At 35.8% G+C, this 60,948-nt stretch overlaps 7 protein-coding genes, 1 long non-coding RNA gene and 1 pseudogene across 10 annotated transcripts in view; 4 read left to right on the plus strand and 5 right to left on the minus strand.

The window, feature by feature from the left end:
- The window catches only part of AFO (Plant-specific transcription factor YABBY family protein), a 2,639-nt gene extending 1,675 nt beyond the window's left edge, over nucleotides 1-964 (minus strand). The window contains exons 1-2 of one of the 2 annotated variants that reach the window (XM_021960422.2): nucleotides 490-964; nucleotides 203-358 (exon numbers count right to left, since the gene is read on the minus strand). In XM_021960422.2, the coding sequence (XP_021816114.1) occupies nucleotides 203-358; nucleotides 490-621 (288 nt within the window). In that variant the 5' untranslated portion in view covers nucleotides 622-964. The remainder of the gene's footprint in view (nucleotides 1-202; nucleotides 359-489) is intronic. The other variant, XM_021960423.2, reaches the window with a different exon arrangement.
- Nucleotides 965-7,446: 6,482 nt separating this feature from the next.
- On the minus strand, nucleotides 7,447-11,969 carry GOS12 (golgi snare 12). Its single transcript, XM_021960425.2, has 6 exons — nucleotides 11,622-11,969; nucleotides 10,293-10,489; nucleotides 8,817-8,906; nucleotides 8,637-8,708; nucleotides 7,790-7,919; nucleotides 7,447-7,712 (listed from the first exon to the last, which is right to left on the minus strand). The coding sequence occupies exons 1-6, from the start codon at nucleotides 11,755-11,757 to the stop codon at nucleotides 7,615-7,617; spliced, it is 723 nt and encodes a 240-aa protein (XP_021816117.1). The 5' UTR covers nucleotides 11,758-11,969; the 3' UTR covers nucleotides 7,447-7,614.
- A 7,877-nt stretch (nucleotides 11,970-19,846) lies between these two features.
- On the plus strand, nucleotides 19,847-20,988 carry LOC110758547 (auxin-responsive protein SAUR36). Its single transcript, XM_021960424.2, has one exon. It carries the CDS (start codon nucleotides 20,249-20,251, stop codon nucleotides 20,759-20,761), a length of 513 nt encoding a protein of 170 aa, XP_021816116.1. The 5' UTR covers nucleotides 19,847-20,248; the 3' UTR covers nucleotides 20,762-20,988.
- A 4,083-nt stretch (nucleotides 20,989-25,071) lies between these two features.
- On the minus strand, nucleotides 25,072-27,417 carry LOC110758549 (coiled-coil protein). The gene is made up of 3 exons (XM_021960427.2): nucleotides 27,278-27,417; nucleotides 25,835-26,192; nucleotides 25,072-25,763 (listed from the first exon to the last, which is right to left on the minus strand). The coding sequence occupies exons 2-3, from the start codon at nucleotides 26,120-26,122 to the stop codon at nucleotides 25,296-25,298; spliced, it is 756 nt and encodes a 251-aa protein (XP_021816119.2). The 5' UTR covers nucleotides 26,123-26,192; nucleotides 27,278-27,417; the 3' UTR covers nucleotides 25,072-25,295.
- Nucleotides 27,418-29,233: 1,816 nt separating this feature from the next.
- PDLP8 (plasmodesmata-located protein 8) lies at nucleotides 29,234-31,388 on the plus strand. 2 transcript variants are annotated; one of them, XM_021948426.2, is made up of 3 exons: nucleotides 29,234-30,123; nucleotides 30,800-30,907; nucleotides 30,998-31,388. In XM_021948426.2, the coding sequence occupies exons 1-3, from the start codon at nucleotides 29,355-29,357 to the stop codon at nucleotides 31,000-31,002; spliced, it is 882 nt and encodes a 293-aa protein (XP_021804118.1). In that variant the 5' UTR covers nucleotides 29,234-29,354; the 3' UTR covers nucleotides 31,003-31,388. The 2 variants fall into 2 exon arrangements, with proteins under 2 accessions (XP_021804118.1, XP_088104210.1); XM_088248084.1 differs by lacking the exon at nucleotides 30,998-31,388 and having other exon boundaries at nucleotides 30,800-30,915.
- A 1,825-nt stretch (nucleotides 31,389-33,213) lies between these two features.
- Nucleotides 33,214-36,116, minus strand: LOC110758539 (Plant invertase/pectin methylesterase inhibitor superfamily). Its single transcript, XM_021960415.2, has 2 exons — nucleotides 35,191-36,116; nucleotides 33,214-34,011 (listed from the first exon to the last, which is right to left on the minus strand). Exons 1-2 carry the CDS (start codon nucleotides 36,041-36,043, stop codon nucleotides 33,329-33,331), a joined length of 1,536 nt encoding a protein of 511 aa, XP_021816107.1. The 5' UTR covers nucleotides 36,044-36,116; the 3' UTR covers nucleotides 33,214-33,328.
- A 4,866-nt stretch (nucleotides 36,117-40,982) lies between these two features.
- On the plus strand, nucleotides 40,983-46,681 carry LOC110758544 (methionine aminopeptidase 1A). Its single transcript, XM_021960421.2, has 16 exons — nucleotides 40,983-41,185; nucleotides 41,522-41,572; nucleotides 41,812-41,976; nucleotides 42,255-42,330; nucleotides 42,474-42,521; nucleotides 42,656-42,700; nucleotides 43,027-43,126; nucleotides 43,426-43,477; nucleotides 43,572-43,613; nucleotides 44,092-44,153; nucleotides 44,231-44,329; nucleotides 45,149-45,222; nucleotides 45,314-45,383; nucleotides 45,471-45,536; nucleotides 45,627-45,715; nucleotides 46,299-46,681. The coding sequence occupies exons 1-16, from the start codon at nucleotides 41,079-41,081 to the stop codon at nucleotides 46,374-46,376; spliced, it is 1,224 nt and encodes a 407-aa protein (XP_021816113.1). The 5' UTR covers nucleotides 40,983-41,078; the 3' UTR covers nucleotides 46,377-46,681.
- Nucleotides 46,682-48,419: 1,738 nt separating this feature from the next.
- LOC148296870 (transcription elongation factor 1 homolog pseudogene) lies at nucleotides 48,420-48,721 on the plus strand (annotated as a pseudogene).
- Nucleotides 48,722-59,694: 10,973 nt separating this feature from the next.
- LOC148296871 (uncharacterized) lies at nucleotides 59,695-60,448 on the minus strand. Its single transcript, XR_015834043.1, has 2 exons — nucleotides 60,220-60,448; nucleotides 59,695-60,106 (listed from the first exon to the last, which is right to left on the minus strand). It is a non-coding gene; the product is annotated as an uncharacterized LOC148296871 (long non-coding RNA).
- Nucleotides 60,449-60,948: the final 500 nt, after the last annotated feature.

Genomic DNA, 60,948 nt, shown 5'->3' on the forward strand with positions numbered 1-60,948 from the left:
AGATAATAAATGCGCAAGGTTATTCACACTCTCAGTTCGTCATTTATGTACTTATTTAGTTAGTACATTGATTTTGAAGTGCAGAATGGCAATACTTGAGAGTTTGAATAGCAGATTCCAAACAAATTCATACAAACTAACTGTGAGCATGAATAATACACTATTTGTACATACATTTAATGACCCAGAAAAGAAAACCTACAAGGAGATTGTGAGGAGTATTGAAGAAAGGATGTGGAAGGTGTTGGTTATTGGGGGGAGGAAGAAGAAGGGCACGCATGTTGACTGAGAGAAGGTTGCTGCAGTGGCCACATCGAACAGTCACAGTCTTGAACAAACTACTGCAAGGAACACTCACCTAATAATAGCAACACTAATATATGTTAACCAAGCAACTTATACATATATATCTGCACATAAATTAATAATAATTAAAACCCAAAATTAATTATAGATTTTAATGTAAGGCAAGAGTAGTGAGATAAGTACAGCGAGGACAGTGTCACAGAAGTTGCAATGGACATAACAGAGCTGATCGGAGGGAGAGAGGAGGTGTTGTTGTTGTTGTTGTTGCTGGTCCGGTGAATTAAAGGCAGTGGATGAGGCTGCAGCTGAAGACATTCTTTCTTTCTAATTTCTAGTGATGATGATATTGATTTGGTGATTTGATTGATGGGATTTTGACTGATCGATCTATCAGTCGGGTTTTGATGATGGGTAGTGGACAGATTTTGGATCTGATCTCTCTGCTTGAGTATTGTTGTTGTTGATGATGAGTTACTATTAAGAAACAAGGAGAGAGAGAGAGAGAGAGAGAGAGAGAGAGAGAGAGAGAGAGAGAGAGAGAAAGAGAGAGAAAAGAAAAAGAGAGATGGCACTAATTATATAGTTGGGTTGGAGATCGGATATGATGGAACATGTTCAGACGCAGAAAGTGTTTCTTTTTTCTTTTTAATTTCTTGCTCTCTTAAATCAATGAATTATAGGGGAATTCTTGGTAAAATTTGCTAGATAGATACAGATATAGATAAGCAACTAGCTGATCATGTACATGTATTTGGTTCGTACAAGTTGGTGATGTATCATAAGCAAGTAGGCCGCTGTACCAAGTTCTTTTTCTTTTTCATAATCAAATTTTAAAATAAATAAATAAATAAGAGAAGAGAAATGTATGGTTATAATTCCCAAAGGATGAGAGAGAGAGAGAGAGAGAGAGAGAGAGAGAGAGGTGTGCAGAAGCGGCAGAGGTGGGGGAGAGGAAGAGGGAAAGGGACGTGTGCATGGGAGTGATTACCTTTGGCTCATTCACCTGTTGTTTTCACACTTAAATATTTAGTCGTAAATATTTAAGAGAGAGAGAGAGAGAGATGAATTTAGAGCCTTTTGTTTTCTCTCATACTCCTTGGTTCTCTACAATTCCATTCTATCTATCAAATCAAATCTTATATATTTTGCTGATAAAAGTGTACATGTTGTGTCAAGTGTTAAAGTCTTTAGTTAGCCAGGCACCTATTTTCACATTGGCTGTGTTTCTGTGTTTCCCATTGAAGGTCCAATCTCAATTTGCCACATCGGACTTCTTTGGGATTGCTGTCTTGTCTTTGATAATGATGGAATTTTATTTGGTCCACTGGGTAGAATTCTATTCTATATAAGAATTTCTTATTAAGAAACCGCGCCCCTTTTCTTCAATCTATATAAATATCTCCCATGTATATAATTATGTTAATTTTAAGACTTACAAATTAAACATGTGTGCGTAGTATCTCATTTTAATTACCAAATTAATCATGTACATAAATAAAGTTCAAAAACTTTAATTCAAGTGGCATTAAGGAATGGAGTGGAGTGAGATGGGATGCAAGATAGAATGGATTCCTAAATATTGTAGATGAGATTAGTGGACTTGATTGAAAAACTCAAAGGGTGAAGATATATGAGTTAGGAATTGTAATGGACAATTCATTGTTTCAAAAAGAAAAGGTTGAAGTATAGATTATGGTAGAGAAAATTCAAACAGAGTATCCAGATCCTATTAAAATAGGAAGGATATTTTACTTACAACAAAAATAGCTAAATATGTAATTATTGTCATATAAAAACTATACATTTTCTTGTAGATATAAGAATGTGTTTGAGGAAATTAATGAGAAAGTTATAAGTAATTAACTTTTTTTTTTATCAAAGAAATAAAAAAAATTCAGCATTCGTATAACTAGTTTTCAAAAGAATATGATTAGCCGCATATTGCGAAGACTCCTGACTGATGGTACGTTCAATTAGGAGTGACCGCTAGATTAAACTCTTAGAAATTAAAATAAGTTGCTCAAATTTCTTTTTCCATAAGAGGAATCAAATCTACGAGCCTGACCTACTTATCATCTCAACCATGTATGTCACTTGAGTTAAAGCTCACAAGCTTACTTAATGTTTTCCTTTCAACAATCAACAAATTACCCATATCTTATTGGTCCAAATTCTTAAACAATGAAAGAAAGCCATGGGTTTTGTCTCAAGTGGTGAAGTCAAGTAATTTAAGTTGAGTTTATGTCCAAAACTATGTAATCCTTTCAAAATCAATCTTAAACGCTTAAACGCTTAACACATCAACTGAAACTCGACGTTTTGTTGGCCATAATAAAAAAAGACGTCATATATTTATAAGCAGTTGCGGAGCCATAGAGGTGCAAGGAGATGCAGTTGTACTTTTTCTCGTTGGAAAGTCCTTAAGAGATGCAGAAATATGCCCCTCTATTGGTGCTGGTGCCCACACCATATGTTTGACTAAATGCCTCAAAGAAACTTTGGTTTGGTTGTCTAAATTGTGTGTTTTTTTTTTAAGCTTTTAACATTTTAAATAGTGCCTCTCCCCTGAAAATTCATGGCTCCACCACTAGTTATAAGAAGCACTCATATCCACAAATATAATTAATAGCTTGTTAGTTTCATTAAAGTTAATTAACCCACTTATGTGAAATCTAGAATAGTCCCTTTTTGGTCAATCTCAAAAACACACACTAGCTTGCTCTATTAGGGTGACTTACTTAATCCCTCAAGCAAAACTGGAACAAATTAATTGAAGATGACTTGGTAGTTGAAGTAAAACAAGAATGACATAAACAACAAGTCTTGAAGTGAAACAAACACATATCCACAGGATAAATAGGAACATATATCCACCTCTGTGACTTTGCCTCCAATCCTTGGACGGAAATTCACCACCAAATTATTATCGCAATAATAACACAATCACACAAAAGGCATTAAAGCTTTTACATTTCCGATTTGACCACTCAGTCCCATCTGTTTCTCTCTCATATGTATGTGCACAGGGATACGTAGTTGTCAGTGACAATGTCACAGAACACAGAGAGCGCCCTTTTTCATTTTATTAACCTTTTTACTTTAAACCACTTAATTTCTCCTTTTCTGTAAGACCTTTTTTACATCAAAAGAACTGACAAATAAAATAAAAATTGTTTTTTTGGGGGCATTGTTTGACAATTTAGTTAGGCCCTTTCCTACATTGTAGCCCCTAAGCAGAGGGTTTACCTTTTCAGAAAAAGTGAAAAAAAAAAAACTTAATGTTGCTGAAAAAGATGGCTGTTATTTCTCTTACATGTTTGAAATCTATCACTATCCACCTTCATATCGAAATTTGCACTTAAAAGGGTAAAATCTCTGGGCATATAGTTACAAATCACCTCGAGGCCTTTTACCACCAACCAATCTCCCATACATCTCTGTCTGTCCTCAAGGTTATGTACATGGTACTAGGGATTAATTAAGACACTGTTTGGTAACCACGCGCAATCAAGAAAATGGCTTTTGGCCACCACAAATAGCATCAATGTAGTTTGCTCATTTCAAGAATCAAGACTGGCTACCTCTTCAAAAGTGTTCAGGATTGCTTTAGATGCCAGTGGTTCCACCAAATTCCTTGGCAGCTATACATCTAATTAACTAGGTTTCTAGAATAGGAGACATTAGCTTACAAACCTATACAATTTGAATGTAGAAGGCATGTTTTATTTCTTCAGAACTATTTATTCCCATAAATTTGCATACCATCTTCTAAACATAAACATCAACATCTATAAGAGAGCTTCAATTGAAATGTAATTGCGAGTCGTGATATGGTTTACACCATACTCAAATATACAAGATAGTCATTGGTTTAAAATGCATATTCAAGTTAAAAGTTAAATAATGTCGAGCGGAGTGCGTAGAGGATCCAAATCCTTTTGTTTCATGCATATTAAGATGACCTTGATCAACAAAAATTATAGAAATTAAGTCACTGGCTGTTGTAATTTGAGCCCCCATTCTTAATGGAATATGTAACTGAAGGTAATAATATTTGAATTTAATGGAATATGTACTTTTGGTTTTAAATTTTGGGTGTGTACGTAGTATATATCGATCAGTCATGATATATCTTAGTAATGGTGATGTGAGTTGTGTATATTATTTAGGAGTTTTGTTTCCTCTACAAATGGTATATGATTACCGATTACTGGCAAATGATTTGTTTCTCTCTTACACAATGTTTTTTGGGATCTCAAGGGATAATTGAATATTTGTCCACAAAAAAAAAAGGATAATTGAATATGACAAACAGAAGAGGGGACTACTACTTGACATCTCCTACAACTGATGTACAAGCGAGTTAATTGTCAATTTTAGAGTGTGAATCTGAAGCAATATATTTGGTTATGGGACCGCCACTAATGACACCCAAATTTGTTTCCTTCTTCGTTTACTCATTGTGATGCATTAGACTATCACCAGCTTATGCTACTATACCCAAAATCATAGAAAGCCACCAGTTCTCGCAATTTGAGTTCCCAATGTTAATAATATTGAGGCTGAGTAACTAAATAAAAGGTTCTTGCAACATCCAGTGCTTAGTGCTGAGGCTGAATATAGAGGCATTGTGGCCATGACCATATTAAACATGTGAAAATTGATCGACATTTCATCGAGAATAAGCTAAACGCTGAAATAGTTGATTTCTCATTTGTGAAGACGACTAAAGATCAATTGGTTGATATTCTTACCATAGAATGTTTACAATTCATTTGACAAGTTCAGACATCTACACAAATTAAATTTCATATAGTAAAGCATGAAGATATTGTTGCAATTTGAAGTATTGTGGTAAGAATTCGAACCTCTTGCATGTATAAGAAATAGTCAATCTCATCTCATTGTACTTTTCCATAATTATATCAAGCAAAACTCATACACCACCTCCACATTTTCAAATAGTCACAATCTTGGGGTCATTCCATTTATTTATTTATTTATTTTCTTTTTTTTGCGGTCAGAAAAACACGCCCAGCTGCACAAGTACATGCACACTGTCGCACAATGCAAGTTAGTGGCTCCTTTCAATTAACATCCAGAAGAATTCAATTCTCTCTCAGCTTTGTGTGTGGTGAGAAGGTGTAGAAATCCAATAAAGATGATATTTATGTACAGCTGTAGTTATATTTTGGCATGTCAATTAGCAGAGACTCTGAGGCAAGGCAGAGAGAGCAGTTTGTGGCAGCTATAGGTGTGCACAGCACAGTTTAAACTTTACATATAAACTCCGTACTTGACTTTGATCTTTGGAGGAGGAGGAGGAGGAGTTAAATAATAAGCCATAAATCCCACTCTTTTCAATACTCTCTCTCTCTCTCTCTCTCTCTCTCCCTCTCTCTCTCCTACTGCTTGCTGTGACCTCTAGGCTTGTTGCAAAAGACATGAAAATAAGATCCTTTTCTTGTTGGCTTGTGCACAGTTCTCTGCCACGTGTACTCTCTATCCACCTAAAATGGTATCGAGCTCTAGCCTCTTGCTGGGTTCATTTCCAGGTTCCAGAGAGCTAAGCTATAGCCTATAGCTCCCCAGTGCTTTTAGCTAGCATGCATCAAAACAACAATATATGGACAAATAATATAACTTACTTAATATCTTTTACCAGTTTTGGCTCTTTCTTTATTAATTCTTCTTTCTACCCTATACCCATCTTTCCTGTTCTGAGACATCACTGAGCCTAAATCAGTTTTTTAGGCCCATTGATGGTAGAGTATATAGAGGAAAACGAGAGTGAGAATGGGAGTGAGGATGAGATTGAGAGAGAGGATGAGAGGAGAGAATGTGAGGGAAAAGTAACAAAAGTGAAAACAATTTCAAATAGATTTCAGTTTTTAGTTTTTGTTTTCACTTTTGTTAGTCCTTCCTCTCTCCTCCCCTCTCATCTTCCCTCTCAATCTCATCTTCACTCTCATTCTCACTTCCATTCTCCCTCTTTTTCCTCTATACTCTAGCACGAAAAATAAAAACTAAGAACTAAAATTGAAAGGGTTGGCCCTTAGTTAATTTGTTTTTAGGGTTACTAGGATTCTTCTTTTGGTTTAATTGTCAAAGTTTTAGGTTTAATTTAATTACATCTTTGACTGCATTCTCAATTTAATAATAATTATCAAATCTCAATATTCTCGAAAGCAATGGGAAACTTTTTTTTCATCTATAATTTTGTACAATCGCTCTCTATTGTTCTTTGAGAAGAAAAACAAAGAAAGTACAAAAAGCCGAGTTCTAGTTAATTTCTGGAAAAAAAATTGCAGTCCATCATTTTCCAGTACAGTTTGTAAGGTAATGAGATGAAATCTTAGAAGTGATTTTACGAGTGCAAGTAAGAATCGTGTTTAAAAATGTACGATTTTAATTGAAATTCTGATAACATAATATGTCACGTCGAGTCATATTGTACAAGGGACGACTTTAATAACGTTGCAAAATTGTCCGTAAATGACCTATGTCCGTGGAGATACAGTATGTATGTAGACAGTGTTTGGCATATTGGAAGTGTTGGCCTAAATGACCCACGTCCCTTCAATTTGCCCTAAATTCGATTTGTTGGTTGGTCATAATACCTTTACCACCAGACTCCAACATTCTTGTAGATGAACACATGGGCTACCATTGTTCCTCATCTTGGTGACTAGAATTCAAACTCGACCAAATTACCTGCCCAGCATCCAAACAGGTTTTTGCATGTGGGGTTTGGAGGATTAATGTTTCTTTCATGATTTCTCCCTTCACAAAAGCCGATCAATCCCTACAAAAATTAATACCACGCCGTATCACAATCAGTGTTTCAAAATTATACTATTGACCAACTCTCTCAACAAAAACATGCGCCAGAGCCATTTCAACATTTCGAATATAGTCTTGCATGTTTTGCATGTTGTAAATAGCTTCATGAAAAGAAGATGTGACAGTGGATCAGTTTTGATTTGGATTGTTTCCCACCACTTTGGACCATTCATAAAAGTAAGTACAGTGCCTCATCACTCACTTGCACCACCAAGTCCCATGTCAGGACATAGAAATTAGGCAGGAGAAGAAACAAAAAGCCAGTGCACTTGCAGTATGGATTTGATTTACTCGAGATTTTGAGACCCGAAAGATAATTCATTGGAATGGCGCCACAAGAAAAGTAGCACAAAAACTTTTGAAACATATAACTATTTGTCCCAAGAAATTACATAATCAAAATTCCCTAGAGAGGCATCATAATTTTTAACTTTCTTGTATCAATTCGACAACTCATTTGTATTTTTATTTTGAAAGCCAATAGATAATAAGAAACAAGGTACAAGCTGCAATGACTGCAGAGAGAATAAGGGTGTCTCTTGATCGCCGCCTTCTAATTGAACCTGCCAAAAAAGTGAATAGAAGATGAATAATAGGTCACATCAGAAAATGAAAATGAACAGCATAGATTGTTTCCTACCGAGTAGGCCACGGATAATAGGGAACTTGTCACTTAGATTTTTCACTTTCCCTTGAACATCTCCAAACAAAGCCCTTTGAGAGCCCAACACTGCCCTTGTTGTTTGAGCCTGACTAATCACCTCATCTATCTGCAAGGACGTGAACATATGGATCACAGAAGATTTTACTATTAAGGGTTTGAAAAAAGAAACTAAAACTAGATTTCCCACGACCGACTTCTAGTTAAAGGAAAAATGTGAGTTCATTATTCGCCACATTGAAATATTAAAACCAAAGTTCAACAAATCAAAACATAGAAATACAGAGTGCTTCAAGAATTCTGTGCTGTGCGTAGCTCTGAGGCAAGGGAAGCATCATGCCGAACCTGGGCGAGCTTAAAGAATCATTTTTATGGTATGTGGTACAATCCTCCACCATGTATAATCTAACATGAGCTAATACTAAAAATAAACTTCCACCTTCTTAAGAGTTATTAAGGACCTGCAACAGTTGATGACTAGCTAGCAAATTATAATGCCCTAAACCAAAACTGGATGGACGGGAAAGTTCATCTTTTTATATCATTACAATTTAAATATAAAAGATGGCTACTGAACCATGTGGTCTTTTCTTTCTTTTTATCTTTTTTGGGCCTGAACCATGCAGTCTTCACTGATGTTTGGGAGGGCTTATGAGATGGAAGAGAGCTACCCCCAAATGTGCAGCCCATAGATTGTATAAGCCACAATTGAACCAAAATTCAAAAAAAAAAAAAAAAAAAAAAAAAATCCATGAAAAATGCAAAATGGAAATTCCTTGATTCATAATCTGACATTTGATGACAACCAAATAGCAGTTAGACTTACATGAGATACGCTTCCATGGATCGCAGCTCTCTCCCGTAGTATCTGCATTCTTGGTGACATACTCCCAGATGCCTGCATGAAGACAGGTAAGACAAACATTATTTTAGAAAGAACACGTACAAGACAAAAGAAGAATGAGAAAAAAAACCTACGATAAATCAGAGTTTGAACCATACTCACCTTGTACTCACTGATATCATCTCTGACTGAAGTCAGAAGCTCCGCATGTTCCCTCAAAGAATTTATGTTCCCCTTGATTCTTCTGAACTCCTAAAGAGACACGCATCATTGCACAATGCAAAAAATTCAATAATCATTTATCACTCAAAGGGTAAAACACTCATGACAGCAGTAACAGATTAAAGTGTAAGTAGAAAGCACCAGACTAGGCAAATCTTATAAAAAATGCACCAGCCAATTCTAAGAAAATAAATACCATATTACAACCTGACCTGCATATGTGTGTGTGTGCTCTGGTGCGAAAAAAATACACAAAAAACAAAGCCAAAAACAAAATACATAAGATAACTGGTATCCTGTTAATTAAAAAATGTTGCATGCATGTTTCAAAAAAATTATGTAATAGTAGCATCCTTCTACAGATCCAAATCTGTTTTGAGTCGCATCTCAGTGATGCAACAAATATAAAGATCTAATATTGTTTTCTGTGCATTCTACATTTCTTACTTCTAGACCGACCGCAAGGTTATTGTTATTGTCACACAATAGTAGGAAAAAGACTTACATTCCGCCACATGTCATAGAAAAAGGAATCCAATTGAGTGATGAGAATATCAACTCAAATGTCTTCCCAAATCCAGAGTATTAAATCCCCATCCACACTGCCAACTTGTCAAACCTAGTTTAGTTATGGCTAAACATAAGATTCAACCAAACCGCCCTCAAGAACATCCTCTGAGCTAGACTTCCATGCAAATGGCAGTCATTATCACTTCACTCCCCAGAGATCAGATGATGTCTACAATTCTCTCAGTTGCAAATGGGGCTAGCTCAACTCACAGAGCGCTCATCCAGTCCAAAAGTAAGATTTTCTTTAGATGTCTATAGTCTGGGGTCTGGGCCTGGTGAAGCTTAGGACTAGGTTTCACAGCTTGATAATATTTAGGATGAGCCTAAGATAACTTTGGGATTAAGAAGGGATGCTCCAAGGAGACACCTTGTCCATTCAAAATGATATTGGTACAGGAGTTACACAATCCAGGTCAAGCCAGATTAAGGATATAAACTTCAAAACCATCTCTGCTTCAAGTAGCATATCAAACCACCAGTTCACAGGCTGTGCTATTTTTCTTTTAATAATCAAATACCAACCTCAGGTAGGTTGGGGACCATGGATGACATGCAAAATCATTTAGAATATAGTGATATTTAACACCAGTCTTTTCATTTTTCTAATCTTCTGTGTTTAAGGACTTGAGTGATTTTGGTCATGTTTCATGTAGTTATATATGATAGTTAAAAACGATCTTGTATATCCTATCCGGAGTAAAGCAAAGATTACTAATCTCCATCAATAATTATGGCCCAAATAGCATGAACTGTGCAAAGCTAGCTATAAGATGCAGCAGGGGCGAAAAAGAATGATGAAATTATAGAAATATGAAACTTATAAGTAAAAGGTAAAGGAAAGGAAACCTGGGTAAACTCATGGAGTATGTCTCTGTGCCTTGCTAGCTTCTGAGTCACAGACGTAGCTGGTGTAGCAGAAGCAGCACATCGACTCATTGAATCATTTATGTCCAAGAGCTTCTCGAGCAAAGATTGGATTTCCATTTCCATGGACTTCCATGACCTACTGGACCCGACAGAAGGTGACCCAGATTCCACGTAACCTGAATCCAAAATTTATATCATCATAAACGTAGACATCCTGACAAATCTATCAAGTATATTAATGTTAAATTAGTCCATCAATAATAGTATAGTTTCAACTACAAAAACATATAATAGTTCCATATTATTTAGCAGAAGATAAAAGTTATAACAGTAGAAGGAAACTTTAATGGGTGCAAGTCCTCATTTAAGCTTGTCTGCATCTTGCAGAACTTACTTTCACATCATGCAATGAGAAGGAAATCCAAATATTTCCTTTAGTATTAGTTTATTTAATTTTTCAAAGCCAGAAGGTTAAACAGAGAGAACCTTTGAGAAGGGTCCTTTGATAACAAAACTGAAACTGTAAGCTCAAAAGAAGATGGCCTTTGATATATAAATTAATGAAGGCCATAGACGCAAACAGTAACCTACCTTAAAGCTTAACCATCCTTAATATTAACCAAATAATACAATCCCTCTCATATAAAAAGTATACCTATTTGGTCTTCAAAAATCGCATGTGTCATACGATTCATTTGTCTTAAACAAAATACCAAAGAAACAGCATTGGAAACAATAATGCAATGACATTTAATTCATAAGAGGAAACAAAAATGAAGCAATTATATATGTAACTTCAAGTAAGATCAGAAAATATTCTGAAGAAGAACGCATGTCAACAGAATCGAAACTCGGACACCATCAAATGATTACCACAGTACTTACCCTCTAAAATAGTTAAATCTATAACAAAAGATCTCAGTTTGCTCAAAAGGGAAACTAAAGAAATCTCTCACTCAAAAAAGTCAAGAACCTCTGCATTCTCTATACTGAACCTCACAATTAAGAAACTGGTTACACTAGTTTTTTTCTCTTCAGCACAACAGAAAATGAAAATCATACATTATCTCCCTTTCCTCCAAATTTTAGCAACTGGGCAACCCCCATTTTCTCCTCCATGGCACAACAAACAGAGCTTCCTATCAACTCTACCTCTTTCCCAGTCCTACACTATCACAACCCACCAATCCCAATCCTACACCTTCAATAACCAAAATGCAATGCCCAAATCACAGAATTAACGAAACCCACAAAACATAATTAAACAATTAAGAACTTTCATTGAAGAAAAGTTCAAAGAAAACGAACCTCCTTGTGTGAACCTAGCACCGAGCTTAGCATAAGAAGAGAGCTTCACATCAAGATCTCCCTCGATCTTCCTGGCCTCTCTCCTCAGCTCCTCCCAACCCGATTCCTGCAACTCAAGAGTCGAATCCGTCGTCATTGGATCTCCCAATTCCGGATCCGGATTCAACAACAACCCTTTTTACCAATTTATCTTCTGTGACTGCTGATCCAACTGTTAGTACAGGTTCCGTTATTTACAGTTAAAAACCATTTTCAGGTTTTCAGTTCTTCACACTCAGCTTTGCATTCTCTTTTTTCTTCCCGGGAGATAGATGTCGTACGTTCAGTGCCTTTGCTCGAAATCGGTTGAATCTGGGTCGTCTATGTCGTAGAGTTCTATGCACTGTCCCACATTGAATTGGTGACGTGGGGTCCATGTCGAATAGACTGGGGAAACGTGGCAGTTGGTAAACCCGATATGTTGTGGGACCCACGTTTATGGGCTTCAAGTTGGGCTGCTTAACAGACCATAGGCTGATGCGTAGTTTCTCTTAGCTTTGAAACATTGGTGGGCTAACCTAGTGGAGTTGGATTCGGGGAGAGTTAGGGTTTGGTACAATTTTGACTCATCACCAGCCCAAGCCCAATGATATAGTTAAGGGTAATGTTTTCGCAAGGGACTTATAGTTTAAGTGGTTAAGAGCATTTAGCCATGCACCTGAGGTCTTAGGTTCGATTCCCCCTCCCCCTAATATCCCTTGTTAATAATAAAAATAAAAGATATTGTTTTCTTGTCAAAATTGTTAATCATGATCCTCAATCAGGTCGAACCGTGTGCTTGCATAGAATCTAAGACATTAAACAATAAAAGTTTTTGGGGAAACATCTTGCAGTCTTCAAGCAGATTGAATAAGCGAATGGAGTTCAATTACAGTATCATTTATTCAAGAATTCTATAGTGAGGGCCTTAGCTCTTAGATGAGGTCTTATCTCTTAACAGTTGGATCAAATTGGTTATCCGTTTGATCAAATTTGTTAATTTGATCTGACGGTTAAAAAATAAGACCTCATATAAGGGCCTTAGATAAGACACTCACTATAAAATAACTCGTCATTTATGATCGGCAAAGAGTGTGAACTACACTACAATGTCTCAATTTTAAAATGTCAATTATACACAACAAGTCATGTGAAAAGGGCCATATTCTTGACAAGTCATGTGAAAGGGCCATATGACTAGTAATGCACCGATTTTTAAACGTGGTGTTCAGATTTGGGCTTGGAAGGGTTTCTTGTACGAGTTGGTGGAACAACTTATTTTTTATAGTAGAAACATTTAAACTTTGCTCAACCTAAACAATTTCATAGGAATTTTATTTTTCTTTGACTACCAAAACAAATTACAAACCGAAATTTGAAATTGTGTCTTTTCTTTGACGTAGAAAAATGAAGTCGAATTGAAAATCTTGTTTTCAAATAATCTAAACCCATTCATTGCATTTGTTTTTTTTTAATTCATAAATATGATTACCCATTCAATCAACCATGTAATCATATCCTAGATAATTTTTCGTATGGGATTGACAAGTCTATCTTGACAGAACACGTGAGACTGACAAAACAAGTCTTCTAGAGAGCTTGACAATCATTAAATTTGAAGCTAATTAAACATCATTTGTTAATTTCAATCTTCCACCAAGGCCTAGACTCGGTGCAAAGATATTTTGGAATGTAGTTTTCATAGAACAATGTGGTTGGCCTATTCAAATATAGGACTTCGAGTTGGGTAACCACTCTTAGCCGCTTGAGCTACAAATTTTCATTTTAGTGCTGATTCCATACATTATTTTCAATTACCACCTGTAAGTAAAAGAGATTAATATTGTCGAATAAACAAGATTATTTTATTTCTCATATTGCGGGCAGCAAGAGAACTGATTTGGGTGAAAACAGCAGCAGAGTAATATACAATCTTCTGTGTGTGAGATTTAACATTTGTTTAGGTTTCGACTGACTTGTTTTGTTTACATTAATAAGACAAGAAACCTGCAAATTGCATTAGATTCAATTCATCTGCTTTAACATTGTCTTATATGTCTCAAAACAGGCATTAGAGACACTCAGAAAACAGCCGCAGCAGAACCGTAGTTTTCATTTGATAATGAACAGTCGGCATGCACCCGAACAACAATATCTATATGGTGTTTTCATGCCAAGCCAAGTTGTTTTGTGAAAAGAGGTTGATGTTTTATATAAGAAGATATGATCAAAATGATTGTTTCAGATAATTGACCTCAGCCAAACCATGCATTTTGTTTGCTTAAGCTTAATCTTTAATGATTTTTTAACACAATATATGTGTCACAGCTCTCGAAGATCTTGAATCTGAAATATTTCTTTGTCCTCTTTGCATAATTATTTAGCATTTTACGCATGTGAGAAAGAATAGTTTTAACTTGATATACATTGTAAATCTATTTTCTTGATTTGACATTATTTTTTAAAACAATTTGTTTTTTCTTGGCAGAGATTTGGAAATTCGTCTGTAAAATACAAGTGAAATTACACTTTTGTTTTTCTTTTGGGTCTTAATAGCTTAAGCTTTTGCAGTTTAGTAGTTATTTAGCCGTATAATTAATGTGCTTTGTTAGAGAACCACTAAACTGTTTATAGATCAACCTTGCACCAAAAAAAAAAAACCTAACAAAAGAAATCGTAACAATTAGATTTAGATAACAGGCGAACACATTATTTCAATTAATAAATGTTGAAATACTTGTGATGATGAGAATGAAGAAAGTGAAGGTAGAATGTGAATTTGGAAGCTAGTAATAATTTTCTTGATTTTACAATTGTACTTGTAGTGTACGTATACAATGATAGTATTTTTGCACACTACTTTAATCCAAGGTGTATTTTCATCACCTTTCTCAACATTTGATACGTGTTTATGAACATAACCATGGTTCTATAAATACAAAATAAAAAATTAACTATGATTAGGCTCATAAACACGTGTCAAATGTTGAAAAGAATAATAAAGATACATCTTAAGTTAAAGTGATGAGTAAAAATATTTTTCATACACAAGTCGTGAAGAAATGAAAGAAGATGAAAGGGAGCTGTTGGCATGTGGCCTTTGTTTTGTCTTGTTGGACACTAGTTATTATTATAATATGTAGGTTAAAAATTGGAAGTGGACTTCTCTAGAAGGTAGCTAGCTACCTCACATGGAAATTACGTAGCCAAAATCTATTAAAAAATCAGAGATTCTCGATTATGATTGTATGGGGGAGCTGGGACCGGCCCACTATTCCTCCTATTCGGCTGTATTGGATTATTCTCCCCAACCCCGGCCCACGAGTCTGGAAAAGTCCAAGCCCTAGGGGCCCCCATGCGGACGCGTGGCAGGAACGGTCAAATCCGATTAGCACCGAGGTGGGTCCCCGCTTGATTTGAATAAAAAGCAGACGTTGGGTAGGATAAGGTACCACGTACTGTACGGTAGTCTGACAAGGGCAGCTTCGTGCTCTGTGGTTGGGCACTGGTTACATCGTACTTGGGACTGTGGGTAGATAAGATTGTCGTTTAATAAACACACGGATTAAAGTTAAGAAGTTAATTAAATGGGACTCTCATTATTTTATGGCCAACAAATGAATAACCAAACAAAACAAACAAAACAATTGAAAAATATACAAACAGACAAAAATAAGATGGCTATAAACATATTATAGTTTTTTTATTTAAACATCGCACTTTCCTTTGTTTACCTTACATTCTAAGTTTAACTCAACTTCTAATTCAAATTTTCACAATTTCTAAGAAAACCTCATTTTCTTCCCAAACTAACCCTAAATACACATCCAGCAAAAAAAAAAAAAAAAAAAAACTCATCAACCTTACACCACACACCCTGCTATCTTGCACCTCATCACTCTAAGTTCACCTCAACCTCACATTACTTAAAGAGATAAAAATACTGTTGTCAAATGTGTAGCAGCATTGAGAATGAACTATGAGGTTTTGTGAAGAGAAAATAAGAGTAGTAGGTTTCTTAGATTGAAAGCAGCGCGGACCCAGGAATTTTTCAGCAGAGGTGCAATTTTTAAAAGCTAAGAGCTCCCAAACCAAAAAATAAATATAAATAAATAAATAAATAAACATCCTTATCATTTAAACAATACTAATGTTATTCATAATTAATTAAAAATATATAATTACAATTAACCTACAATTGTTGCCGACGAGGTTTCATATCATGAAAACGTCGCATTATATTTTCATTACTAATACAAGAAAAAACATCTTTCTCAATGTAAACAACCAAGCTATCACTCAACCATTGATTCCCCATTTTGTTACGCAATGGTGTTTTCACAATATTCATAGCTGAAAAAGCTCTCTCAACCGAAGCAGTTGCAACAGGTAAAACTAAAGCCAATGTAATAAGTAAATACACATAGTTGTATATTCTACTCCTTCCTGTATTCACCAATTTTTCGGCTAGATCAGTAATTCCATTCAATAATGAAAACTTTGTGCTGCTCTCCCCCATAAGTGTTTGATTCATGTCATTTTGGCTTTTAGGCTGACAAGGACCCCTTTGTAGATAGGCTCTTCGGATTTGTTCTCGAAAATTGGGATTATAATAAGTCATTGGAGGTCTAAGTCCAGGGTCTGCAGGAAGATTAACCAATATTTCATCCAACTCAATGACCTCCGATCGTTTTGGACTACCCGAATTATTCAAGGGAGGATGTGAACTAGGCAGATTATTTGAACTAGCCGGATTATTTGAAGGAGGGTTGGAACTAGCCGGATTATTTGAAGAAGGGTTGGAACTAGACGGATTATTTGAAGGAGGATTTGAACTACCCAGAATATTTGAAGGAGGGTTGGAACTAGACGGATTATTTGAAGGAGGATTTGAACTACCCGGATTATTTGAAGGAGGATTTAAACACTTTCTCTTAAAGTACCGTTCCATAACTGTACAATTAAAACAAAGTAAGGTTTTGATGAATTTGGATGATGTTAAGTTGGTCTTTTATAAAGAGAATTCTCAATCCCATTTAAATAAGGAATTTCCAAAACCCAATTGAATAAAGAGAACTCCCAATTAAAACCCAATTAAAATAGGAATTATAGAAGCCCAATTAAAACCTAATTAACTTAGGAATTATAGAACCAATTTGAAAAGCCCACGAAAATGGCCCAGCAACTTCCCTGTTTTTAACTTTTTGTTTTTGTTTTTAAACCCTGGTCCAAAACGACGTCGTTTTGGCCAGGTTAGTATAAAAAAAAAAAAAAAAAAGTAGCGTCTTTTAAAAAGCCTGGTCCAAAACGACGTCGTTTTGGCTAGGCTTCGTTAAAAAAACAGAAAGCGCGCGCTACGTGCAGCGCACACAGCTAGCAGCACAGCGCTAGTTCGTTTGAGCATTTCGTCGAACAGCTTGCGCGCGTCCATGGTCTGAAGCAGAGGTGCAACTCCAGCAGTTGTAATGGCTTTTTCCGGCGACCGGAGGTGCAGGTGCACCTCCTTGCGCCTGCACAGGTCCGCCACTGATTGAAAGAGAAGAGTAATCTGACAATAGGATGTAGATGAGTTTGTGTTTTTCTAAAACTTAATATGAAGAGTGATGGAGGGTATGTGTATAGATGTACTAGGGTTAAGTATTAAGTTGGATGACCTTTATTAGCTTTTTACATCATAATAAAACTTAAGAACCTAATGATTTAAGCATTAGGGTGAACAAGGAAAAATGTGGGGGAAAACTCAACATATTATTATTATTATTATTATAAGATTGCTATACACAGTAACATAGATTATTACAAAGATACATATATACACATTCTTAGTGCAAAAAATGTCGATTACTTTATTTTCGGAGCATGTGTGACCGTTAAACTTCGACACATGACTAAAGGGGCCAAAATTTGGAAAAACCCAAATTTGGACCTAAATACCAGTCCACTTATTGCCTGAACCCAAAACTATTTAGTGGAGCCCACGTCGAGGTGGCACAACCCATGTGCATTAGTAAAACAGTGGGGCCTGCACTGGGCCAGTGCTTGTGGCTTTGTATGCTAGTCCATCCCACGTGTCTGCAATTCTGTTGCCTTTTTAAAAAAAATAAAAATAAAAATCATGCAAGTAACTCCAAAAAGGAGTATGTTTACTTTTTAAGTCATGCAATTCAATTGGCCGTTGCAATTCAATCCTCCTTTTGTGTTTTTTTTTAATGTTGTGCGTTTTTTTTATGTTGTGTGTTTACTTTTAGAATAAAATTAAATTTATGGAATTTCAATTTTTTTAGGTCAAATTGTTCAAAAAATTAAATTATGATGTTATTTAAAAAGATAAATAAAGAAAAGTTTTCCATAAATAAAAAATTAGACTCAAACCATTCTTAAACAATTTAATAAAGTTGCGGATTTAAAATTTGAGTTCGTAGGATTGAGAGAAAAAACAATTTGAGTCCGGGCAAAATTCAAATAGTCACTTTTTAGAGGGGGGAAATTTGAGTCTAGCCCCTCATGAGTTGGAGAACGCCTAACATCTGATCCGATGGCTCATACAACTAACTAGGGCACAGAATATTAAATTGAAATTTGAAACCGTGCAGTGCAGGCCAGGCATGGTCCTACACCCAGGCTAACCTGGGCTGTAGCCTAGGTGAGTTTATTTGTTGTAGGCTAAAATAATACCACAGTCCAGCCCACTTGACATCCCCATTCCAGCCAATTAAAATCCCATTAAGAAACCTACCCCGCATGTCTGACTAATAAGTTAATAACAATAAAAAAATTAAAACTAACCCCACACACAAATAAAATCTCATTAACAAACTTGCACTACACCACGTCTCACTAATAAAAGATACAAACTAACCCCAAACGGGATTTACAATTGAGACTTATGAATTATCAATTAGGGATTTTGTTAGTTTATATGTTTACATCTTCTATATATTATTCAATAGGTTATACTTTATATAAGTGTTATTTGTATTTGTATTTTGCATTAGATGTATTTTGAGGAGTAAGACTCATTATGTCCCCCGTGTATTTTTTTGTTATCAATGAAATTCAATCTTACTATCGAGTTTTCTATAGGTTTGTATGTAAGGTAAATTTAGCCCACGCCACTTTGAAATCCTGGATCCGTCCCTGGTGCAGGCTGTACCTTAAGGTACTACAAGACTGACTTGGTCTGCTTTTCTAAGAGCGTGCCGTTTTGTCAAGGGAGCCACGTGTCAAATACAACAGTTTCTTGGAAACCAACGTGTTGAATTGGGAGCTGGGTTTTTTGTTCTAATCTTAAATTCTTTTTTATTTTTTAAATATGTATATATTTTTTTCACTCATCTTCATAAATATCTTGTGTAGCTGCCAAATCCAAACGCGACGCTTCAGGGTCAAGTCTTCATATTTGTACTATTCTACTCACGCGTAGCTTGATGATTGACAATCCTTCGTCAAAGCGAGCCCTACGTACATTATGAGAGATTACACTTTGCTTCACTTAAAACACCAATTTCACATGGAACATCCGAGTATATTACAAAGACTACACGGGGTTTGATATTCTGTTCATACTTCCTACACTCTTTTAATATTCATTTACCGATGAAGTGAATGTATTATGACTTTTCTTCGAGACAACACTTTTCGTGCGATATGATTTAACAATGTTATCATTTTCAGCTTCTTAACTTATCGATTATTAAATTATAAGAATCTTACATTTAAAATTACTCGCATTTGTATGGATATTTCACTTTGCGAGGCATTGACAAATTAGAGTTATGCACAACATGTCATCTACGTCTCTTCCCCTGATGATATATGTCATTGATTATATTCTTATTTCTCTTCTTCGTTTCTTTTTCCATTTTCAAACATCTTGTATAAGAATAGTCAGATAAAAAGATTCTAATAAAACCGTAAATACTTGATAAAAACTCGCTGACTTGTACGCCCCCATTTCAATCCCAATCCCCGTGCAACTTTCGCCGCAGCCACTTCTCATCGGACCCTTCTTTTATCTGACTTTTGACTTTCCCATCTCATCCTACTGCTCCCATTTAACTACATTTTATTCTTCCCATATTCGCGTGCCGACCATTTCTAAAAATAAAAAATCAAACTCCTTTCCCCACTTGCACTTGCTCTCTCCCTTCCCTTCGTACAATTTTGACTTTAAAAATAAAAAAACACATTTGTCTTCATTTTCCTCTTTATATATAACCCTCTCTTCACCACCCAAAGACTCTTAACTCTTTTTCATCACCCACCTCCTTCCACCACCACCTGAAAGTCTTGAACCCACCAACAAAACCCATATCGAATTCAATTCAACACCAAAGACTGCAAATTTAGTTAAATTAGCACTTTGGGTATTTCAGATCTTCGATGAAATACCCTCACGGCTATTCTCGGACTTCAAATCCAGGCCATGTCCAATATACCCACCTCTCTCTCTGAAATCTGCTTAACTCTTTCTCGGCTCACCATGTCTGAGGCAGACCCTTGGCCTTTTTCATGAACCCAGCTCTCTCTCTCTAGCAAAAAACCCAAATCGAATCTCAACACAAACTTCAAAACCCACAAGCCAATTTCCCTCTTTTCTTTACCAATCAATGGCAAAGATCAGAGGATTCAAGCTCGGAAAGCGCCTTTGCAGGGTCACCCGGTGGTTCTTATTCCGTAATACCCGAACCGGATACTCCAGGCTCAACCCGGCTTCTTCCCTGCCTTGCAGAAACAACCCCATGTCCAAGCTGCTCACTTGGGGCCGGAAGTTGTCCGCCGGAGCCAAATCTCTCTGCTGCAGCAAACCTGGTTCGGGCTACAAACAGTTGGGTCAGAACCCGGTTGAGACAAGCAAGCCTGTGACGGTTCCAAAGGGACACCTGGCTGTGTACGTGGGTCAAAAAGACGGCGACTTTCACCGAGTTTTGGTGCCCGTCATTTACTTTAACCATCCCCTCTTCAGCCGGCTTCTGAGAGAGGCCGAACAAGAGTACGGGTTTCAGCACAAGGGAGGGATCACCATACCCTGCCCGATCTCGGACTTTGAGAGCGTCAAGACCCGGATCGCCGCCGGGTCGACTCAGCGCAGGCTGACGTGGAAGCGCAGCGCCTCCCATTAAGGCGGGACAATGAATGAAGATGATGATGACGATAATATTCCGAATTGATAGTGATGTCGTTAGAAATTTTTGTGGAGTTTAGTGGTCTCACTTTGTTTTTACTTTTTTACCCTTCTTAAATTTTTGGAATTTTCTTTTTGTACTTTTTGGTACAATCTACAATGTGTGGTAGCTTTTTAGATGTATATATTTATAAAAGGAATATGGATGATTTTTTTCTCTTTTAATTCTTTGCAAGTGGGAATTTAATGTGGTTCATAATGATCATGAGGTGATAATGACAGTGATTATTTCTTGGGTTTTGATGTGAATGCATCAAATGGTGATAAAAATGATAAGGATGTCAAGACCTTGACTAGTTCAATATATTGTTGTGGGGAGTTTCTTTTTTTGTTTCTTTTGTTGTTGTTGTTATTGGTTCTTAATTGGAAACGTAAGAAAGTTGGGGGAAATGCGTTGCTGAGGGGCAATTGATGAGGTTGACTACTTCTTGGTACTAGCTTTTTGCACGCGCCTCTGCGTCTGCGATAGGTTTTTTTTAAAAAAAAATTTAAAATTATTTTAGAATTAAAAAAGATAATGGGTAGTTGTGTTTCATTATTTGATTTTTATTTTTATTTAAAAATTTTTTAATATGAAAAAGTGTAAATTTACCATATTATTCTCATTTAATTAATAATTTCAGTAATAATAGCCACAACCAAGTGGTTAAGTTAAAGCTAATAGAACTAATTTTGAGAGATTTTTAATATTTGAAGATCACTTGTGAGATTTTTAATATTTGAAGATTACTTGTGAGATTTTATGCTGGGGGAATTGTCCAATCTTCTCAATCCACTTCCACATATCACAGGTTTTGCTTAATGAATTAATTATTAATGTCCAATTTGATTGGAAAATGTTAGAGAATCCAATTTCCCCAAAAGAGGTTTTTGGTCGGTCGCAGCACCAAAGTTTTCTTGAAGAAAAAAATTATCTTTGTTCGACACCATAGACGTGTCCTACTCAGCCATGGTTACTAGTGGCATAGTGGAGAATCTGATGAAAATAGAATCAATTGATGGAGGCAGCTTCCCACCTCCCGCAGCTCCACCACCATACATTGGTCTTCTTATTCCATTTTGCTATGACGGGTGCATTTATACTTTATTTTTATTATCGTGGATTTATTATGTGCCACACAGAAGCTCCAAAAGGTCCATGAAGCACTTGAATGCAGGCAAGGCACCTTCAGGGTTCCAGTCCATGTTGCTCTGTATCCCATTTTGTTGTAGTTGAGAAAGATCATGAATGTGTCTCGGATTTGCTGGAGGAATGGCATGGTGAATTGTCTTTGTGGGACTCGAACTTGATGGGGCACACTCATTATTCTGGTCAACTGGTGTGTGTGGATTTTATAACTCAATAGAATGACATTTATAATATAGATTTTGTAATGAAAAAAAGGGTTTTAATGGGTCACAATTGCTTAAAAAGAGGTCCTCAGTTATGGTAGTAGTAATTATTAAGTAAAATTATGGTGGTTTCTTTTATAAAAGTATACCATAAGATTTGTTGTCATCTTAAGTTGTTCTCTAAAGCAAGTCAAATTTTTTTATGGATAATTAATTTTACAGACATCCGACTAGTATCTTTGTAGGCTTCGGTGTTATGTAACTGATAAACATTCGAAACAAATGTACCGATTTATTTGTAATCGGGAACTTTTTCTAAGATCATTTTAACAACTTGAGAAGCCATTATCTGTCAAATGACCCTAAATTTATATGGCCTAGATGGGATTTAACAATAGCTCCCCAACAAAGTCGTGGCATAATTGATAAGGAAATTACCACAACCTAAAATATCAAAATAACCCAAAACAACCAAAAACGGTTATGTTAGTTGAAGGGAAAGGCTTTTGACCTATCATACTAAACGTGAGGGAGAGACTAAGACAAAGAGAAAGACAGAGACAGAAAATAAGAAATTTATGAACTATGGGTTCATTGCAAAGATCATCTATGTCATTTAGGAGGCAAGGCTCCTCCGGCCGCATTTGGGAGGATAGGGTTCCCGTATTCGATCAAAAGCCGACTTCCTTCTCCGGTCCCATTTGCCCTACCTTCTCTGGTCCAATTCGCCCTCCCTTCTCTGGTGTCAAAAGTTTCGAACACCATCCAAATTTCGACGAAAAATTTCAAGAACGAGAGTTTGTTGATTCAAATTACGCTCGAGGTTTACCTTCGCCTCCTAAGCAAGAACATAAGGTGGTTCAAAGGTGTTCTCTTTCTTCTTTCTTTGGGCGATGCATGGGTTCTCCTACTACTGCCTAGCTTGTTAGGAATTTTTATGTTATACGTATTGTCATGTTCATCACTAAATTATACAGAATTTCTATCTCTTACTCAAATTTTTATTTCTGTTATATTCGTTGGGTTTGTGATCATGATTATAAATGTTATTTTATCATAAAATTTTCAAATCCATTTATTTGTACAAGACTCATCGACATCCTATGCGTAACAATTTACAGAACACATTCATCATCTTACTGGAAATGAATGAATATTCACGTTCAAATTCAATATATAGCATGGTTAATTTTCTTTGCAAAGTGAATTCATTAATTTTTTTTTTCCCAATCCATGATCAAAGCTCAAAGTTTCGTCATCATACAAATTCGTGCTTTCGGTGGTTTTGCCTTTTCTCCAGCCAACATATTTATATTTTCTTTTCTCAATTGAATTGAAGTAAGAATGGGAAAGGAAGAAAGCGACAGATTAAGAACAAACTAAGAAAGAAACAAATATGGGACACTTCAGATGTAAATGCATACCGAATTAAATAGAGAACACATCCATTCACAAATTGTTTGTTTTTTCTTTTTATAAAGCGAAAAAAAAAAAAAACTAATTATAAGGAATTGCGCAACAAGCAATCAAAAACAAGAACATAATTCATACAATAATTCCGGCTTGGGAATATCTGCCTTCACTCGGAGCCACTCGAGGCGCACACTTAGACAATAATTCTCCTTGACTTCCACTCAATCGAATGAACGATGGTGTGAGACTGAATTACTACCACTCTATTATAAACATGTCATATGACAATAAAGTGATCTAATTCATACAGACATAGGGAAGAAAATACGAGCTAAGGAAGAACAAAGAAGATTTGTTATTTATTGAAATGAATCGCATTACTTGCCACTAAAATGGATACCGGTATTTATACCAAACTAATATTGAGCAAAAAAACCATAAGATTCTAAACTGACAAACAATATTAAATTTAAAGACCTGATTAATTTAATACCATCCACTACCACCAAGACCATCATTAAGCAAATCATGATTAGTTTACCCCAATATCCCACAAATAAAATCAAGGAAACGATGAAATAAAACTGTAAAACATAACAAACTTATAATGTTAATGGAGACTAGCAACCATTTAAATTGTAAAACCTGGAAAGATTGGATGACTTCTTTAACATGTAATTCACATGAGAGATCTTACCTCAAACAAAAAAATGGACAGGGAGTGGGTAAAACATGAATCATGAGTTAACATCATCTCAATCTCATGAGTTGAAATGTAAAACATGTTAATTCTAAATTGCAGATTAATGATTTTCTCTTCATTTTCCAGTGAATTATTAATTAATATTTTATTCAATTAATAATTCAAGCTAAAATGTTTATAACAATTAAAGATTGGCGCTTTCAATTCTTGTAGCTATGAATATTTTCTTTTCTGAATGGAATTGAAGTAGGAATTGGGGAGAACCAAGAAATCAACAAAGAAGAAACCAGCCCATGTATAAGTGGAGCCCAATTTGGAATTGCACTACAGAACCAGTCCAATTAGCCCAATTTTATACAAGCAAATCAACTTAAAATTTCAAAATTCCACCCAACCGTTCAAACTATACGTTATTTGATCCAACGGTAGGTGTGCCTCGTTTTTACTTCATTGTTTAGGTTGCATTTGATTTGAATTGAATTGTTTGATATTTGATCGCGGCCGTCCATTTAATAAAGCCATTAAAATTTAAACACAAATTAGAGCCGTTGGATTTAGAAGCATACAATGATAGCTAAGCATCCAAGCTTTGCCGGGACGCATGTAGACATCGACATGGTTGTGGTCGCGTTGGTGAAACCAAAATCATCCACACAAAATAATTGGTATATTATATTGTTTGATGAAGTTGGGTAATTTTTCAAAGCTATGCAACATTTTGAGACTGGCCAAATTCGGCCCGCTACCTTACCAAACCGAATTTTATTTAATTTTGTATAAAGGGGAAAAATTCAAGTTCATGAATGAAAGAAAATTAAGGGCTTTAGTTAACTACTCCAAATCCGACACAAACTTAACTGGATAACCATGATAGAATACACTTAAACTGTAGTAAAGATCAAAATCAGGCAACTATAGCAAAATAGAATGGAAATAAAAGTTGATGGATTGAAATACGCAGGTGGTGCTCATACTCTATTGGTGTAAAAATACGTCGTCTATCGTGCCATGGAAATAGCATCCGTCATTTGGCTTTGGCAGCCTCCACTTCTTCCCTGACCTTATGGAAAGTGGAAAGCATCAAAGACCGCATGTTGGCAATCTCTACAAGGGCATCAAGTGCAGATTCGAATGAGAGTTGTGCTGCCCGTAGCTTTGGCGAAACCAAACCACCAAACACCAACAGTGACTTAGACCGCTCCTTTTGAAGTTGATGCTGGTGATCAGCTTCAGCTTTAACTGGAGGTGGAGTTCCATCCTTATCCTTTCGTTGTCGTATCTGTGGACTTGTATCCATAAGTGGAGCTTCATTGTCATTGTCAAAGGATGCCCATTTGTGCAATGTAAAATGATGAATTTGCCCAACTCCTGGATTGGATTGCTGGGTTACTTCCAAAAATGTGCTTGCTGGGTGGGATTTCAGGTCCAACACAGCACTGCTCACACGTGACTCACCCATTGAATGTCGAGCACTTGCTAATTGCAGCCACCCCTGTTTTAGTGTTATCCTATTCCCTGTTAGTGCAAGAATATAACCAAAAGAAATATGTAATCCAATTTTACCTGTCGGAGTGTCCAAGACAGTGAATCCAATAGGGTTAAATACCCGTCTATTGAATCCAGGAACTGCAACGAATTTTCATTGAATCCAGGGAATGCAATACCATCTCGACCTTCTAAGCTCAGTGATTGAAGGTCTTCTTTCAAGCTCTGTGATTTAGCATCTTCTTCTTCCAAGCTCTGTGATTTAGGCTCTTCTTTCAAACTCTGTGATTTAGGCTCTTCTTTAAAGCTCTGTGGTTCATTTTCTTCTTCTTTCAAGCTCTGTGATTTAGGCTCTTCTTCTTCCATTGAGAATTTGATATTCAACAGCACAACCCCTTACTTTATTACTCATAAGCCATCACTGTCATTGGGCTTTCTGCACGTTCGGGTCATTTTAGTCAGTGGCATTACTAAATTCAACTCATCACTGTGATTTAATTCGTAAGAAATGCAAAAAGAAAGCAAACAGGATATGGGTAAACTGTAACAAGGGTTAAATTCTTTCACATAGAAGAAGACTGGTCCGAGCTAAAATAATGCATTTACACGGGATCAATCTACATTCTTCTCCTTTCTTCTTTCAACTACAGTCAGTACGTACCAGTGCAAAAGATGAGCACATGAGAAGGAAGAAAACGAAACGCTATTTAAAGCCACTGTCATTTACATCAAAAGCTTGATCACAAGCAATGACACTTAAAACCATCATCTTTACCCCTAAATTAGAAATCAGAAATTGACACCAAACAAAAAAAATAAAATAAACAATCTCAAATACCAACCAAGAAGAATCATAGAACACAAAAATCTATGGAAAAAAAATCATAAATTCATAGACAAACCAGACTATTCTCGAAAACAGAAGGGTTCCTTCAGATGTTCTATAGGCAGCACTGACCATGTATCGTTAAGCGAATAACATTAGAAATATTATAGTGAATGAAACGAATAGAGACACAAACAATGGAAATACTCAGAAGACAAAACTACTGTTTAAGCCTGTGTGCTACCAAAAAATGATAATTTGTTGGAATATGACATACCAAATCAACAAGTTCAAGCACATAAAAACATAACAATATCCTACATAAAATGAACATAGAAGCAAATGAACAAACACATCCACGGCATACCCAATACACACATCCAAGCAACAAATGATTTTTTCGTCAATTTATCTAACACAAGAAAGAATTGCCATTACCCAATAAATAAAACCAATATCATCTCAACAGACATTGAAAAGAAAAAAAATTAGAAATTTGTGAATGTTCTAAGAAAAGAAGACAGCCTCCAGAAAACTGTGTAGACATGGAAGCCATCCCCAATCTCAGGTGACCACGCATGCCCCACGAATAACAAAAGAAATGCCTAAATCGGATCCAAATTATATAATCACAAACAGTAAATTGAATGCAGATATTTATTCCACAAAATTAAAAAAGAAATTCACGGACTGACCTGAGGAGTGGTGGCGCCACAGGAAAGATGGGAGAGGGAGTGTTGGGCGACGAGAGTAGGGAGAAAAAGATCTTGTCTTTCAGAGGCAGGGATGGTGTGGGAGAGAATGGGGACTGGATGTAGTTGCAAAATGAGGAGCAGTACAAGGGTATTTTTGAGAGTCAAATTACTTAAAAATCAGATTTTTCTCTAAACCAATGGATTTTTTTTTTTTTTTATCTGAACCATGAGGTGATCCTGGATGGGTCCCAACTATGGGTGGCACCTTTAAGCCTTAACCACAACCCAGACTAATCCCCACTCACACCGGGTCGGCCCGTAAGGGGTAAAGTGTTGGCCAAAGTGGTGACTCCGTACGAGAGTAGGGATCGAACCCCTGACCTCTTTTAAGGAATGAGAGTGCCAAACCACTCACACCAACCACCTTGGTTAAACCAATGGATTTTGACAATTATGTCTGTAATAAATCTGAGGAGATTATCTAATAAGTATTTAATTATGTTCGTATTTAATTTAAGAATTCGCTACATACTTCTAATCTCGATTGTTGGATTGCAATCTAAGAACATTATGAATTTTTTTGAAATACTAATAATTAAAAAGTTTATATATATTTTTAATAATAAGACAATTATTTGTTAAGAATGGGGGTTACAATATTGTTTAATGCTAATAATAACTTTTTTATGTGTATTTAAAATAAGATAATCATTTTACTTTTCATGAATGGGAGAAATTTTTGTAAATTTCGCGACTATACATAGAACAATGTGGTTTGGACTATCCAACTTACTGCACTTCTTTTTTAAAATTAAAATAAAATATTTCCACATATAACATGTGCTATGTATATTATGTACTCGAAACATAAAAAAATAACTCCAAAAATGGGTAGTTACAGTATTGTTTTTATCGATAACATGATTGAAACCTTCCAAAGTCTCCTTATATAACATTGTTGATAAATAAGTCTGATTTACAAATAAATCCGATTTACGATCAAACATCAGTACAACTGAAGCAGTTGCCTTATTTACACAAGTAGATCGAATACTTAATGAAAATTCAGAGATGATTTTTCCATTGAGATTGTAAATTAACTTAAAAAATTTAATAGTCGGAATTTTCCCTATCACATCGCTTGGCATGAGAAAGACTTTGCTATTGCGACCATGAAAGCTTAACATTAAATCACCAAATAAATGATTATCAATAATTAAATCCATTTGGTGCAAAGAAGGATAATGTTTGTGACTCATGTTCTCCTAATATGAGTTAACACTTATGTAATGGAGTTACAATTAATTGATTAGGGAAGGTAATCTATCTGAATGTACTTAAAAAATATAAACTTAGTTTACTCCAATACCCCAAATCAAAAAGTATAGTAAAATAAAACCATTAGAATATGATGCCATAATGAACATGTTGGTGCAAAACAACGGGGATTGGATTTTGTAGCCAAGGTTCATACTTTTTCTTGTCACTTCTTCGTCATGTAATTCACATGAAATATACTTTTTAATAATTTTTTTTATAAAAAAAAAGGAGAATAAATTTGCTCAACATCATAATCATAAAAATCAAACAATCCAACTAGACATAATGTTACAAGTCAGTTTATATAAGGCCATCTCAAGGTCAAGTCCAGTAATAAAAGAAGCAGTCTGCTTTGCTTGCTCATCTTTATGGAGTCACTCTGTAGTGAGGGTTTTCTCTAAGGTGCTATCTTGTAACCGTAGAATCAAACTACCAATTTAATCTAACGGTTAAGAAATAGAGCATCTTCCTATAGAATTCTACCATTTTTATGATTATCTTTTTTTAGGTTAATTATCTTTGTGACTCTCTATTGGGGTCAAAAGTAGAGTTTTTGAGCAGATGCTTTAACTAAGAACACACACATGTAGGCCCATGAACAACAAATAGAGGCCCTTTCTTAATAGGAACGTGGCCACATGAGAATTCAAGAAAGACGAAAAAGCAACCAATCTCTCTCCTTTCTCACACCACCATCACCAAACCACAATACAAAGGAAAGTGATGCCAAGTTGAAAAAACAAGAAGAAAAAAAGAAATGGTCATGAGCAACCTTCAGCTAGACTACTCTACTCAGAAAACAATCTTAGCCCTGAGAATCATAATCTCTTCTCTGCTTTTCCTTCTCTTTTCTTCACTTAGCATTCATGGCTACCCAATCCAAGCCCATATCTTCATCTATGCAGGCTGCTCTCAAGAAAAGTACCAACCAAGCTCACCCTTTGAAGCCAACCTCAACTCTTTTCTAACATCAGTTGTTAGCTCATCCTCTCAAGTCTCTTACAACAATTTTGGAGTTGGAAATGGAAGCTCAACAACACTAGAAGGCACCATATATGGCTTATACCAGTGCAGAGGTGACTTGAAGATTTTCGACTGCGCAAAATGTGTAGAGAGTGCAGTAAATCAAATTACTTTGGTTTGTCCCTACTCTTATGGGGCTTCTTTGCAGCTTGAGGGTTGTCTCATAAGATATGAGCATGTTAATTTCTTGGGGAGGCTTGACACAAGTCTTAGGTACAGAAAATGTAGTAAAAGTAGTGTGAGTGAAGATGTTGAATTCTTTAGGCGCAGAGATGATGTGCTTGCTGAATTGCAAGGAACAAATGGCTTTAGGGTTAGTAGCTCTGGTTTGGTTGAAGGTTTTGCTCAGTGTTTGGGGGATATGAGCCAAAATGACTGCTCTTCTTGCATTGCTGATGCTGTGGGAAAGTTGAAGAGTTTGTGTGGATCAGCAGCAGCTGTTGATGTGTTCCTGGCTCAGTGTTATGCTCGGTATTGGGCATCTGGCTACTATGATATATCAGGTGAAAATTTCTACTGATTTCCCTGCATAGTCCTAACACCTTAAAAGAAACACCACAACACAAAAAAGAGATTTTTACTCTGCTTTTGCATTAATTAACACCAAACACAGAGACTTTCTTTGGCCATTTCATCATAAATTATATCCATTAATTATGTCTTTAACTATTAAATAATTCACAGAAGGTTGAAATCCACAAAGTAGATCATCATTTTCTTAATTAAAGACATTTTGCATAATGTTTTTTAAATGCAAGGAATCGAATCCCAGACCTAACCTAATCCGAACTCATTTCCCTAGTCACTCTCGCCACTTGAGTTAACCTAGAGAGTTAACCTAGAGAGTTAAACTTTTGTGTAACTTTGTTATGTGGTTTGTAAGAGTAAAATAGTTCTAAGCTGGGGGCCAAAATGGTGCTGTTGAATTAAAATAACACATGTCACACTTCAATTCTTGGAAGAGAAAGGGCTTAAAATTCATCAAACCCAAGGTCAACAAAGTAAAGGCCAAAGCATAAGGGGCACCAGTAACTTTAGCTTCTTACTTTTGGGAACCTTCATTCTTTGAAAAATTCTACACTTTCATCTTTAAATTCTACACAATCAAATCTTCGTGAATTATGCATATAATAATATAGTACTAATTCCCTTCACTTTTACTTTTATGTGTCTCTATAGATTCCACTAACCAAGACCAAGTGGGGAAGACAGTGGCCATTATTGTTGGGACAGTAGCAGGGCTAGCTATTCTGATTGTTATTCTCTCAGTTTGCAGGAAAACCATGGGTAAATAAATATATACCCTCCTTCCACTTCAATAAATATTACATAATTAACCAATTATTGATGAAATGATATAATTAATCATGCTTACAGGTTAAGGAGATGGAGAGAGAGAGAGAGACTACTTTCTTGAAAGATATGGAGGATGCATAATCATGACAGAATGCCACAAATTGATGTTGGCCTTAATATTCTTGTGAAAGCTCTATCTTTTCTACTTTTTGTCTATTTTAATACCAATTGGGTTTTTTTTTGTTCTTTCACAAAAGAAGGTAGGTGGTGTTATCCTATAGCATAAAGTAGCACTCTAATCTCCATCAACTTCAAAAGGGCTGCTGATTCTCTTAGCTTCATGCCGTCCAACAAAAACCCATCTCTTTTTCAACTTCAGTTTTGGGGTTAACCAACCTTTGTTTGGTAAACCCATCTCTTTGCTTTTTCTCTTTTTGAGGTCAAGTTCTCTGTGCATGTCTCTTCATGTGTCCTTCTCTTTTCCTTTTTCCTTTTTATTTTTGACTAACCTCAATTTATGCTTCAATTCAAAATTTAAGGAGAATTAAATGAAAATCTCAAACAATACTTGTGTCCATGAAACTGTATCATCACAAAAATATATATAAGCAAAGCATCTGAACCCTTTTACATTACCATTCAACTATCTCTCTCTATAAGGCATCAATTCCAAAATCCTCCTTTAAAAAGTGATACCACTCTTGATTTACTACATGAATGAATCTGAAGAAACTCACCTTTTATCAGCATTAACTTATTGGGAATTGATTGGACAAAGCTGAATGCTGCTTTATTTTATAGTTTTGTTGGTGTTTTTCTTTTTGGTTTGCCTGAGCATATGAATAGGTTTCCTTTAGAGCAAGTCCACCCTTGCTTCAAAATCGGGCAAAAGGCAGCCCAGGGGGGAAGGAAGCAGCTCCAGCGCGCAACGACCAGCCCTGGCAAGAGCTGGGTCCCACGAGCCCAGCCAAGCCCATGGGCAAATTCAGTCCGAACTGCTGCCTGGGCAGAATGATGCAATACTAATGTCATAATGACGTCAGCAATCAAAAAAAAAAAGGAAAAAAAACCAAAAATTCAAGAATTTTTTTAAATAAATACGTAGGCATATTCTTTACTTCCCACACCAAAAACTCTATACAAATTCATCTTCTCATATCTCATGTGAATAGTATTTGCCCTTGCCCTAGCCTTTTGGTGTGGACTTGCTCTTACAAGTTGCACCACTAGAAACAGCCCAATAGGGCTTTTTTCTCTATACAATAGAGGCCGTAGGGCTTGTGTCAGGGCTTGAACCCTGATTTCAAAATAGACTGAGTTGGACTTACTTTACAAATGAAATTATTTTAGTTAGTGAAAAGTTTTCAGCAAATCACCTATAATTTTCTGAAAGAAAAAATTGTTATGCCCAAACTTGGCAAGATAATATAATTAACGAGCACCTGTGGTGATCCATTTGTACTTCCCACTTAATTAATCTTGATCTTTAGTGTCTATAATTTGTAAGTACGTAATGAGATCAAATTTAAACAAAGTCTTCCCTCCCAAGACATTAAAAATGTTTCCAAAGAGAAGTTTCAAATTGTTTTCGTACAAAATGTTAAAGGAAAGATTCAGTCGCTTTTCTCTCTGTTAGAACAGGCATAGTTTATTCATTAGATAGAAGCTTCATAAGAAAAAGATTCAGGCATTGAATCGACGCAATTTGACCAAGTCTTCTTGTCATTTTGATGTCACCTCAGTGTGCAACTTATTCAATCAGTTTGACAAATCGTTTTAGTAGGGTTTGATATATGTCTTCTATGTGTTATTAATTAAGTTAAACATCTCGCCAACGAGGTCTAGCCCAGTGGAAAATGGTCTTGATCTGCAGATTAGAGGTCTCAAGTTCGAACCCCCAATGACATCTTGATTGTCTGTGTGTGAGAAACCTCTTCTCATGTAATTTAGACTATCGCTTGTACTAAAAAAAAAGTTAAACATCTCTTTCCCACTAGGTTTCCTTGAGCAAGTTGTACAATATTTAAAGCAAGTGAGGAATTTTTTTTCTCCCATTTGGCAATTGATCAAACAAGTATTAAGTGTACAATTATTCTATATGTTGATGATGTCGTTGATTACTAATTAAGTCACTAATAATATAACCATAAAATAACACCCAAACAAGAAGCAACAGAATGTACAAGATTATCCAAATTGTAGAAGCACAGGCATGAGAAGAACCTTAACAATTATAAATTCTTATAAAACAAATTCACAAAAAAGAATGACAATTGAGTAATTGATACAATTCCATATTAGAAAGCACAATCGTACCTAACCATTGAATGCTCTAAATTAATTCCTTTTTGGGACCGTTGGGGGGAGGGCAACAATCAATTTATTTATGTTTCAAAAAATAACAGTAATTAATCATAGACCAGAGGTGAAAGGCACATTGGTGGCTGGCAACCAAGAATTACCCGCAATGAAGTTCCCAACAGTAAATTTGGAAGCCTCGGAGGTACTTGTAATGACATGGTAACCTGCCCATTTAACCCTGTTTGAAGTGGATGAACCAGGGCCTGTGTTCATGTACTCACCATAATACAAAGTCTTCAAGGCAAAGTTACCACTCCATTCCATCCAACCAGCTGGGTCAATTAAGCTATCAAGGTATGTCTTCATGAACACGGTACGAGAATACTCCCTCCATGGCCTCCCTAGGTATGTCTTAACCGAACTTTGAACTGATTTTAAATCCGAAGCAGCTGTAACCCTACAATTGTGAATAGAAATTCCTGTATTTTGGTTCGGATCGGACCGGCCCTGAGCAGTGACAGTGTTGGTTTTGTGGTTGTGAACATAAATGTTACAATTTTGGAAAACCACAGCAGCATTGCCAAAAATAAAGTCAACAGTTCCATAGATGTCACATTCCCTATAGAATTGTCTGTCAGAGTACACATAGAGGGTGTCTTGGTTCCCCTCAAAGCCACATTTGTAAAAAACAGAGAGATCTGAACCGGACCGGAGTGCCACGGCTTGGCCGCTTGTTGGACCGGCAGTGTTTTGGAATGTAATGTCCTGGGCAATGAACCCATCTCCAACCACAGCTAAAATGAATCAAAACAAAGAAAAGAATGTCATGAATTTTAATTTAGAGTTACTTGTAAGACAAGTTGACAATTAAAAACATTAAAATTACATGAAATTTGAGGCATTGCTGACTTTGCAAATATTCTTTGACCAATATTATGAAAACAAAGGAAAACAAAATATATTTTCAAGCACAATTTGTTTGTTCAAATCAATAGACACCAGACTATGGACAATTAAGTGATATTGTGGGCAACTTGAGGTTCACAAGTCTTAGTTAAGACCAAAATAATTGTCAGCATTATGACTTAACCCCTATATCAATTTATATTTTCAACAATTTTCATAAAATTAGTGTTTATATGAATAACATTTTCCACAGAATAAAGTAATCTAGCCGCACATGAGATGGCACCATTGTGGAAAAGTGGGTCAAACTCTCCCTCTCCTTCCAAAGTATATCCGAGTACGTGGAAGACAGTTTTGAAACAACCCAATATAATACTCTCTCATCCCCCTCCCTATCCAATGACAAAAATAAAAAGTAATCTAGCTACTTTCTCAAAGTGGACCAACTCTCTAAGAATCCAACTAGCTATATTGACGGACTGCCTTTTTGGACCTTCAATCCTAGTTTGTTAAATACTAAGTAAAGACAGTTCGGTCCCAAAATGATTAATGAACACGTTTAAATTAGTCGACTTTGTCTTGTCATTATCTAATGGCATGGTCGATCATTTTCGAGCACCAGTAAAAGTAAACAGATTGTGTACAAGTCAATGAACTTAATAAGTGGCCTGGATTTTAAAGCCTGCCTAGCTAGTAATAAAGCTTCTAATCATTCTTTAACTTATCTCATACGCTTTTAAAAAAAAAAAATTTATAAGCAACATATTACATGCAACTCATAATTCGAAACAAAGTTATAAATATATAGTTTAATTAGTATATATTATGAATGAATAAATATAGGTTAAATTTTGATTCGGAGGAGTGCATGATCATCTTTTTGGAGTACGTACCAATAACAGCTCCATCGAATATATAAAAAGTGAATGAACTAAAACTATATAAAAATCAACTTTAATGAGAGATAACTAAGCTATATTCAGATTAAAGCATGTATATGTAAATGAGAGAGATAAAAATAAAAATATTTATAAAAAAAACACTTAGAAAATAGCTAATTTACTTACCGACTGTAGCTGAATTGAAGGTTGTAGAACCCCCACCAACACTTTTGCTTCCTGTGATAATAGTCTTCCCTATACCATCTCCCCTCAACATAATATTCTTCGACTTTATCTGAACATTTTCCTTATATGTCCCTGCCTTTACATATATCACATACCTTGCACTACCTTTTCTCTTTGACGCTGCACTTACTGCCTCACTTATGGTCTTGTAATTCCCAGACCCATCTTTGGCCACCACAACATCAGCCGTCGGCGAAGACGACTGTAAGAGCTTTCGATCGCCAGGGTTGACCCAAGTTGGGAAACCATTTTTGTGGTTTGGCTGAGAAGTGTATGGAGCTTTGTTTATGGCCAAAGTGTTGCTAATCAAATTAGAAACATTATTTGACACTGAAGGCAAGATATAATTATTTGAGACCCCAAGGTCTGCAAACCCTTCTCGACATGTCTCTAGGTTTGTGAGAGCTGTGCTCAGCCATGTTTGGCTGTCATATTGGGTGCACTTGGTGACGGGATTTACGGTTTTGTTGAGCTTTTGGATTGTGAAATCAAAGAGCTCAAGGCAATCAGCCCATGCTGTTTTTTCATGTGCATTTCGGCACTTTGAGCCAAGTGAGTACAAGTTGGTTTGAGTATGGATGGCACGGTCTAGGGCTAGTTGGGTTGATATCTTGAAGAATTGGGATTTTTCTTTGATGGGGGTTGTAGTTGGGTTATGGCTCAGAAAATCCTCACATAGTTTTGGGTGTGGAGTTTGGCTACACCATGTTTTCACATCATTTGGAGAGTAACCAAATATGATTGGAGAGAGATAAAGCACTAAGAAAAGTGTTGAGTGAAATCGAATTGGCATTTTTGGATGGCTTTTGATCAAGAAATGTGTATGAAATATGGGGGATTTGGGAGACTAGAGCTATACGAGCTTTTGTGTTTGAATATGGTGTGCATGGCATAGCTTAATTGGGTTCTATATATAGAAGGGAAACAGTCGCGGGGGTTGTCGATGTAAAGCGTGTTACGGGCGAACAACTTTGTTGTTATTTTCTCTGAATATTTAATATCCAACATATTTTTTTTATCATTTTGGAATTTTTGATGACTGATATTAGAATATAAATGCAATAATTGGTAGCCGAGGAACTTGATAATATTACACGGCACTACAATTAGTAGTGGCAATAATGTTAGAGCACCAACCAATTAAAATCCATTTATATATACGATATGACATGGGAAATGATATGGATTTTTTCCAGGAATGAAAAAAAGAAGTGACATGGGCTTCCATGTCATATGAGATTAGCTGGTAGTAATAAGTTTAGATATTATTTGGTATCTCTAGTATTATTGTATATTGAACATCAATTTTCTAATATAGCAAATGTAAGTTAAGTCAGTTGATCATTACAATGTGTTTGTCCGCTTGCACCCGAAGTCGATTCCTTCCTTTAGCAGTTAAAAGCAAAATATGATTTTTGTCCACACATTCGAAATTCAAAATATGATTTTTGTCCCTTTTACCAACAAATTGTCCTTTGAGGGAAAAAAAAAACAAAAAACAATGGGTGGTAATAGCTAGGCTACTCGATAAGTTAAAAGTTTGTTGGATTTTCTTTACGGAGGCAAGAAAAAAACGCGTTGTTGACAAGCATCATGCATGCAATTACGTATGAAGGAGGAAATAAAGATGAAATGAGTCGGCTAAGATTCGACAGGGAAGACATATCTTTCGTATACAACTTCTTTTTAAGACTTTGATCAAATATTAATGTCCGGATGTAATTATCGTGTAAATGTTATTATAAATAAACAAAAAATAGGGAGGATAGTAGAAATAGGAGAATTTATATATATATATATATATATATATATCAACGTGCTTGGTTCACAAATTCACAATCTGTCATTGGCTTAATTATCTGTGGGTTGATATGAGATGGATTATTCTTATTCTTTTCCGACAGCCAAAATTAGTTAATTAAAAAAAAATAATGTGTTTCTCATTAATATTAATGGGGGTCTATACTAATTACCCGCCGAAATAATTTTTTTTATTAATATAAAAACTCATGTAGAATTATTATTGGCACTTTGAAAAGTCATCACACGCGTATTCAATTGCTATTTCTCCGTTATGTTTTTATAAGGGAGAAGTTCGTGATGACGGTTTGAGACGGCTAATAATATAGCTCCCAACGTCATGTCCTTCTTCTCTATAGTTAATTAAAAAAAAATAGAAGAAAATAGAAAAAATGCATAAAAAACATGATCAAGCGTCCCTCATTAATTTATTTATAATTACAAACTTAATATAAACATTATAAGGTAACTTTGAGCCATTGGTCAGATCAGGGCAGGGCCTAGCGGCTAGTAAACTAGTTAAGGGAGACTTTGAATTTTTGTTTAGGTAGCTTTATCCTAAACATTGTAGACTTCGCATTAATATATCAACCACATTTGGCTCTCTTCATGCCTTTTTATTTATTTATATTGTTCCACACGCAATTGCAAGAGCCTATATTTTAAAAGCACACGGATAGAGTTTAGGAGTTCACGGTTGGTCCAACTACCTCGATGGACACAAGCCGGTCGTTGACAATATGTAAAGTGGTATAGTATGAGGTTTTTGCCAATTTTTCCAGGACCCAATGAAATTGTTGAATAATTGTCCAGATTTAATAAGCATTGTAATAGTTTTGAGTACAAGCGATAGTCTAAACTAGAAAAGGATGGGGAATTCTCAAATACACACACAATCGAGGTGTGATGGTAGTTCGAACCTGAGACCACTAGTTTGTCAGTCAAAGTTCTTTTTAACCGGACTAGACCTCATTGGCCCTCCTCTCATATTGGTTAATAGTTAAGTTAAATTGTCTTGGTCTTCAATTTATCCAATTTTGACATAGAAAAACTGAATTTAGAATGCAATTACATATTAAAATCATTAGTAATATGTAGAGGCAGTTATCGATACCTATGACATGACAACTTTAGTGATTCTAATATTGTCTTAGTAGATATGTTATTGTTGCCAGATTTTCATTTTGGACAAATATATTCAAATAAAAGTCTATTCTTGCTTATATATATTTAGTAAATAGTTAGTCAAAATAAACATGCAAATATCAATTCAACCTGCTAATATCAATTCAGCCGGCTTAATTCATTGAAGAATAATAGTCCGTCATGCATTCTTTCAAGAAAAACAACCCCCCATTGACAAATATGATGGTCTAATTTGAATTAATGCAATCAAATTATAAATGGAATGATTGTCTTGGAAGCTATAATTCTCTAATATCAATTATGTTTAGTCTCTATCCGGTTAGTGTTGGTTTATTGGGTGATCATGACTAATATCCTATATAGAAATTAACATAAGCTTACCTTGTTGTATACCAAAGTTCAAGTCAAGTTGAAATGAAATATATATATATATATATGATATTAAGCCGAATTGTCAATAATATTTTTGTTTTCCGTTAACTTCTCAGAGATACAGTAAGATATCCGTATATATTATATTCACAGCATTTTTTGAAAATTTTCTCAAACAATATACGTAGATGTTACAAAGGTTTGACTTACTGCCATCAGAAGTTGCTTTTGAATTTGGTCATTCAAAAAATGGTTGCTCTTTAGGCTCAAATCAATGGACAGACGGAAGATCTCGAACATCAGATTTCTTGACTTTGACCCCCAAGAAAAAAGAAAGGAATACATGAGACAGCCGGCATAATTCTATAGTTGATTGGCCCAGTCATGAAGTTTCTTCTCCTTCACGTTGGTTTGGATTAGATAGAACCATAACGAACAATTGTCTAAAAACTGTCTAACTAATCCAATTGGGATTTGACTCTCTCTCATTTCTCAATGGGTGTTCCTATTTGGACCATATTTACAGATCACGTTGTTGATTGCCTCTCTAATATATGTGAATCCCACATACACTGATGGGTTCCACCTCTATTAAAAAGGTACTCAACCATATGATCTGTATATGAATGTGGTATGAATAGCATTATTGTTTCATCAACTGCAAAAGAATATAATAGTTTGATATTAAATAACTAATTAAATTGACGTTGGCCTTGTAAGTTTTTGACTTTGTATTGCATCTAAAGTTGGACAACTTCTATGGTACACTGGTATGCTGGTGGTATATCAAAATTTAAACCAAAGATAAAAACTCTGGTACATCAAACTTTTAGATTTTAGTTTTTTGTCTTTATATTATTTGTTTTTATGCGGGTTTTTTGTGTGAAAGTTTTGCCATACAAAGTTTCATCAATCACCTTTTGGAACTCTCTTAAGCAACTATATTTTTCCATTACATATTTTAACGGTATAGCCGTCTGGCTATACTCTATGAATATAAATTTTAAAAGTATAACCGGGGGCCTATACTAATTAAATAGAAATTTAAACAGGACATCCGCCCAGCTATACTCTATAAATGGAAATTTGAAACGTATAGCCGCGCGGCGATACTATTTAAATAGACATTTAAACAGTACAGCCGCACCGCTTTACTCTATAAATGGAAATTTGAAACCTATAGCCTATTTAAATAGAAATTTAAACAGTACAGCCGCAGAGCTTTACTCTATAAATGGAAATTTGAAACGTATATCCGCGCAGTTTATACTCTTTAAATATAAATTTTACAAGTATAGCCGGTCGGCTATACGCCGTGAATAGAAATTTTAACAGTATAGCCGGGTGGCTATACGCTTTAAATAGAAATTTTAATAGGAATTTTAAATGTATAGCCCCGTGCCCTAAACTCTTTAAATAGACATTTTACAAGTATAGACGCGCGGCGATACTCCATCAATAGAAATTTTACAAGTATAGCCGTTCGGCTAGACGCTATAAATAAGATAATATGGATTTCTCTTTTTTAATTACTTTAATTAGATGTTATGTTTAAATTATTATTTACTTAGTGAATAATTAGTATTTAAATATTTAATTAACGGAAAAGAATTAAAAAGGAATTAATTACTATTTATAGAGTAATATAATTTATGAAGTTAATTAAAATATTTAATACTAATTATTCACCAAAGAAATACTAATTAAAATATAATTACTAATGAAAGTAATTAAATAAGGCTAAGATATTATTTAATTACAAAAAAAAAATTATTGACCTAAATATACTAAGTTTATATCAGGGGATGGTTTTTGGGCAAGGGACATAACATTTGAGAACACGGCAGGTCCCGAAATGCACCAGGCAGTGGCACTGAGGGTGAGCTCAGACGTCGCAGTATTCTACCGATGCAGCATCAAAGGGTACCAAGACACACTGTATGTCCACGCGAATAGGCAATTTTATCGCGACTGTCAAATATACGGCACGATTGATTTCATATTCGGTAATGCCATTGCGATGCTACAAAATTGTGACAACGGATTGTGGGTAGACCTCACAAGCAAATCATCACAACCATAGTATTCAACACAAAAATATACTTTTTAACTGTAAGAGATTTGTAGCTCAAGCGTTCAACAATAATTACTCATGTTTAAGTATTATGTTATTTTTGACGAGTATCATATTATTTTTAGACCGTAATTTTTCTTCCGAAATAAAAGTTTTAAAGAAATAACCAATGTATAAAATTATAAATACACAAGTTAATTTTTATGTAGTGATATTTTTCCTGACAATATTAGAATAAATTTAAAGTTTAAATATCCTGCTAGTAGATTTAAAAGAAAAAAAGAAGACTTAAAAAAAAGGAGTTGATAAAAAATTGTATAAATACAGAAATCACCAACTTATTTCCCTCTCAACTCAAACCGTATCCCTCTGTGACCACTCTGATACTGAATAACCGAGCAATTGACCTCTCCGGTAATCACATCAGACGGCTCTCATGAGGTCATCGCTAAAACCATCGAATGCGATTATGACCGGTGGTTCAGATGTGGCTGAACCAGCTAGCTTGTCCTGTGCTAGTTGCGGCAAACCTGCCCAGCTTCAGTATGTAAAATTTTCTCTTTCAGTTTTTCAATTTCAGCAAGCCTCTCCTCTATATATAATTTCTGTAAAAAGATTATGATAAATTTATGTTCTTTTTCTTTGGTGGGTCAAAGATTCATAGCTAATTGTGTTTGGAAAAAGTGAATATGTTGTTTCTAAACATTTGGAAACCTTTTGGAGCGGAGGGTTCCCATTTCAATTACTAAAGCTTTAATCTTTGCGATACTAATTGTAAAATGCTCAATTCTTATATGCTTGGGGTGATGAAGAATTAAAATATGGCACTTTATGGTGGTTTACTGAGTTTTGTTAGTTAACTTTGACTTTTATTTGCAGGTGTCCCAAATGTGTGCAATTGAAGCTTCCTCGTGAAACGGCTGCTTTCTGGTTTGTAACAATTTCCTTCTTTGTACTAATGCTAAATTCTAGTGTCATATAGTTTTATTGGCAAAACTTGGTGGTATGTAGTGATTGTCAGTGAGTTGAGCATTTCAAGTGTTTAACTTCATTCAGGAGTTTTCACACATTGGCACTTCAGTTTGACAATGTACTTTAGATGTGTTAATAGAAGCTTGAAAGTGATTTATTTGTTTTTCGTGTTGATGAAAGTTTGCATCTCTTAACAGTACTCAGGATTGTTTTAAGGCTTCTTGGAGCTCTCATAAGTCAGTGCATCTAAAGGCCAAGCCGTCCGAACCTGGGACAGGTACTCCAGATAATGAAGGTTGGCTATATTGCTTGAAGAAAGGACAGGCTCGAACACCAAAGCTTCCCTATTTTGATTGGACTGGGTATACTTCTATGTGTTTTTCTCCCTTTTATTCCATATTAATTTTTGTCTGATATTTAAGTTTGATGGTTCTGATGCTTGGAATTATTTGTTTTATATTTCGAAATTTATGTATCATGGATATGGTGTCAGCTAGGCTATTGCTAGCTGATAGCATTGGATGGAACATATTTTGTTTTAACAGATCTCAAGTGCTATCAGTTTACTTCTTTTACCTCATTTCATGTCTTGTACATGCGCATTTGAATTTCTTCATGGAAGTTGCTATTTCTTATGCAGGACACTGAGGCCGTATCCTATATCTAGTAAGCGTATAGTACCTGCTCATATTGATCTACCTGATTGGGCAGCTGATGTAAGTTGTAGTTCAAACGACCAAAATTTGAGTAGATATAGTGCTTCATCTATTGGTGATCTAAATGGAAATGAAGTGCTGCATTTTGTTGCCATTTCTACCTGTCATTATATTGTTGACCTTATTAAAGAAATCTATTGCAGGGAACTCCAAAAGTTGAGCCCAATAGTGATCTGCAGTATGTTGTCGAGGTAAGCATTTACTTGAAAACCTCATAAGTCATACATAATGAGTCAGACTTTTTCCTTTCTAGGTTTTCCTTTTCCTTTATATTTTATTCATTTTTCTTTCTTTCTAAATGATGAATGATATATTCTTTTTGAAGATCAAGAAACCGGAACAAATTGAGAGAATGCGAGAAACTTGTCTAGTAAGTGCCAGTTAATTCTTTCCTTTTGTTCCCCTAAAGTTTTGTTTTAATTAAACAGTATTAGCTTGCTGCGTCATGTATATACTTCTTTTCATAACGTGCTGCAGGCATCGTTTCACGTCAAACATCTGTTGTATGCCTTTAAACTGAAAAACTTGTTAATGTGTTGCTATACAAGTACTGAATGCTAGACAAAGTTATAATACCAGTTGACTCTTTCAAGAAGGATTTTCTCTGTTTGGTTTTTATTAATCTTGCTCTTACATTCGACTTTATGTTCTTAATTTACTGATATCTTGATGTTCTCGTCATAACTGTTTTGCTAGATTGCAAGGAAGGTCTTGGATAAAGCTGCTAGTGTAATCCGACCTGGTATCACAACTGATGAAATTGATCGGGTGGTCCATGAGGCTACTATTGCTGAGGGTATGTCTTTTCATTTTGTTTAGTATTCCAATAATTATGTTTCTTTGTCCATTATTGTAATGGTTTATATCTTATTCTCATCAAGACTTTGACCATACCTCGTTGACATGGCAATTTTTTTTTTTCTAATTCAAGTTTTATTTTATTTTTATTTTTTCCCTATTTATTGCTATTTGTCTCTAATAAGATCAGTTGTATGCTTTGTAGTGGCCATGTTTTATGTATGCATATTTGCATGTTTTATTGTCCAGAATAGAAAATGGCTGTTGTAATGATGTTTTGGCTTTTAACCACTGCAGGTGGATATCCATCTCCTCTCAATTATCATTTCTTCCCCAAGTCTTGCTGCACGTAGGTACTTTTTTGTGTACATTTTCAACGAACTTTATTCAGATTGTATGGTATTGACTTTGTAATTGCATTTTGCTTTTTATCTTTGTTGCAGGTCAGTCAATGAAGTAATTTGCCATGGGATTCCTGATGCCAGGTATGCGTTGTACCTATTCATTTGAGATTTATTTATTTTCTTTAATTTTGGGAGGGAGGGGACTGATGGGGGGAAAAAGAATATGGATAACTGTTTCAGTTAGTATATTTAATATACCTTTGTCTTAAAACACATTATATTGCTGTATATTGTACTTTGTTTCTCTCTTGTTTTGTTTCTGGTCAGTTTTGGGTTTTGAAGTACTGTATTAATAAAATTGCACTTTGGTAACGTTACTGGGCTGGCATAACTAAGTCTTGTTTTATGTTAGGGGTACATACCGGAGAAATTAAGCTTTCTAATGTTTGGTTAACCGCTAACGCTTTGTTTTGCCTGCATTTGTTTCTTTCTTCTTTTTAATTCTACTTCAGAATAGTTAACTGTTCTAAAAAAAAGAAGAAGATTATAGTTGTTAAAATCTCTTGGATAGCATTTTTGACTTCTTTTATGTTGCATCTTATTGAAACTTTTGCTCCAGGAAATTAGAGGATGGTGATATCGTCAATGTTGATGTGACCGTGTATTATAAAGGCGTCCATAGTAATAAGTGTTCTACACATTTAACATGTAGTTCAAGTTTGAACAAGTTCTTTTCATGAACAACTGTTAAACTGCAGGTGATCTAAATGAAACATACTTTGTGGGAAATGTTGATGAAGAGTCTCAACGGCTAGTCCAATCTACTTATGAGTGCTTGGAGAAAGCAATATCTATTGGTATGTGCACCATATATAATATAACAATTCTAAGAGACTGCTATCCCTCTCGTGTCGTTTTTGTAAATTGTCTTGAGACCCTAAACAAGAATTTGGAACTGACATTAAGAACATGATTTAATAACAGCTTCTTTTTAATAGTTCTTTAGTGCATCTGTCACCAAGTATTGCTTTAACAATCTTGCAATTCAATTGCACCACATCTCTTTGTTTGGAAGCAATTAGTATTGCCTTTTGGGAGGATGTAAAATTTTCGTATGTAATGAAAGGTGTTCGAGGAAAATAGTTTACGTTGATATTCATAAAATCTGAAAGTAGTCACCTGAATCACCAGAATTCACTGAGTGTCATTCTTAAAATAAATGGCCAGAAATTGACCAGTGATCTTTGCTTTTGTAAAATTTCCACTTGTTTCCTAGACTATTCGTTTTGAGGGTTTTATATCCTGGATTTTTCATGGGCCCAAGAATACACAGGTTAAAATCATTGCACATTTTCTCAGCTATCTTATTCATGTATATGTTATAATAATTGTTTTATCCAATATTGATTTTACATTTTCTTTGGTTCCATGGAAGTTGCAAGTAATCATTCTTGAAATATTTTTGTGGTTATGTGTTTGCTTAATTGTGTTAGTAAATTGTGTGAAAATATTTTAATGATACATGGAATGTTGTCACCTCGTGATAACTGACATGTTGAGAAGTCAGCCTATTTAACCCTGCTTTGGACAGTGCAATATAATAATTTCAATTGTTTGCGGATTAAAAGTACAAAAGGAAAAGATTATTCCTGATTGTTTTTTGTTGTCGCGTGCAGTAAAACCTGGAATGCGTTTTCGTGAAGTCGGTGAAGTCATTAATCGCAATGCGACAATGTCGGGATTCTCTGTGGTAATTTGTAACTTCGAGCTTGGAATTGTGCTGCATTTTTTATTTTAAGATATGGCATACAGATTATAGTAATTTTGTATTGCACCAACAGGCGAAATCATATTGCGGTCATGGTATTGGGGAGCTTTTTCATTGTGCACCAAATATTCCCCATTATGCAAGTATGTTCGATAAGGAAGCTTCTGTATATGTATGAATCATACATTTTCTTGCTTGCACCTTTAATGTTTTTTGCCTGAACCAAGCAGGAAATAAAGCTGTTGGTGTGATGAAAGCTGGACAGACTTTTACAATTGAACCTATGATCAATGCAGGTATTTTGAAAGTTTGTTTTATGATCATATGGGTGATAGGTTTCTTCATTTGCTAGCTACAAATTAACAAACAAAATAAAATATGGATAGGGGTTTGGCGTGATCGGATGTGGCCCGATGGATGGACTGATGTTACAGCAGATGGCAAGCGCAGTGCTCAATTTGAGCACACACTTCTGGTAACTGTGCAGTTTATGTTTCATGCGTAATATGTTTCAACTTATGTAACTGTCACTACTCCATCAATATTAGAAGACCTTTTTCTTTATTCTTTTCTTATGTGCATGTAATATTGAAATTCTTTGGAATGATCCGTATTTCAATTTGTCATGAAAACCATTTATGAGACTTGTTCTGGGTTTTAGGGCAGCTCAAGTATTTGTATTCGCTGTAGCATCACATTATAACTTCCAAGTGGTGTGGATATGATCCTTAAATAAAAAAGTTTGATAGATAATACGAATTAGGAAGGAAGATTTGCAGGTTGGACTCAATTGGAGCAACAAAACAAGTAGCTTAATAGTTGTCTTGAATCGAATCTGCCATAATTAATCTATCTACATTGGATTGCAATGCCACCCATTGACAAATACAGCACTGAAATTTAGTAGGCGAGCTCCTTAGGAACACGGGGATAGTTATTTAATATTGGTGTCGAAGGGATGTTTGTCCGAGTTTAATTCCTGGTTAATTATGTCTGTGCTGAATGCATCTATGTATACATCTCTAATTTCATTGTTATTTCTTCCTACATATGTGTAGGTGACAGAGACAGGAGTTGAAGTTCTTACAGCTCGGTTGCCTTCTTCACCCAAAGTGTTCCCTTGGTTAAATGCTTAATGTCTGGCTGCCTCTAGTCTTATTGAAAGTAGCAAAGAGACATAAGGGTGCCATTCATGGTAATCATACATAAGTAGTAACAGAAGAAAATAAAAACTTGTGATAAATGTTACTTCTTCCATTGCCGCTTTTGTCGGGTGAGGATATCATGTTTGTAACTTATTTTGAGGTTTGGTTAAAGAGTTATTATTTGTTTTCCAAATTGTTAGAAGAGCTATATGAATCATTATTAAACTATCATCAATGTAATAGAATCGGGTTGTGTACCGACATGTTCGATGTTCAAACAGCTTTGAGTTTCTACAGATTTCTTTAACTCAATGAGATCATTGAGTTATATTAGCATAAATTGACTATGCTTGGAACAATTGAGGACTTGTGTATTTGGCAAGTAGTACAAGTTAATATGTTTTTAGTGTTTAATGTGTTTCTCACCAAACTTAAAATTCTACTTTTGCCCCTATTACTTCATTGATAGAGCCAAAAGGAGAACATAAGTATCAGCCTCGCACTTGTTTTTTCTTCTTCCTCTAATTCGTACTTAAAACACTTTGTGCTTTTCCTAACAATTCTGATTTATCGATCTCCTATCAATTGTCCAATGTTTTTCTTTGAATTCCCATTTCTAAGACTTTTCTTTTTCTGTATTAATAACCAATTATCTAGAACAAAGGTTTCGTCCAAAAAAAAAAAATTATCTAGAACAAAGGTAAATTATGAGAGCAAATTAAGAAGGTAAATCAAGAAACACAAAACAAAAAGGAGGAAATATATAGTAAAAGAACCTAAATTTAATATAGCATGCTACAGAGTGTAGCTTCTTTCTGAATTACATAAAGGATTGCATAATAAACAACCAAAATACAATCCGGACTAAATTAATTGAAATCTTCAAGATAGACGAAAAAGCCCCCTTGGTCTTGGTGGCACATTGAAGCCGGAGTTGACGTTTGGTGTTGTAAATAGGAGTGATCAAAGAATCAAACACTTTACTCTTGCAAACAAGACACTCCCTTTGACTCAACAAACTGTACAAACAAGGCCAGCAATATAAATGCCCACAAGTAGTCACAACTGGCTCTCTTGCCATTTTCATGCACATGTTGCAGTCAAAATATGATGCAGATCTTGGTGGGGACGACAATGGCTCTGTCAAATTGCCCTCATCATAATCATCATCTTGATCATGATATTGATGAAGGGTTGGATTTGAACCATCCAGATACAGAGTATAATTATCACTTTCGGGGCTGTCAAACTCATGTTGATCAATTTCATCTTGCACAAGCAGTGAGAAAACACCGTCGTCATCATCATCATCATCATCATCATCATCCTCATCATCATAATCCTCATCACCATCACCATCATAATCATCATCATCATCATCGTCGTAATAATCATCATCGTAATCATGATTATCCATATGTTCGTACCATTGGTGTGCTGGTTTTGTGACGTGGAAAATCTCATGGGGCAACATGAAACTCATGGGTGGCTTAAGTTGTGTTCTACTTTTGTTTCCGGAAGCCATATGAATATAGAAACAAAGCAACGCAAAAAAATTGAACAATTAAGAAGCCTTTGAAAAACGAACTCAGCAACAAGAGAAATAGAAGCTATAACTTGTGGTTTCCATTCTAAAGAGACCTACGTATATATAGGGGAGAGACTTCAGAATTTATACCTAGTCCGACTAGTTTTAGGAGTAGAACGAGGATTTCTTAGTTCACAAGTTTCCAAATCCGACTTACAAGTGACAACCTTTTTGTTTTTGGTTTTTGTTTTTCAAAAAAAAGGAAAAGAAGAAAAATAGAAACTTAATCCTATTAAGATTAGGAGTAGGACTATGATTTCTTGGTTCCCAAGTTTCCCAATCTAACTTGATGAGTGACAGCCTCATTTCCTTGTAGAATTAGGACTTTGTTGCTTTGTATAAATACCTCATTGTGGTATCGATAAAAAAATACCTCATTGTGGAGAAGGTTAATACAACATACATAAGTTGCCATAAACAAACACTCAGGGAGGGATTGAATAAGAATGGGGAAGAGAAAGTCGTCGAGGGCAAAGCCTGTTGCCAAGAAGCGAATGGAGAGAAGCTTGATACAGCATTCTGTTGCCCCTTCTGCAACCACGGGAGCAGCGTTGAATGCGACATTGACATGAAGAACATGATTGGGGAGGCCCTCTGCAGCGTTTGCCAAGAGAGTTTCAGCACAACCATCACACCTTTGACTAAACCCATAGACGTCTACAGTGAATGGATAGACGAATGTGAGCGGGTCAACACCATTTTGTTTCAAACGGCGGTAAAAAACTACCGTCGTTGTGTAACATTATAACGTCGGTAACAAGAAAAACGTCGTATAACAAAAAATTGAACAGAAAAAATTAAAACGTTCTTAAATAAAACCCAAACGACGTGGTAGTTAAATTAACACGACGTTTTTAAGACAATACTGACGTAATAAATCATTTAAAACGTCGGTAATAACTTACCGTCGTTGTATTGTCATTATAACGTCGATATTATAAAAACCCATCGTATACTTCAAATGCATTAAAGGAAAAAAAATCTTAGATCAGAATAAATCAACTTACGTATTCACTATACTTTTCATGTCGTCATCAACGGAGCGTTTTGGCAGTGAATTCATGTAATAGGTAGTCTCCGTTGCTGGTCTCACAATTACCATCACCCAATGACCCATACACATAATGATCCATATAGGTTAAATAGTACTACAAAGAAAAATATTACAAGGAAAATACTTTAAATAGTTAAGGGGACTAACCCTAGATTATAAGGGACCAAGAAAAATTGATCCCCATCTGCTGTTTTCAGGCGGTTTGACAGGTTTTTTGTTCGGTCTGATAGAGATCTAGATTGAGAGCTAACTAGCCCAGGGTCCACGAGGCCAATAAGGTTTACCATATTTGCCATTTTTAAATAGTAAAATAGGTACCTAAATATATGAAATTCAATTAAATGAGATTTTAATTTAAAAGAAAGGGAAATGTAAAACAAAATGGGATTTCTAGAATTACCTCATGTATACTGATATCATTGTGGTTCCAATCTCAACCATGGAACCAAACTGCAAAATATCTTCAGGGAAGAGGAAGGTATCATGCTCAAAGCCAAACACTTCCTTGGGCAAGTGAACTGTCAGAGTCTCGTTAGTAGGCAACAACTTGGTCTGGACAAGTTGGCATAAGGTTAACAGAGGAGGTGGCATGTCTAGCTTTGAGAGATCTTGTTACAAGAAATAAATTAAGAAATATAAGTTAGTTTGTGTGTGAACTAAAATAAACGACTCTAACTAAACCCAAAAAACAAACGTGGTATATAATATAAACGACGGTTTCTAGTACATACTAACGGAGGAAAGGTTATAGACGTCGGTAAATACATAACCGTCATTGTACAAACGTTATAACGTCGCTACACTAAAGAAAGGTCGTCTAATTAAAATGCAGTTAATGCTTTCATGAAATAGACGACGGTTTATAAAAGAATTAGACGACGACAAAAAAGACAGTCGTTATTTTTAATGCCCAATAAATTGCAAAACAAGTAAAAGCGTCGTGGTATTTAACTCAAAATGACGGTTCTTGGAAGAAACAGACGTATTATTGTTTTCCAACGTCGAAAAAAATATACCGTCGTTGTTTGAAATGTTAACGTCGGATATTTAAAAGAGCAACGTCTATTTAAAATTTAAAAAGCAGAAAAAGAAAATATCAGAGATTTTACCGTGTCATTTTGCTATTTTCCAGCAGTATCAGCATCAGGCTTTGGATCTTCTACCCCCAAAGCTAGGGGTTTGATATTAGTGGCCCCAGAGCAGCTTGCCTTATCAGACATTGGATTTTTTGGGCTTTGATCTTGAGGGGGTAAAGGAATTGGAGAAATTGGGGTTTTGAGCATGTTGGGATCAAAATTAGGAACTAGTTGACAGAATTGTGCCAACATAACCTCCCTCTCTGCTATGACTGCTTCCATTATACTTTCCCTTGACCTTGCCTCAATCTTCAAGGTCTCTTCTCTGACTGCCTCCGTCAGACTTTCCTTCAATTTGTCAGCAAATGTTACTCTCTGCTGTCTCAGCAAATTGAAGAACTGAGTTGGGGAAATGCCAGCACCAACTCCTCTGACTCTCCCACCATACTCGGGGGTTCCCAAAGCAAGAGTCAAGATATCATTGCTCTCGGAGACAGTCAGAGTGCCTTCGGAGACTTGCTTTTGCAAATCATCCTAAAAGAGAGAAAGAGAGATTGTTAGACACTGAGCAGAGTGTAAAACAGATAAATAAACCGATGTAATATATTATTTACAACGACGGTTTTCTTAAATAACTGACGTAGTACTCATTTAACACGTCGGTAGTTAAATATCGTCGTTGTTTATAATTTACAACGTCGGGAGAAAAAACCCGTCGTATATTCAAAAGCAAACAGATTAATAGAACATAAATCAAAGATTGTCGTAGTATTTCAATTAAGACGACGGACTATTGAACAAACAGACGTAGGACTTAATTTCATACGGCGGCATAAAAGTACCGTCGTTGTATAAACATTCTAACGTCTAGATTAGATAAAACTGTCGTAAATTTTAATGAAGAAGTGAAAAAAATCGATTGAAATATGCATTCTTTTCCAGAAATTGTGCACCACAAATTTCAATAAAATAGATAGAGAGGGAGAGTGTGTGCGTGAGTAAACTTAAAACAAAACGGCCGTCTCCGGAATTTAAGCCGTCGTATTAATTCTATCTAGACGTCTGATTTATGCAAAAATCGACGTGCAATTCTTTTTGAAACAGCGGTAAATAAAAACCGTCGTGGTGTTTATTTTATAACGTCGGTTATTTAAACGTGCAACGTTTATACCAAAATAAAACACTCTATTTTTCAAATTTAGAACAGAGTTAGTGAGACTTACGATTAATTTTGCCTTCTCTGCAACCTTTGGATCAGGGATGTTTCCCGTTTTATCTTCTCTTGCCTTCTTTCATAGAAGAGCTCGATTGATTTCTTCACCAGGCATGTTTTCTTCTAATTCATCCTCCAAACCTACATACCCTTTTCGAGACAACCTATGGTTGTACTCCAATTTCTCCCTCCTCTGTTTCTGCCCAGAATGCACAGCCTCAAAATCTGGGGATAACCTTGAAGCTACAAAGGCATCCCATTGCGATTTCTCTATGAACTTATAATGCTCAGGGGGTTCTTTTAACTTCTCCTTGTCATGTGCGAATGGAAGGATATACTGCCTAGTTACGTTATACTTGAAATCCTTCCATTTTTTAGCGGCAGACGACAGGACCATCTTCTTGCACCCTTCCCCAATAACATAAGCCATTTGAACAGCTTCCCAAATTTGCTCCTTCAGGTCCTTGGGCAATTGAGTCCATTTCTTGTCCACAAGAGGGACTCTGGTGCGTGCCAAAACACCAATGTAAGACTTCATCTCAACAGCAGCCTTACCATGTGGTCTGCCTCTTTTATTGAACTCAACCACAAGCTTAATCTTCTGAATTTTCCTCTTCACAACACGGCTCATTGTGTTGATACCGCGGGTGGATTTTGGTTCCTCAACAAATGTGGTTGTGCTGGGGTCTTTATCGGAAGTTGAAGAAAATCTCATCCTCTTCGAGGATTTGCTTTGAACTAATTTGCCTCATCCATTTTAGCCTTTGAAACTGATTTGCCTTCATCCATTTCAGCCTTTGAAACTGATTTGGCTTCATCCCTTTGAGCCTCTAACACTTGAGCTTCCTTGTTTTGAGATTACGAAACCATTTTTAATTAATCTGCAAGAAACACAACGTCGGTTATTTAAAAATAACGACGTAATAATAAAGAAATGACGTCTGAAAAAATACAGCCGTGATATTTAATTTAGGACGACGGTTGTAAAACAATACCGTTGTCGTAAATACAACACCACGACGGTAACACGAAAACAGCGACGTCCTGTTAAACAGTCTCTCAGACCATGTATGGAAATAAGACGACGGTTTTATCTCGTTCATGACGTAAATGTGTATACACCACGTCGGTTATTCAGCCTAAGAACCGACGTGGTTTAAAAATTACAACGTCAAACACAAAATACAACCGTCGTCTTACTGAGATGTGATACAGGAAAAACGACAGTTCTTTCTCCCACGAGACGACGGTTTTATCTTGTTTCCGACATATTAATTGTCACACCATGACGGTTATTAACCATCGTCGTGCAGTTTGCATTAGGTTGAATTTAACGACCGTCGTGGTGTGTCGATTCTATTGTCGCAAACAAGATAGAACTGTCATCTTTTGACGTCGTAAGAGTGATGGACTAATGAATTTAATCAAACCATTGAAAGATTTCCTCATTTTGACGGAATCTTGTTTCCAGACTCGTTCTTTCAAATGAAAGATTAAAAAAAGGAAGAGATTAGAAAAAACCTTTGGCATGCAAAGAAAGTTTCCTTCCGACGTAAGAAAATGGTGATTTGGAGACGAAGATGATGACGATGACGAGATTCAGATGATGATGCTTACGAAGCTGCTTTTGGGAAATGAGAGGGAAACTAAGATATTTTATCGGTGAGAGAGAACGTAGAACATTAGGTCAGGTGACGAAAAGTTTATATATTTTCCCAGAGTTCAATACAACGACGGTTTTATTAAAAACCGCCCTAGTATATTATAATGACAGAAAATAAGTAGGAACCGACGTGGTTATCACTAAAGCCAAACAACTTTGGAATTCCGACGTGGTTACGACGGCGCTTGTTTATCTAAACTGACGTTGTCTTTCGAAATTCAAAGACTATTTATTTTAAGAAACCGACGTGGTTACTTTCGGGTTCTGAAAACGACGCCGTTCTCTTGTTAATACATGACAAAAGTTTACTTTGCAGAAGTGGAATTACATGTTACCCCTTATGCATAAACGACGTTGTTGATTTTAAAAGTCGTTGGTTAAATGTTACCCCTTAACAAACCGACGTGGTTATTGAATAAATAACCGCCGTGGTTTTGTACAATTAGACGGCGGTATTTATAGAAAGACCGCCGTGGTTTTTGAAGATTTATTATATAAATTGGGCGCTTTCTTTCAGTTTCAATTTTCATTTTTGTATAAATATGATTTTTTTCACGCGTTTTTTAACTCTCAGTTTTCAATTAGGGTTCCAACTTCTTCTTGCCCTTGGCTCAGTCTCATCAACTTCTAAAAAATTGTCTTTCTGAAAGCAAATGTGGACACTTTATTTTATTGATTCAATAGGTGATCTATGTTTTTAGTTGCATTTTCTGCTTTATTTCACTCAATAGGGGATTTCTTTGTATAAATTGATTCACAGTAATTGTCTTTGGTTTGTAGAATGATTCCTCACAAGACCAAGCGTGGTTCCACCTCCTTATGATAAGATAAAGAGGATGGTCATTCCTGATGCTCGTTTGTTGATTTTGATTGGTTCTGTTTTCGTGAACTGAAAGGTTATTGTTTTTGGAAATTATCTAATTCCTGTACTTACAAATAGTCACTAATGAATTTATCTGTGGCTGTGCAGGAGCTTGAGAACAAGAGGAAGGAGAGGGCCCAGCTTACATATGAGAGGAAGAAACAGTTGAACAAGCTGAGGGTGAAGGCAGAAAAGGTTGCCGAGGAGAAACACAACCACGATGCATTGGGTCCTCAGCTAGTATTTGCCTTTTACGACGGAAATGTTGTTGAGGATTGACTTGAGAATTAAATTTTGTTTTGTGTTAAGATACTTGGTTGTTCCTGGTAATGGTTTTAAGTATTTTGGCAGTAGTTCTTTCTAATAGATATTAACAAAATAAATAAAAAAATTAATTTTAAAAAGCAATAAAAATAACGGCGGTTTACAGAGAAGGCAGACGTATAAATAGAAAAAATACGACGGTAATTTGAACTTAGGACGTGGTAAATAAATACGACAGTAGTGTTGTAGGTACCGTCATAGTACACTCTAAAATAATAAGTCGATAAATTAATCTCTCGCGTCATGGTACATTGATTTAACACGTCGTTGTTTTGTAATATACTGACGTGGATTCCATTATATTATACGATGCGGACTAAGAACAATTGGTCGTGTTTAGTTAGGAGTTAACACGGCAGGTTTTTTGGTGAACTGTCGTCTTTATTTTCTACGTCGATGGATTCATACCTGCTGTCGTTGTTTTTTGGTCAGATTTTAACTCTGAAGAAAACCTTTTTAATAAGACGGCGATTTTTTATTTGTGTGCGTCATTTAAAAAAAAATTCAACAGTACCTCCATTTTTTAGTTGTTTAAGTCACTTATCCACAATGGTTTTTTGTTACCGTCGTCTTTTTAAACACAACAACGGTTTTTTATTCTATCGTCGTCTTTTTCTGGTCGTCTTTTTCACTTTTTGTAGTAGTGAGTGACTAAAATAGACATGATGTTGAAAGTGGTATGTGCTAATCATGTGGTGGTTGTGGTGGTGGAGATGGTGGTGAAAGAGATGGAGGTGAATGTGGTTGTGAAAGAGGTGATTGTGGAGGTGGTGGTGGTGATGAAGGTGGAGGTGGTGGTTGTGGTAATGATGGTGGGGATGGCGGTTGTGGAGATGGAGGTGGTGTTGGTGGCAGTGGAGGAGGAGGAGCATGTGGTGGTGGCGGCGGTGGTGACGTTCGGTACTAGTGGTGGTGGAGGTGGTGGAGTTGCATGTGGAGGTAGAGGGAGTCTCATTTTTAAAAATTAATGATGGTATTTTGGGAATTAAAAAAATTCATTAAAGGCTCATCTCTGCTTCTTTTGAAAGCAGCTTTGAAAAGCAACTTCTCAATGGGAATTTGGATCTATATCAACTTTTCTATATTTATTACAAGGATCATCAAGTCTCTTTCACCAAATAGTTAATCATCATCTTACTTTGTTAGTTTTCTGATTTTTGCGCAAATGAGTCATTTTGCTTAAGAATTTTCTTTGTTAGTCATTTAACACACAAAATCATTATTGGCAAAAAAAAAAACACACACGCATGCACACAAACACACACACAATCAATGAAGCACTAAAGTACGGCCCATTGATGTTTCAATTGCTTTATAACGACCCAAAATCTAATGTATAAAATTTCCCTTTATCATCGAAATCCTAACCAAAGGAGGAAAGAGCCACTACAAACATAGGGTTAGAAAAGAGAGCCCGACTCAATTGAGTTTGCTAAAAGATTCTTGAAAAATCACTTAAAATACAACAAGTCTTGGAATGTGCGAATAGCAAAATGCAAGTATTATATATCTTAGAATTCTAGAAGGAAATTGTATGATTGAAATTGGGAGAGAAGTGAGAGTAAGAAACTGAACAATTTCGTCACATGGAATGGGTTGAGTAGTATATAAGTGTGTCTTAATAAGTCCTTTCCTTGTCCTTAGTGCATTTGAACTTCTGATAGCTGTAGCACGGAACAAATACTGACTTGTACATTTGCCTTTTCTCCATACAATACTATAGGAGGAGCCTGGTAAGTAAGATGGCAATGAATCATTTTGATCATGTCGGGATTATTAATCGTCAGAGTAGTAATATTATTGTCTTGAATTTCATCAACAATCATTATAATCATCAGCATTTGTTGATCAACTTTCCGACAGCTGCCTCCACAACATGTATGATTTACCATGGCATATTTGCCTTCACCATTCCCACAGCCATCACGTTGGTTCAGATGCGATTTCCAGACGAACATCTCTTCCACAAACACCCTGTAACCATGACGGTGATTCTGTGTAGCGTCATCATCTATTCCTTGGCCTTCAGCCTCGAGCTACTACTGCTACTCCAACACAACGTCAGTGGTACCAATCAAGATGACGTCTGCCCTCGTAATTGGTCCATTGCGTTTGGTTCACTCTCCCTCGCTTCAGTTTTGGGGCTTCTGTTTTCTCCACCCTTCTCCTGGCTGCTGTGGATGCCTGTGCTTTTGTGCTTCTTGCTGTTGACGCTGCTGGCTTTCACCTCGAAACTGGTGGCTCCGGTGGGTGAACTCTTTTCTCCGTTACGCCGGGGAGGAAACCACCTGAGGAGGAGGACAAGCTCAACTTACCATTCTCAACACCAGTATCATCGAACTTCCCAAGCAGATAGTCAGTCGTAGGTCCGCACCATATTAGCCAATCAAGTGAAAGGATAAGTTAATGCCTTATCCATGTACTGTACTATTTCCGTAAAGTCAGGAGTGAATTACTAAATTTGTTCGCTAAATAATACGACATTATAAAAAGAAAAGTAGATTTGGGTAGTTGTAGTTTTGCTCCTGTTTGTATGATCATAATTTTTAGTTTACTTCTGGCAATAATACTAAAAGTTGCAGAAAGTTTTTCCACCCCCCTATTTTTTGGGCGGTTTCTTATCAACACCATGATTTATTATTGTTTGTTGAAGATATCATGCTTGTCTCATTTTCGTATGATCAGAATGATAAAATAATAAGATAACTAAACACAGAAGTTTTATATGTTTTTTTTTGGTCGGTGTGAACACCAGGAAACTGGTGAGAAGGAAATTCCAATTTTGCTGCGGACCACGATGGATATTGTCAACATTGGCCCCCGTGTCCAATGGGTTTTTGCATGACCACAAACATTGAACCCTTTCAAATTCCTGATTGAATAAATTTAAAAGTTTAGGGTTAATTACTGTAGACGTCCGTGAATTATGGCCCCAGTTGCAATTGGGTACGCGAACTAATTTTTGTGCCAATTACATCCTTTAATTAGACAATTAGTTGCAATTGGGTCCTACCGTCCAATTCTGTCAATTTATCCGTTAAAATGAGGGGTAAAAGAGTCCTTTCGGGTTAAATAAATAATAATAATAAATAATATACAGTTTGTAAAACTGAAAAGAAAAACTAAAAAAACTGAAAAATAATAATAATAATAAAATAAATAAATAAACTTAAAAATAAAAAATTCAAATCCAAATTCCTTTCTCTCTCAGCTCTTCCTCTCTGTCTATCCCTCTCTCCTGCAACCCATTCCCCCTCCTCCTTAGTCCACCCCCTCAAAACCCAAATCCAATTGCAATTGCATGTTTTTTTTTAAAGTTTTTTTTTTTCACCTTTGTCTCTCTCGATAGACTTGGTGCGGATGGATATGTGGGTTACGGCAGGCGAAGAACTTGGTGACGAAGACGATGGTGTGGCCTTGACGAAGAGGGTGGTGTGGCCTTAGCAACGAAGATGAAGATGACGAATCTAGTGTGAGGCTCGTCGGATCTGGAGAGAGGGAGGTTCTCAAATTAAGTTCTCAATACCTAGAAAACGATGGTTGGCTTTTTCTCTTACTGGAACATTTCCACTTTTACTACATGGAATAACAGAGCTATATGAAAAAGGAAATAACTTGAAGAGTCAATTGGAAGGGGAAATCAGAAAAATATACGCGGGACTGCGACAAAATGAACTTTTGTTCACTTTCTTTCACACAACATGCCGTCAGGATTCATCTCAAGAAGTTTCAATTATTTTTCAACCTTCCAAGAATATACTGGAACAATGATCTGACTATGTTCGGTCCAAATTAGAAACGAAACTTCCCACACATACGGAGCAGCAAGAGAAGCCCAATTTACCTTTGCCAACTTTACGACATCTTGGGCAACATGCTTCAGATTCTTGTGCCTCAGATTTGGATCGAAAGATCTATACTCTTTCCTTGATTGAGTTCTCAAATTAAGTATTGATGTACAAAATTTAATAGCCACTATTTTCTTCAATTAATTAATCAATGGCTATTTTATATACATGAACTGAGTAGAGGAAAAAAAAAAACATTTGATAGGTAGGTGGTGGTCGGTAGACGATGGTTTGGAGACACAGCGAAAGAGAGGGAGAGACAGCGAAAGAGAGAGGGAGAGACAGAGCGAAAGGATGCTTTTACCCCTCATTTTGATAGATAAATTGACAGAGTTGGACGGTAGGACCCAATTGCAACTAATTGTCGAATAAAAGGATGTAATTGGCACAAAAATTAGTTCACGGACCCAATTGCAACTGGGGCCATAGTTCACGGACGTCTATAGTAATTAACCCAAAAGTTTAAATTCCTTTCAAATCTATTAAAATTCAAGACATGAGCTTAGTCAAGTTGACTGGAACATATGTGCTCTTCACTTTCAATATGCAGTTGATAAGCAATTATTTCTATTAACCATGCCAGTCACGTTAGTTGAATGTGATTATGAACATGAAATTCTGGCTTTCATAGGAAATGAAGGAAAAGAAATCTTATTCTAATAAGAAGAGATTAAAAATTAAAAAGAAAAAGAAAAAAGCAAGGCATGAATCACAATAAATCGGAAGTTGCATACTTACTATTGTCAACAACACCATATTTTAACGTGTTCCTCAATATGCTTCACAAAATTAGGAAAGCTTGATAATTTGATAAGAAACTCTATCTTTTGCCTATGCTTCTCCACCTGCATGCACATGCATTTCTCAAACCGTGTTCTTCATCTTACATATACTTTATAATACTAGGCGTACAATTTGCCCATCTTATTTGCTCAAATCAAATGCCTTACCTATCTAAACATTACATGTACAATTTTGCATTTTTTTTTCTCAGTTCATTTGCCTCAAATTGCGGAATTTAATTCTTCAAATGGGGGTGCCATCTTATTTGTATCATATTAACAAATCATCTCGTGAGTATCAGTTAAAATAGATCAGCCATTACCCACTGATTATCTAGATATAAAAGTAGCTTTTGAATTTTTTCTTGGAAACTAATTCTCCTATCAAGGTATTTGTGATAGACTTGTGTAATAGAAATAAAGTGATTTTCATTTTCATTTGTGATGGACTTTGTAATAGACTTTGGTGGACCTCCCTAAACTATAATTATTAGGAGTCTATGTTTCAATCTTGATGTCCAATATAGTACAATAAGTTGATAACCCGCCCCACAAATTGTATTTCACAATTACAGATTTTAAATAAAAATCAATATGGTTCCTAATTGCCTTCAAAGGGAAGAAATTCTTAATGTTAAAAGTCTCACGGTCACACTAAGATCCTGATCCCACAACACAAACAACCTAACGACATCGTTGTTGGGAATAAAGCGGGGCCCATCTATGCATGGAGTCATAAGACTTTGGTGGTCTTTGTCTTAGAAAATTACAATTAGTTAAGGCTTTTTATCACAAATGGTCCCTTAGGTTTGCAAAATGATCACCTTTCGTCCCTAACGTGTTTTTGTGACACCAATGGTCCCTAAGGTTACCTCCACACATCAAAATGGCCTCTGCCGTTAGCTTCCATCAAATTTTCTGTTAAATGGCTGACGTGGCACGTGTGTGGAGCCCACACATCCATGTGGCTTTAAATAAAATATATTAAAACTTAAAATCCAAAAAAAAAAAAAACCAAGAAAAGTTGTACCATCTGCGTTCTCCCTCTACCAGCACCTTTGCCTTCTCTCCCTCCTCTTCCTCCCTTCTCTCTCTCTCCCTCATCTTCCTTGATTTTTACAGGCTACCATAGCTTGATGTAGTTTCTGTATTAGGAAGTTTCTCAATGGCCAAATCTAAGCTTCAAAACACAAATTCTCTATGTGGGTCACTGTGAATATGAGCTCAGTGGTAGTAATTCCCAACTCCATAGTCCCTCACATGATAATCCGATGAAATAAACACTTGGGTCCTTTTTTGTTTAACCAAAACCTGCAAATCAATGAAACCCAAATCTTAAAAGTTGGAAAAAAAAAAGGGGTATGGGATGAGACCCAATAGTGAAGATGAGGCGATCCAATTATAAGATTTACAAAATAGCAAACCTGGTGGCTGGTACAATTACAGAGTCATACCATAAACATTGAGTTGGTTTTTTGGATCAGGGAGAGAGAGAAGGGAAAGCTCGAGAAGTCAAGGAAGATCAAGGAAGAGGAGGGAGAGAGGGAGAGAGGGAGAGAGAAGGGAGGAAGAGGAGGGAGAGAGAGGCAAAGAGTGGGTCTTGCGAGGGTATGAGGCGCTGGCAGAGGTACTGGTCTTCTTCTCTCTTTTTTTTTTTTTTTTAAAAAAGTTTTAAAATATTTAAAATATAATATATTTTATTTAAAGCCACATGGATGTATACTATTGGATGTGTGGGCTCTACACACGTGCCACGTCAGCCATTTAACAGAAAATTTGATGGAAGCTAACGGCATGGACTATTTTGATGTGTAGAGGATAACCTTAGGGACTATTGGTGTCACAAAAAAACGTTAGGGACGAAAGGTGATAATTTTGCAAACCTAAAAGACCATTTGTGATAAAAAGCCTTAACTAATTGTAATTTTCTAAGACAAAGACCACCAAAGTCTTAGGACTCCATGCATAGATGGGCCCCTAAACTAGCAAAGTATAAACTAATGCAACAAGGAGGGTGCTTTTCGCTTAATTTTTTATTGATTAAATAGTGTAGCCGGGCGGCTGTACTATTATTTTTTAAAATTGTATCGCCGCACGGCTATACTATTTTTGACACGTGACACCAAATCACTACTTTATATATATTGTATTTA

This window comes from Prunus avium, chromosome 2 (genome assembly GCF_965620075.1).
Source record: "Prunus avium chromosome 2, drPruAviu1.hap1.1, whole genome shotgun sequence".
In the NCBI taxonomy this organism is placed as follows: Eukaryota; Viridiplantae; Streptophyta; class Magnoliopsida; order Rosales; family Rosaceae; genus Prunus; species Prunus avium.

Bases quoted from the DNA above. Each gene is read 5' to 3' on its own strand.
- LOC110758549 (XM_021960427.2), bottom strand. From the start codon at position 26,122: ATGGAAGAAGAAGAGCCTAAATCACAGAGCTTGAAAGAAGAAGAAAAT. The intron at 25,764-25,834 runs GTAAAATTGGAT...ACACTAAAACAG, and splicing joins TGTCTTGGACACTCCGACAG to GGGTGGCTGCAATTAGCAAG.
- LOC110758539 (XM_021960415.2), bottom strand. From the start codon at position 36,043: ATGCCAATTCGATTTCACTCAACACTTTTCTTAGTGCTTTATCTCTCT. The intron at 34,012-35,190 runs GTAAGTAAATTA...GATTCATTTTAG, and splicing joins CTTCAATTCAGCTACAGTCG to CTGTGGTTGGAGATGGGTTC.
- LOC110758547 (XM_021960424.2), top strand. From the start codon at position 20,249: ATGGCAAAGATCAGAGGATTCAAGCTCGGAAAGCGCCTTTGCAGGGTC.
- LOC110758544 (XM_021960421.2), top strand. From the start codon at position 41,079: ATGAGGTCATCGCTAAAACCATCGAATGCGATTATGACCGGTGGTTCA. The intron at 42,701-43,026 runs GTAAGTGCCAGT...CTGTTTTGCTAG, and splicing joins GAATGCGAGAAACTTGTCTA to ATTGCAAGGAAGGTCTTGGA. The intron at 43,478-43,571 runs GTAGGTACTTTT...TCTTTGTTGCAG, and splicing joins TTCCCCAAGTCTTGCTGCAC to GTCAGTCAATGAAGTAATTT.
- PDLP8 (XM_088248084.1), top strand. From the start codon at position 29,355: ATGGTCATGAGCAACCTTCAGCTAGACTACTCTACTCAGAAAACAATC. The intron at 30,124-30,799 runs GTGAAAATTTCT...GTGTCTCTATAG, and splicing joins TGGCTACTATGATATATCAG to ATTCCACTAACCAAGACCAA.
- GOS12 (XM_021960425.2), bottom strand. From the start codon at position 11,757: ATGACGACGGATTCGACTCTTGAGTTGCAGGAATCGGGTTGGGAGGAG. The intron at 8,907-10,292 runs GTTTCCTTTCCT...GTGTCTCTTTAG, and splicing joins TACTCCATGAGTTTACCCAG to GAGTTCAGAAGAATCAAGGG. The intron at 7,920-8,636 runs GTAAGTCTAACT...ACGTCCTTGCAG, and splicing joins TCCATGGAAGCGTATCTCAT to ATAGATGAGGTGATTAGTCA.